We start from the raw sequence: 72,089 nt of genomic DNA on the forward strand, positions 1-72,089 counted from the left end.
GAAGAAACAACACTGTTACAGCTCTAGATATCCGTTTTGATACTTCTTTTAGATAATTTCATTTCTTGATAAATTAATGAACGCTTCTTTCGACAAACTTCAAAGGAAAGTAACATACTTATTACACTCCTTTCGAATTTTATAAACTAAATAAATTTGTTTTCTTACCTTTGAGCACATATTTCTTCTACTTGTGATATAAAATTTTTAAAGCAGTCATAACATGTAACATGACATAATATTGCAACCTGTGTGTGTTTCTCCCCAACCTTCTGGTTTCGCAGGTAGCAATGCCACTCACTTTATTAGGATTTATTATAGAACAAAGTGGTTTCCCGTTGTCTTTCTCGTTGAATAGTACAGTAGACTATCACCAAATAATTTCTTTATCACGTGACACTTTTCAGTAAATCAATTTAGATCAATAAAAGAAATAATAGATGATAAGATGGATGGCAATGAAATCCTTGCACATTGCTTTACGAGCATAGCTACCGAGAAGGAAGCAACTAAAAGACATCAGTAGATTAGCGATCAGATTATTCATACGCGATAAGAAATATCAGTACAGAAAGAGGAGTCATTTCACGACTTTTAACTTAAAAGCTCCATAAAATGTAGTGCCACATCTTAATAGCAATTTTCACAAGAGCTTAGTATCTGCTTATTTTCAACATGTTGACGAACGGAAGTTAAATCAATGGATTATTCTTAAATTCTTTATCAAAGTTAATGGAAGGAATGAAAGGTGGAAAATGTTTCGTCTAATCTACGAAACACCAGGGAAGGGGAGAGGAGGGTAATTAAGATGTTCAGCCAACTGTTTTTTAACATAATCTACTAACGTCAGAAATGTTATATTTTTTTCCAATTTCTTTTTCTTTATCACATTACTAAGAAGAATGTGTGTGTGTGTGTGTGTGTGTGTGTGTGTGTGTGTGTGTGTGTGTGTGTGTGTGTGTGTGTGTGTGTGTGTGTGTGTGTGTGTGTGTGTGTGTGTGTGTGTGTGTGTGTGTGTGTGTATAAGGACTTTTTAAAATATTTAAAAAATGTCACTGGTACTGAACTGAAATTTTAAGCAAGAAATTTCAAATTGATATAAATTCATGAAATTTATACTGAATACGTTTAACGTTTATTTCCTTTTCTATTAAAATAAATGTTAGATAAAACTATACGATGCTACCTGCTTTCCTCAGCGAAGATGCAACAAAACTACGTCACCGATAGAAGACGCACTGAGGCATCACCTAAATGGACGGTAGTTCTCGGCCTAACTATCAAAAAACTAATTTATAATTTCAAAAATTATTTTTATTTTTCGACATAATCTCCCTTAAGACTAATACATTTATTCCAGCGCCATTATCTCGTCCCTGTAGTGGTTCTCAGTAAGATCTGCAAAATACCCACTACAGCTGCAGTCACCTCTTGATTCGAAGTAAAACGATAACCAGCGGGGAAGATTTTTAGTTTTGGGAAGAGATAGAAGTCAGAGGGAACCAAATCTGGGGAGTAGGGTGGATGTTCCAACAATTCATAGTGCAGATCCTTAATTTTCCCATTGCCAAAACCTCTTTGTGGGCAGGTGCATTGTCCTGATGAAAGATGATTTTTTTCTTCTGCAAATTTAAGCCGGGTATTTTCTCATAATTTTTTTTGTCTAGTCTGGTTTAAAAATGAATACTATTCCCTGGTTATTGTTTTACCCTTTTCAAGATAATTAATAAACAAAATGCGTTTAGCATCCCAAATCACCAACGCCATGACCTTTCCTGCTGATGGAACCTACTTTGTCTTCTTTGCGCTGAACAACCGGCTTCTGTCCACTGTTTTGACAGCTGTTTGGATTCTGGTGTGTAATGGTGAATCCAAGTCTCATCCATAGTAATAAATCGACGCAAAAAATCAGTTTTATTCTTGTTAAAACGCTCCAAGCACTGTTCAGAGATTTTCATGCGAGTGTGTTTTTGATCTGCTGTGAGCAAGCGCGGCACCCATCTTGCGCAAAGCTTTTCATTTGCAATTCTTCATGCAAAATATATCTTACACGTTCTTTGAAATGTCTATAATCTCAGCATCACGCACTTTGACTCGCCGTCATCCAATATCATATCGTGCACTTGATCAATGATTTTTGGTGTTGTTACACTTTTTGGACGTCCTTTACGTGGATCATCTTCAAGGCTGGTAAGGCCACGTTTAAACTCGGCAGCCCATTTCTTAATTGTCGAAAACGAAGGAGAAGAGTACCCATAAACTTTTATGGGCTTCAAATGAATTTCTTTAGGCGTTAAACCTTCTTCTACAAAGAATTTTATAACCGTACGATACTCAATTTTATCCATTTCAAGGGATACAGACAACACTTTTGCTCCAGGCAGCTGTATGAAACAAATTGCTTGATAGAATGACTTTCACTTTCACATGGATGCTTATGACAGATGTACTAACATAGAAAAAAACAATCTTCCCGATAGTGTTGCTATGTATGGTCGAGGCCGAGAACCTTTCAGACTACCACCGTGTGTGAGTGTGTGTGTTTATATATATATATAAAATATGACTGGGAAAGGAGTCCTAGGTTCGATTCCCGTCGGTGACGTGAGGAACTGAAGGATCTTCCTCAGTCATAGCTAAGTTAGCCGGTCTTGGGCGTGGACAGTAGGGTTTTTTTACCCAGTTTATCCTGGGATTTTTCATCCCGCAAAGCAGGCAAACCGGCCTTGAGAACTCAACACTACGGACATAGGATACACCGGGGCATAAGGCTGACCACCTTATCCTGTGAACGGTTTGAAGTCCGATGATTAATAAACTCTCGACAAGGTAAAATAGGGTAAAAAGAAGATGTGATGAGATATATATTAATTGAAGTTGCTTCTGGTTATTTTATTTCAGATACGTTGTCTTAGTAAAGTTTCTTGAAGTGAATTTGTAATATTATTTTTATTGTGTTCTTGCGGTATATTTAGTTTCGTGTGTGTGTTTTTTGAGTTGACTTCTAGACGTGGGGGGGTGCATTTTTTGAGGAAACGATGAGATTGTATTTTAAGATAGCGTGCAGGCTGGCTTATGTGTTTTAGAGGGGACAACAGGGTGGGCCTTTCTGTTTTAAGATGTTGAAGGTGGGTGTACATTAATGTATAGCTCTGAATCTCGAAGGTGCATCTGACCTTCGAGATTCTGGATAACTGTGCCTTTGATACGAGTAGTTTTTTTCTTTGTCTGTTTGTTTATTTCTTTGTTCGTTTCATTGGCTTTAAACGGTCTAGCTCTCTGAGGATCGCCAGGCCTCGAAGGTCAGCTTTTTAGTCTTCCGCGTGGAGGCACGTCGGTCGTCGGAAAGACGTCACTGCCAGTTACGGCACCAACACACGACACACTGGATCGACTGGTTTTGCTTCATGAAGGGGGCTATTAAGCAGGTTAGCGTGGTATACTTTTACCAACGTTACTTTCAATTTAAATTAACTTCACGTGTCAGTAATCTTCAATTAAAATTACCATCCGCACACCCCTTGCACCAAATGTTCTACCTCGTAAAATATGCAATTATCAAAGTGCTGTACGATGCTGCCATCTTGCGAAAATATGGAGAAACATATACAGGAAGAACACAATGGACCGTTCCTAGCCTTTGCTCTAAAATAAATAAAAATAAAATAAAATAAAAAATTCAGCTAACATCTTTATTCACACACTTATATGGGAGTAGGCGAGGCCGTTTTAGTCCTCTCTATCATTTGGAGACTAAGGGGATAGCAAATAAATAAAATAATTTATTACAAAGAAGATAAAAAACATATTGCAAAAATTGCGTTCCTTCATGCAGTTCGTAATCATTTGCAAGAAATTCCATGGTGCTATTTTATTTAATTTTTAATTAATTTATTTTAGTATATTTTCAGTAATCGTTATTTTTAGTTTGAGGATGTTATAATATTTTATAAGTATTTATTTAGATACATTGAAGTTTATAAACATACTGTCTCACTGAAGTGTTATAATATCATCGCGTAAACGTGGATTTCGATTAACGCGAATTGGCCAGAAACACATCCATGTACTGTAATGGGAAATACAAGACCAAATAACTAATTCTTCTACCATCACGAATGTCACTCATTTGTCAGGAAAGAAGAATTGAGGAATACTACATAGACATTGCCAAAATTATACCAACTAAAAATATCGCTGACGCCTCTCACACAGCAAGAGTATAGATGGCGCTTTCGAATATGTGAATCTGAACTTGAGCTCCTGTTTAATATTTTTTAAGAGTGGTTTCACTCAGTCATTAACAGCAAATAAAAGTACAGATGATCACCACAGAAATCGGAAGCTGTACTTCCAAAAATCCAAAATAAATTATTTTCAATTTTTCTGTTGGCCGTAAGCAAGCTCATGCGAACGCAACGTATCACGCAAAGCCCACCAGCGGTGTCTCATCGCTTTGAGTATCCCTACTGCAGACAGACAGTCGCCCACTAATAAAAAAATAAAAAATAAAATAAAATAAAAATAATAATAAATAAATCATCACATGAAGTGCCGTAGTTGCAAACTCCAAATGAAGGAAACAAACAAACGAAAGAAAGTTTTAAGTGTAATTTCTCTTGCTAGTGGGTGCATGCTAGATTGGTGCGCGCAAACTTGCCTTTGACCTCAACCAACCATTTCTCTGTCTCTAGTGCCTCACCTCCGTTCAACAATTTCTAAACCTCGTCAAGCGGAAGAAGAATATCGAATATCACCTTATCACTCTTGAGATTTACTCTAAAGTAAGTAAAACAATAGAAAACTTAAAGTGATTCAAGACCAGCGTCTAGACGATGACGTAAATGCCGATGAAAACACCAACATGCTCTTTAACCTTATCATGACAGCAGTGCACGGTTCAATACAAGCAGAAAACAAAATAGAACAAAGGTAACGCTGTTATAATCAACTTCCTGAAAATAAACGAGACGCTGATGACGACATTAAAGCAGATCGCCGAATCATGAAATTTTAACATCCAAAAAATTGACAGGTACCACCGCTTCGGATGCACACCTTCAACGATGGTTACGAATATCGTCACCATCGTTGAAAATCGACGTTTATGAACTTGTTGCAGCACATGAACGCCCACAGTGTTCTCATTAACTTGTGTTACATGTTAAAAAACAGAAATATGTAATTAAATTTAATTTAACAACTTATATTTAAATCAATCAAGTATTTTATATTGTTCTCCCAATAGTAAAATGATTTAACAAATATAGTAATTCAATAAATATAACTATTCCTTGAAAAAATGCAGAATTTATTTTTATTTAAGTTCTATCTGAAAGCGTGCAGTCCGTGACGCTACCACTCATCATATATTGGCCCTCGTATAGAATGAAGATGGCTACGCCCGATCTGGATTGTGAATATGAAAACAACACACTATATACTATTAAGCTACTAAATACTGTGCTGGGGAAATAAATTATAATAAAATTGAATTGAATATTGCTCGGACAAAATTTATTGTAAAATCGTCATTCGGGTATATCATCCAGGTTGAGATTTGGAAAGGGCATATCTCAGATCTCTATCAAACGTAGATGAAATCATTTAAACGAATTTTATATTTATTTCTCTTTGCGAATTCATCTCTTTATATTTTACGCATCTATCAACATTGAACAATATTCGATATAAAATTTTAAAACTTAAAGAAGCCAAAATTCTTGTTGGCATACCCTGATCATTCAAACATTCAAATAGACATAAACAAGCATAGCGATGAGGATAAATGACACTATTTATGAGACCACGTGACAAAACCTAATGCTAAGGCAAGTAAGAGGTGCTTAAAATTATTCTAAAATACATTTTATTAAGAGCGATATTGTTGCCTTTTATCAAAAGTGCTGCGTCGTAATTTCCTTGGAATTTATTAAGTTAATAAAACCATAATTTAAATGAAAGCAGACAGGCGCAATTAAAAATAAAAAAGAGTCTTTAAGGCGTCCGAATCAGACAACTCGTTCAGCAAGAAGATTTAAGTTTATGACGGAAAGGTAATTACACACACACACACACACACACAATGAATGGTATAAGACGCACACGCACACTTGCGAACATACACTTGTCAAGTAGAGTGTGCACACATATGTTTATATTCTGTCAAAAATACGAATGTAAACAGGCGTGACTGATTAAAAAAAAAGGCAATGAAATGTTTTTGAAAATAACAGCAACACATGTGTTGTGGATGCGCGAGTAGGGCGTTCACCAGCTGTGAGAATATAAGACGCAGCCACAATGCTTGTGACATTGAGATTTCGAGAATCTTGAAGAAGAATTCGATTCAAGAAGACTAATGACTTGCTTAGGTAAGTTCAAAAATTATTTACTAATTTTATATGATTAAAGATTAATTTATAAATTAGCATTCTGTACTTGGACAAGAATTGAAAAAAAAAAAAAATGAAGCTCAGTACATTTGAAATGTGACATTCAACGTAACGTATTTGTGTGTAACAACAGAAGGAAAAAACAATTTTAAACCTCCAGACGAATATTCAAATAATTTTGCTTTTCAAATATTCATCAAAAATTTTTTTATATTTTTTATTTGTTTTTATTATATTTTAATTTAATAGAATAATTGAGAAGTCTTTAATAATTCAAAAAATATAAGAAATAATTAAGACATTACTGTTAATGCGGTACATGAATTAAATATTTCGGCAGTATTTACCCATTTCACTGCCATTCCTACACATATCTCGCTGCCGTAGATGATTAAATGCTGCACTCGTACTATTTAAAATGAAACTCAACTTAAGCTTCGATGGATAATTAGAATGAATAAATACATCTTTTAAAACAGTTCTTACTCTAGTATGTATATAAGTAAGATTAGGTATATATCTCCATATAAATATGTAAATATTTGTGCTAGCATTTGAAATATTTGCGATGTCACTTATTCGTTTATTTCAAAGAGATGAAATCGTGGTTTTACATATTAATTAAGATTCTCACATATTAATTACACTCCACTGTGATTATGCATATCTATCCTTAATCAATAAATCTTATTAAAAATGTCAGCAAAGACGCGAATACTGAAATTTATCATTTCAAAGACCAGAAGAATTAGAAAATCATTCTACGGATAACTGTGAATAATTCGTTTTCCGAAACAGTAAAATGATTTTTCTTAGTAATTTATGTTCATGTGCTTTGCTTTTCATGCTTTATATTAAAGCACTCCCTAAGGACTATCGCGATCTTGCAGGTTCATTCTTCATCATGGTTAAACATTTCGCTAGCTCACAGTTCTGCTTCTGCGTGTGATCGTGGTGAACCAAGTGCTTAGTCAAGTCCACGATTCCAAGGAATGAAAGGCTGAGAAAAGATCAGAATATTGTTATCCTGAGGATCGTGTTAAAATGGAATGGATGAGATCGCTACAGGATCGTAAAGGATGCTTTACAGGCAAGCCAGAATTTCTTTTTTTATAAAAGATTATTGAACGTTATGAAAAGCGTAAACGTACATTTGTATTATAAATTATTGGTTTTCTCGTCGTGTTACAGAAAGTGTTACGACTACAAATATGAACGAAGTAAATGGACCCTGCTAAGTGAAGTGTCTCACATTATTTCAGATCTAACGCCATCTTAAAAATAATAATTTCAAGTGTTCTACATTGGAGGGAGTACAAGAAATTGGATTTTACTCTGAATCATTAGAAATTTTCTCAACACAAAAATATTAATCGTGATTCAAAAAATGGCTAATGGGATTCCTGCTTGTGGCTTTTTAGAAATCTTGGTACATTCTAGTTTAATGAACTCTGGGATTTCAAAATCCAGACTGACAAAAGCTTGGAATGCAATACACCCGATATCACAGTGGTTGAAAAAAGTGAAAACAAGGGTGTTACGTTTATCAAAATATCAGTACCAGGAGATAGTTGGATTGACAACAAAGAAAATGAAAAAATTACAAAATATCGCGATTTGCAAATCGAAGTTGAACGAATCTGGTAAAAAGAAAAAGAAAGTTGTTCCCATAATAAAAGATGCTTTAGGCGCCATCCCTAAAACATTGAAAAAACATCTCGAAGCACTCGAGTTAGATGGATTAAAAATTGGGCAGCTGCAAAAGGCCGCTTTGTTCGGCACAGCTTTCATTTTCAGAAAGTATTTCCACAACTCATAGGCCCTTGGGTAGGGCCCGAATTAGCCTTTTCTTAAGACTAAGGAAGCAAATCAAGCTTTGATGAATATTATATATATATAATTATATATATAACAATTATATATATAATATATATATAATTGATCGATTAAAGAAAAAATATCAATTAAGGTATCAATGATCGATTAAAGTATAAATATGTACTAAATACGTAAGAGATTATACTAACGAATGTCGCCATTGAGCTTGAGTGAGAAATACAAGTTGTGTAATTTACCTGTGTTGAAAAGGTATGAAGACAAAAAAATAAACATTTTAAAGTTTAATACATTATTGGGATTATTATTTTGATTCCAAATGATAGTCGGGGTGCACCAATGCATTTTATTAGGAGACCTACGTGTACAAGTCTCCGTACAGATCGTGCTGATTATGTTCTCTGTAATACTGTGGAATATTGCACATTATTATATATCAAGTCTTTGATAATTTCCAAGTACTATATGCAACATAATAATAGCATATGTTCTATAGTAATCAACATTACCTTTTGGTAAAACAATTTTCGTAACTGAAGCGTACTTGGGTTGGGTATAATGAGTTATATTATTTAGTAAATCCCCAACATTTCGTTTAATTTAAATGTCATTTTTTGTGTTCGTCCCTAAAAAGGTTTTATAATCTTTGGAAGATTTCAGTAGCGTGGATGAAATAAGGATTAGATTATTCTGAAATCTAGTTCTGAAGTCCAACTTTTTGGGATCTTTAGAACTTCAATCAGGAAGGTGTGGTCTCACGCAAAGACACGAAACCACCTAAATATATTTACAAATATCCTTGTCTCGGTCGGATTCGAATCGACATCCTGTTGATTGGAGAGCGGAGACGTTATCTATCGATTCTAAGAAGACATTGCGCAAATCCCGAAAATAAGTGATGTTGTTTACGGATTTGTCTCCTTGGTAAATTCAAAGCCACTCTATCCGAATCATGCGCAGAGCCCGTCCTAAGCTTACCTTCGTCCAGCGGGAACAAGGTCACCAACTGAGAAAAAAAAAAAAAAACGCCAAAAAAAATGCAGTATATATATATATATATACTGCTTGGAAAGAAGCTAACGGACACAGGCAAGGTGCATCATGCCATGTTACGAATCACGTGTTTCCAGTCGGTATATCGGAGAAGGGAACTGATGGAGTTTGAAAGAGGCGTTGCGAATAGGATGCCATGTTACAGGACAGTCTGGTCGGGAAATTGTTGACAAATTGGGCAATCCAAGGTCAACAATCAGTGATCCCATACTGAGATAGAAGCGCAGGGACTGAACTGCCAGTGCTATCCGAAGTGGACGACCTATCACAATCACCAAACGTGACCGTAGGGTGCTACGAAGGATAATATATAAAAACCGCAATTCGTCGGCCAACACGTTGAATGCGGAGTTCCAGGCATCGACTGGAACAAGAATCTGCAAATAAATAAATAAATAAAATAAAATAAATAAATAAATAAATCAGAACCGAGGCTTAAAACATGGGTTTCCATGGTAATGTGCAAGTGCCACTGTGGATAGTCTTAACACCCAAAATGAAAGGAAAAATCCCGTGTCCATCTTCATAAACCTTCCTGTACCCCGCCGAGTTTCGCGATAAGCAAATTCCATGCATTTTCATACTTTCATACCTTTTCATACTTTCATATTCCACTATTATCTATCTTGCAGCATGGAAATTAGCCCACCTACAACCTATTCCTAAGGTGGAACAAATTTTTACCATCAAACTATTTTTACCCGATGAAGGGGATTCAGATAACCTCATCAGTTTCAATGCTAGCAAAACAAAGTTCTGCCTTATCTCCTACAAAAAAAGAACCGTTTTCGTGCAGTCCTACTCTGGATAACATCCAAGTCTCCTCTATACAAGATGAGATCTCGCTTCTTGGGATTACTCTGTCATCAAACTTCTCTTGCCATAAGCCCATTATAACTATTACTTCTTCGGCATCCAAAAAATAATATTTCTCTTTCGCTTAAGGTATTACTTTACGTCGAAACAGCGATTAACCCTGGAACAATTAACATCGGGAACAGTGCCCTTAACAACTCCCTAAAGATACCGGATCCAATACAGAAGAGAGCAATTAGGTTGATTAATGATCAATCTCTTAACAATTCACTCCACCCACTCTCACACATCCACTCAGTTTCTACTGTTTGCATTTTCTATACATTCTAATTACAGGCAATGTTCATCTGAATTGGCATCAATAATTACTCTACTCTATTCTCTGTTAAATCCATTGAATCACTTGCAGCAACTAATCCACAGCACGTCAAACTAAATGTGAACATGTTCCTTCTCACCCATCCACAGTATCGAGTATGGGATATCATAAAAATTGCGGAGCATTTTGGCCAGACCTCGTAGAATACAGTCATGAAAAAAAAAGAGGGGAGGGGAAGAAGAAACTGGCATTTGCCCAATTCACCTATTAAGCTGAGGAAACTGAATAATAATAGCATCAAATGTACTGAATTAAATCGATGTAAATTTCTCATTCGTTTAAAGAGGACCTTTTAAGAAGAGGAAACCCAGTTAAAGGAAAATGACTCAGAGTCAGCACATAAAGTCAGAATCTTCTGACATCAAAGTCATTAGTAGACAAGTGCTCATGTACAAATAACGATGCATAAAATAATTTGCCACCGATTATTAATATTTTAATATCGTCCTGGATAGGATTATATATACATTATAAATTCGTAAGTTCATGAAGACATTATTTCTTAAGGTATATTGCATTAAGAAGCTAGAAACGGATGGCTATATCAATTCAAGATAAAGGAAAAATCATTAGCCTAAACCAGAAAATCTCTATCAGTTTCTGGCATGAATATAAAATAACCGCTAGACTCGAGAATACACATTCACTAACGAAACAGATGCAGCTCAGGAAACGAATCCACGAAACATACACCCCCCCCGCAACCTACCCCCAACACACACCAAAAATAAAACAAAATAAAGGGCAACTACAGGGTGTTCGGGATAAATTTGACAGTTTCGTAAGGAAAAAGAAAATCTTCTTTGTATCTATTAAATTTAATGAATTGACAAAAAAAATTACAGGCAGAGTTAATTACAATACTATCAACAAGATTTACTCAAAATAACCACCATTAGCATCGACCACAGCTTCAATTCTGCTTCGGAACCTCGAACAAGCTGATGCTACAGTCTCCCTGGGAAGGGCCGCAAAAACTGTTTTAATTTTATCCATTAACTGGGCTTTTGTATTACTGGAAGGGCGATTGGTGTCTTTTTCAACTGCGCCCCATACAAAATAATCCATGGGGTTAAGGTCTGGGGAGTTTGGAGGCCAAACATTTGGACTGGTGAAGTCGTAGAAATTTTCAGACAACCATTTTTGACTTTTCCCAGAGGTGTGGCAAGGGGCCGAATCCTGCTGCCATACATACGGCCTACCATTGGCTACCCTTGTTATCCAGGGCTTGACTACAGTTAGCAACTCCACGAACAAAGCCCGAATTCCAATGCCAGGGTTCTTCAACACCTGTTCCTGCAGATTTGCGAGGAATTCTGCTGTACGAACGCAATCAGATCGTCTGCTAGGGATCTTTCTTCTTGCTACATCCTCGTAGTCACCATTGCAAGTCTCTAGTTCATGCCTGATTGTTTTTACTGTATTCAGGGAGCATTGGGCAGCAGTCGTAATATCCTTATTTGGATGGCAGGCACGAATCATCATGATACAAGTTATTCTCTTCCATGATTCAGGTGGGTTCCAGCTATCCATCCTTTCTGACATCTTGTATATGAATGAAGAAGGGTCCAAACTTTTAAATGAAGAGAAGTGTGTGTTAATACATGTAACTTACGGAAAAATATAATTAATTATAAATATGTCAAATTTATCCCGAACACCCTGTATGTCTTAAAAAGACTACCCAATGAAACTCTAAATGAGTTATCTGCTTCCTCATTTCCAATGCGAAAGTAGAAAACTAACACTGCACAAACGCAGCAAAAAAAAAAACCTGACCGAGTCTCGGCTCAGCAAAGACAAATTCCTTGAATTTGGATGCAGGTACTCATGCCTCCACCAAAGAGGGGAAATACAAAAACACCAAACAAGATAGAAGATGATAGTAATTTCCCCACCCAGAGATCTTATCTGCCAAACAGCTACATCTCTCATTCAGAAAGTACGTATATTTCATTATACTGATATCGCTGAAATAGACTAAAAAGACCCTCGAATTTACAACTACTTACACACGAAGTTAAAGTGCATCAAATAGGGGGGGATATATCAGAAGTCAGAAATTTAAATGAGTCCACAACTAATCAGTGGGTTGGAAAATCAATGCCAGGACCAATGATGGAGTAAACTAATTTAAGTTTCCGCTAGCTTTCTAGAAATCATAATGACACATTGCATTTAACTCTGAATGCAACAGTATGTCCATTTGTCCTGTTTAATAAGCTAGCTCTTGATGAGATTCGATGGTATTACGTGACTAATCCCACAAGATATTCCACATCTACTAATTAGATGTGGATGTATCAATAATGGGATTCTAATCTAATTTTGACACAGCTACACAGCTATAGCTTTGTCAAAATTTTACATTCCCGTAAAAGAAACTCACGGCTGCTGTATCATCATGCGATAATTAATTAATTATAATATCACATCTGAAATTATCAGTATATATAAAACATTATGCAGTGCCATAGGAATCTGCCATGTGGTCATAAGGAATATCCATACAACAATTCATCTTGTGTGGTTCAGATCAACCTGCAAAAAATACAACTTTGTAGGAACTGCCCAACAGCACATGCAGAGTTCTACAAAAGGTCTGAAATTATTAAGAGTTCGGAATATTTGTATTGCTCGAGGTTATTTCCAATCCACTCGGACCACTTCTTCATATTTTGGAAGCATACCTAGCTACTAGTCTTCTGTTACCTTCACGACCTCCACATGACTAATCCCCAAGACGGGCAACCAAACCAACTTCAAAACCGATCTCTTAAGAATTGATTTCTCTAATCAACAATGATCTGCTAAAATGTGGGTCTTAACATTTTTAGTGATCGGCACCCTCTTTGAATCTAAAAAGAAGTTCTCGCACCCCCTTCTAAAATGTGTTTCTATTTCTGTATTTAGGAAATTACATCTATTGCAAGATAATTTATTTATTGAAAAATAAACACATATATTTATATATACATACAAAACAATATCTCAATTTTTAATGGCTATTTTGTTGTTGTTTAGTCATAATAATACATTTGAAGCGAGGCTCCTTTTTTGAAAGAGCCACGCATAAGTCATCACTTGCATTTAAGCGATTTCTGGCTTTTGTTTTTATGTGCAAAAGTGATGAAAATCCCATTTCACACAGGTAGGTGGTGGCAAATGGTAAACGTGTCTGAAATGCTGCTTTTGACAGCTACGGATAATGTTCTAACTGTGTACACCAGAATTGTTCTAAGTCCAGTTTTTCAAATTCTATTTGAATACGTGCAGTGGCTCGTATTTCAATAAGATTGTCTTTTATTAAATAGCTGTCGTCCATCGAATCTGGGTCAAAATTTAGAAACTTCTCTCGCACCCCTGGAAATGCTTTCTCGCACCCCCAGGGGTGCACACACACACCAGGTTAAGAACCACTGTGCTAAATAATTGCAAACTGATTAAACCAGTTATGCTTGATGTCATCAACCCATCAGACTTGTTTTGTGCCAGAAGTTTCAGAAACTACGCCTCTTACCGTTAACAGATGACAGTATTATCAGCCTTGATAGCGCTGTCATTTCCGTTACTCAAGGCCTTTACAAGAGCTATAGCGTTTATAGCCTTTCAAGGTTCTTTCTTGATTTGGGAAAGAATGTTTATCCATTCCTACTGTTTCCTAACCAGATTTTACTCACGACGTTATAAAGGCGTTATGATTATATAACTGAATACAGGACGGGTACTACAGGTCGTTCTCAAACTGGCCTGAACAGAGATGACATAATCCACCTATACCATTGGTGTAGCTGAAGCTTTTGCTGCCCCTCTCAATACACACCAGAAATACTACAAAAATCAAAACGACGTATAGGGAAATAAATTAATACACTGTGTTTATTTGTGAAGTAAAACTTTAATTTAACATTCTCAAATGTTATTTTTCTTGCTTTTCTGTTAGCAAAATCGTCGATGACATTGGCGAAGTCTATTTCATGGTAATGTAGGTAATTCTCAATCAATTTTATTTAGAAAAACTCCTCTCACAACTAGTAACACTTACAGCAATTGTGAGGAACATTCGCAATAGTATTACAATATTTGGAAATGAGTTCTCGAGAGTGTATTTTAGAATTAACTGCAAAAGTTCAAAAAGGTTCAAAGTGCAGCCTGGGGTGGACCACCCCCTCCGCCTAGCTACCCCTCTGACCTATACACTTTACATTATCGAGACTACTGTCCCCACCCCGTCTACATTATTTTAGAGGGATAAATCAAGATGTCCTCTTTCTGAAAAACCGTATACACTTGACACAGAGACTTTAAAAATTTATAATGACCCTCCAGACAGTATCAAGAATCAGACTCATATATAGACTCTTTGCCATTCACTGTATGCATATATAACTATTTTTATTCACTGTGAGTACGAAATGAAATGTTATCTACAGAGATAGAACCGCGAAAAAAATGATGAATGGGACAGACAAGGAGGAAACCAGAACGTTACTGCCATCTAATGCAATTGAAAAAGCAGTACATTACATATCTACTTTAACAAACCCGGAACATATTGAAATGCATAGCATCTTCAAAAAGAACTCGGTAGGGTTCGGATATGAGGAACTATAATCACTCGAGAGAAATGTAAGAATCGTCACCTGGATTACTGCTATTGTACGATGTCTGATAAAAATATCCTGAACGAAAAACTTAAACACGTTAGTTTGTGTTATTTGTTTCAAAGCACAAACCTACTGACTACATGCAGCAAGTCGATTGTTCTTCCATTATTAAGTACATCTCTCTCTTCTGGCCAGTTTGGGAACAACCTGCAGCAGCCTTCCTGTATTCAGTTATATAATCATAATGCATTCGCATTTTTCTTCAGGGTACTTTTGAGTCTATGAACGAGACAGATAACACAGTGAGTAAAATTTGGAAAGGAACAATGAGAATGGTTAAGCATTCTTGGACAGACACCAGATCGCGTGGCATTCTGTAGAAAAAAAAGCAAGTGCAAAAATATTACGGGTTCACGTCGATTCAAAGTTGTTTTTTTCTCACATCTTGCTAAATTTTCAAGTTGTCCGCATATGTTAGAATTCGATGTGCACACGCTGCTATGTTAAAACATCTCAACCACGATGCTCTTTGGTCTGAAAGACCTGGATTCGAATACCGTTCAGGAGGAGAAACCTTTATCAGGGCTTTTCGGAAGGTGACTTAGCCGCTCTCAGGCGGCCTTGACAGGGCTATTTCCTCTCAGAAACTCGGATTTTTTACACACATGTGGGCGCGCAATTTACAGACATAATGCACTGGCTATAAGGTCTATGAATTATGTTGCTTTGATAGTAAATCCAAAACAAACAAAACTACGACATGGCGATACGTTCTCTAATCTCAATAGTTTTGGTAAGGATTAATGCAACAATAGTGAATTATAGATAATAAGCGGACACCGATGCATAAATTAGTATAACTTTCACTGTACATCCTAAAATTTCGGGCTCAGTTGAAGAGTGACGCTATAATGACTCACGAGATTATAGGTCTTCCTGATAGCCTGCATGTAATGCTTACGTATCATGTGCAGGTATCCAAGTAAAGCACCTAGTGAATATAATCACGCAGTTATATAAGACAAATGAGCTGAAGTATGAATGGTAGCGATTGACTTATGTAAGTTATGATGTAAATGATAAATATTAGTAAAACTACTATTATTTTACAAGTGATACGCAGTACCTATATTAAGTGAAACGAATCTATTTGTTGCATTTTTTTTTGTTTTGTTTTGAAGACTAAATCAGTATTTTTTTGCTCATATCTTTCAGGCCTTCATATCGTCTCGTTACGATATGAAGGCCTATCTATCTCTTCTATGGTCTATCTCTTCTAAAGAGATTATCTCTTCTAATGATGAGATAACAAGCGGTAGCTTGTGACTGACTCAGAAAGATAAATGATTAATGAAATGCAGTGGGAAACATGCTCATTGTGTACTAACTGAATTAAATGTCGCGTTAAATAGATTTTATAGCCAATTTTTAATTAATTTTTCCGCTTATAGTAAGGATTAGCAAATATAAAACCTATATAATCCGGAAATGTTCGTGGTGAGTTAAGTTTTCTATTTCAGTAGTGGCTAAGAGTATCACAAGACTAAGCGTTGCGTCATCTATGCAAAATTTGCTGATAGCATTCGTGAACTTCGGTGGAAAAGATATGCAATCCCACTAAAGAAGTTTACTGAATTTCATCACAACAGCAGCAATTCATATAAAATATTAACGAGTGCTCAACAGGCCTCACTGACAGTGAGCAATTCCTGGTGATTTCAGATTAAGTTTGTGTGTTCCGGAGAATTTGGATAAGGGTAAATATTATATAATATAGGTGATAGCTTTTACCCAATTAACTATAATTATACTGCAAAATATGCTTGTAGATTAAATGAAATTTATTATAAGTTAATTAGTTGTCTTAATAAACAGAAAGAAAAAAATCATTCGTTACGGAGAATATTCATCATCACTATCACGCTGTTCAAGGGTTTAGGCCTGGAATGGCCTGTTCCAGTCTTAGAAGTCATCGTTGAATCACTTTAGAGGACGTCCTAGTTTTCTTTTTCCAAATAGTTTGTAATTTAATACTTGTTTTTGGTAATCTTTCTGTTTTTCATTCTTTCAACGCGTTCCATCAATACAGGAACCCCCGAAAGGGGGGGGGGGGGCATGTAACCTTTACAGAGAGAGCGCCCTAGATGGTGGATAGGGGAGCCCACCAGATATATGGTGGTGTGGTCCGAATATATTGAATGACTCGTGTACCAACAGGGCCATAAGGGGGCAATCATCTTGATTGTAAGTGAAGTGGCACTCCCATCGTCCCCTAGCTGGATCTATCTTCTTCTTCTTCCTCTGATTTAAGGAACATCCACTAACTTTAATCTTTCCTATAAGGCCTTATCAGCAAACCCTTCTTATTTTATGACCCTTATGCTATTAGAGTACTGGAGCGCTATAGAGTCTTTCCATTTCTGGCCTATATCTATGTTCCCTCTAAATACTCTTTCCTCTTCAATATATCCTATTTTTCCTACGGGTATAAATTTGGAAGCAGGCAGGTTCAGAAGCCTTAAGATAGCAGCCCTACCACTGGACTATCCATCCAGGCTATTAACCTGACAGGAAGAACATTAATTTACTTCTAAGTCAATAGAGAAAGGTAATTCGATTTGAACGGAGAATATTATTACAATATGACCTAGTCGATACACTTATTATAACAACGTGCATATTTAAACTGATCCCTAAATTTCAATGAAAAACAAAGTATTAAAAACCTCAAATATCAGTGTATAGTAAGAATTACATTTATTTAAAGTATATATATATATATATATATATATATATATGATCAATTTACTTTAAAGTATGCCTGTGAAGCCCTGAGGAAATGGCGTTGTTTGATTCACGGTGTTGGATCCTCCTTCAAAGAAAGACCGTCATAGGTTCGATTTTGTATGCCGATTTTCTAGATCTTTCTTCAGCTGATTCTATAGTTAGCTCCCTTCAGAGTCCTTTGATTAAATATTTATAGTGGGGTGAGTGCACAGTTATTGGGTGCGAAGGCATTATCGCATATCTTTTACGGAGATTGGAGAGGAACTCTCCCACAATCTCTCTCTCTCTCTCCCCCAGAAATTTGTTTTTTTTTTTAATTCCTCAAAATAGGTAAAGCGGAGAAGAAAATCACCCATTTAAGAGATACACTACGCTCAGCATTTGTAGCCTCGACCGTATTTCTAATTAGCTATTTCAAAACCCATTCCAGAATCTGATTTTCACTAGGAATACGTTTATATTCATAGAACTTCCCCCCCCCCTCTCTAGGATCCCAAATGACGGATCTAAATAACATTGTTTTATTGCTACATATCACAATAAATAAACTACCTGTAGTGCATAAGCCAATAATTATGACTATCTGAGATAATCATGAAAATCTTCATTGGTGTTTCTGTATCGTGATGTGATTCGTTATCAGAGTAACTGACTCGAAGGCAGTTTTTGGCTTAAGTACTGAAGGCTAGAGGTTTCAGTCATCGCGAGAAAATGATAAAAAAGAAGAAAAATACTATTTGAAAAGCATCTCCTGACAGTTACTTTTGACTAAAGCACTTTTTTAAGTATGTTTTAAATTATATATATTTTTATGAATAATAAAATAAATGAAAAATAATGTCGCACTTTATTTCTATAAATCAAAAAATTCTTTAAAAAATACATGCGTAGTAGTTTAGCTCACTCAGAGTCCTTTGCTTAAACACTTATAGTGTGAGGGAAGGGGGAAGGCGTACAGTTCTTGAGTGTGAAGATATTTATCAGCTAATTCCCGATATGACTGACTCAGGGAACTACGATTGCTGTACACCGTTTATTTATTATTATTTTCAATGCATATTTTAACAGTTTCGAATTTGCCTTATTTTACCATGAATAAAAAAGTTTCATTTAAAATAAACTGAGATGACCAGACAAAGTATAGTATAGATCCAAATGACCAAATTTCATTCAATTCTGTTTAGTAGTTTGAGTCATTACATGCATATAAACAAAGCGAATGTATCAGGTTCCTATACATTTTTCGAAATCGCTAAAAACAAATGTGCTTTTTTTGTTGGAAAATTATCTTATACCTAAATATTACATATAAACGGATATACAGGGCTTTGAAAATACGCTGCTCATCCGTGAAGAGTGACAATTTTTAGTTGACGAGTAAAAAAATAAGAGGATTTCAGTTTAATCATCAGCTTTATTTACGTGATGTCGATTCAGTCATATGAACAGGACCAGTTATAAGAAATCACTAGTCCTGTTGATCCGGCAATATTTCGGAGCCAGTCAGAATTCAGAAGCGCACTAATGCTGTTATATGTAGAGACCTAAGGGACGTTTTTTTTAATTGAGAGTTTTTATAATACCGAATGTTTTCGATGTTTGCTTATGGCACAGAGAAGTAATTGTTGATTTTTTTCATAAAAGTGATTCAAGGCTTAATATAAGTGTTAGAAACGAAACCGTAAAGAAAAGTATAATAATAATAATAATAATAATAATAATAATAATAATAATAATAATAATAATAATAATAATAATAATAATAATAATAAATGACCTAGTATCACTTATAAAATGGAAGTTTTTTTTGTTCACAGACTGATAAACACACTAATATATAAGCAGTTGTTAACATTCCTTAATCCTGGAAGTTAATCTGGGATATATCAGGCGACCGATTCGGTTAGAGTACATCCAGGCTAGTGACAAATGAGATTTACTTTAATGGTGAGCCAGCACAAAATTTTTAAAGTCCTGCGGAAATAGCAGGGAAAATAGATAATTTCAACCTTTGGCGATTATGGTCGCCATGATAATGCTATTTAATAAGTTTCACTCTTTTTCATTTATGGCATTTACTTTTCAGATGGCTCACTGTCCTACCACTCAAGTCCACTGTCATCATCATCTACCAATAGTGATTCCTTTGACGTCTGTCAACTCTTCATGGGATAATGATTCAGGTTTGCTGAAAAAGAGGTTCCTTAGTAGCTCTTTTTCAAGATACCTGAAAAAGAGGTCACGAAGTAACCTCTTTTTCAGGTATGTTGAAAAAGAGTTACTAAGTAATCCTGAAGTATCTTGTATACATTTCAATAGTTATTTTCTTGCGTCTTCAATTTATGGCGCTAATTTAGATTTGTATATTTTAATGCCAACAGAACATTTTGGCGATCAACCTATTTAGAGGTATAAGAGATTGACAGTTTTTAACGAAATATATTATTGTTATCCAGAAACAATAACAACCCTTATCATACATAAACAAAAAACAAGAGCAATTTATGCACTTTTTAATATAATTTCTCAATAATCGCATTTAGGAAAAATAAATAAAGCTAGACTAGGAATATCGTCTTCCTTAAATAAATGAGTAGCACCGAAATGATGTTATTCCCATGCTCGTTTTAAAACTCATTCTATCTCAAAAGACGAATGGAAAAACATGGAAAACATGGAATGAGTACATTACCGAAAGAACTAGAATAAATGTTTCCTATAACGAAAATTTAGCTATAAATTAGGGGAGTTTTTTCCTCATACGAGTAATCTTTAAAGTATCCTCGGAGGTATAACTAGTACCGCACTAATCATACATTACTCAAAACTGAAGATTAATCCTTAAGTTATTACATCTGTTATTATTCCTTAAATCGGTCCTTCAGTTGTAATAAAGAATGCATATTTTTGATTGCATTCATTATCACAACTCAACTAGAGATGTTTTTGGAATATATACACTCACAATTTAGTTTTGCCATTAAGATGGCCCAACTGAAATCAAAACAGAAACGACTCCATCTTTTTAAAAAAATGTCTTAAATATAATTTAAGAGGGTATTTTTAATTTCATATCGCTGATAAAAAAGTTTTTAGTAAGGTGACATTGAAACAAAAATAATTTTTAAAGTAAACTTGAATATAAATCTAAAAATTGTAGTCGTGCATGTGTTGATGACCATTTACGTGCTACACTAGCAGGTTATTATAACTGTTTCGAATAAGACAGTTTAAAATTAATTAAATTTGAATTTTCGATAATTGACGGTTTATCTTTTCAAGATGGAGACCGTTGATAATTTTTCCGAGGCCTTTCTTCATCGCCTGAAGTTAAATCGAAACGACTGTCTCTTTCTAAGATAATGGAAAGTCTTATTTTAATCACACATCAATAATTTTTAAATAACTAATGAATTATCAATATTGCAATATTTACTCAGTTGTGCCATTGCGATGTTTTATGTATAACATCAGACTGCTCTTACTTGTTCAAACATTGTTCGCGTTACACTTTGCAATTAACTAATTAACTATTGTGCATCATTGATGATGGCCTGTAATATTCTGGCCTAAATATATGGCCTTAAATAAATAACATTATCTCTCATCGCGCAAGTACCTCTTAAACAACGAATAAAAAGACTGAAACATTTGAACCTCATTGAATGAACCTGTATCTAATACTGATTAACAAAGGATGCAATTCCTTTCAAAATAAACAAAATGCACATTATTTTTGTCAGGATGTTATTAGGTACAAGTCATATTTCCACTCTTTTTTTATCGGTTCTCTTGAAAATGTTTATCCAATTTTCCATATTAATAATTAATAAGATTAAAATATTCGAGGAGTCTTGTCAATAAAGGGGCCTCTTGAATGAAGAGGTCCATGCGTCAGTAGCATAGCATTCTCTGTGAGAGCATTTCTTTACAGATGAAATGTGGTTATCAAAGTGATATTATATAAATTGTCTTTCAGGAGAAGTGTATAGTATACTTCAGCTGATTAGGAAAAATAACCCGACCAGAAGAAAAAAAAATTGCGCTTTTGCAGGTAAGACTATTATTAAATGAAAATGATTTTCCTTTAACCAAAAGTAATAATTCATATTGCTTTTAATGTAAAGAAAGGGGGATTTTGTTTCAGTAATTTATGTACAATTTAGAAGATGACACTACAGTTTTGAATTAAGGTGATTCTTATAAGGTGATATTTCTGGATTTTCAAAGGCATTTGACAGAGAGCCACGTAATGAACTGGTCTATTAAGTGACATTAAATGGGTTTGGATAATTGGTTAGTTGACTGGATAGAAAACTGGCTCTCTAACAAATATCAAAAAGGTTATGTATAGAGGAATTCCACAGGATTCTCTCCTGGAGTATTGATGTTTAATCTGTTAATGATATAGCAAGTGGTTTGGAAGCGGATATTTAACTATATGCAGATGATGCAAAGTTGGGCCAATTACGAATGATGTACTGATATTTCAGAGCGATTTTAGTGGACTGTATATGTGAAGATACCAATTATCCATCTGTTCATTGGGCATCATCAGATGCCGTATGGTCACCCAAATGCTCGGTGATGTCCACACCAGTCATCGCCTGGTCGTCCTGCTGTATACTTTTCTTGACGCTTCAACTCTCTGAAGATCAGTCACCATAGGCTCAATATCCATCTATTTCATTGACGGTCTATCCCTTCCTCTTTTCCTAGGAACTTTACCTTCTACTATTATTACTCTTTTGGGAAGTCCTCCTTCCATTATTTTGTGTCCAAAGTTTTTCAAATGTTTTCTGTCAATATCCTTAAGGAGTCTCTTAAAGTTCTACGGATCCTTTCTACACTGATCAGTTTGTTCACCTTTCAGTATATGATATCCTTAATAGCCTTCTATAACACATTTCAAAAGCAGTTATCCTTTTCCTGTTAGACTTCTTTAGGTTCCAAGTCTAACATACATAAGTCACTTTTGGAAAAAACAGCTGAATCCAAAATCCTTTGTTCCTGTGGAGACAGTCCATGCTTCCATTTAAACAACCTCTGACTGTTGTTTTAGCCATTCCTGAACTTCTTCTGAACAGCAATTCTTGAGATTAATAATGGATCACAGATATTCGAACTTTCTGACTTCAGCAATTCTTTCTCCATTAAGGTACACTTGTTTCTCAGTACCTTCCTTGTCCGTATTTCCTAACCATAATCTTTGCCTTGCTAGGATTGAGCTGAAGTCCTCTGTTCTTACTGAACAGAGGACTTCAAAATTCTTCCTTGTCATTAAAAAAGGAGTACTGTATCATCAGCGTACCTCAGATTACTGCACTGTCTATCCTAATTCCTGCCTTAAGCTCATCAAATGCTACACGCGCGATGTCGTCAGCATAGATACTAAACAGGTGAGGAAAAAGCTGATTGGATAGGAAACTGGCTCGCTAATAAATATCAAAAGTTTATGTATAGAGGAACTATGTCGTTCAAGAAGATAGTTACCAGTGGAATTCCTAAGGTTCTCACCGAGGACTGTTGCGTTTAATCTGCTTGTTAATGATGTAGTACATAGTTTGCAAACGGATATTCAAATGAATGCAGATGATGCAAAGTTGGGGCATCCTTACCTAACTTCCTTTCCAACCTGAAGCCAATCATTTAGCCGAACACTTGTTCTTACGATGGCTTCTTGCTCACTGTATAAGTTAGCAATCAACCTGATAGTGTGTTGAGGAAAACTTTTCATTATTCCCAACACTTTCACCTGCGAACACAGTCAAAAGCTTTAGAACAGTCTATGACCCACATTACCATAGGGAGCCTAAATTCTTTATACTTTTCAATGATCTAAGTCCAAGGATCTGATCTCCGATACCTTCTTATTTCCTAAAACTTGCTTGATCTTCAACTTTACTTTGGTCTCCTCAATCCTAGTTGGAATGATCTTCAATAAAATATTTCTTGCATGAGAGATTAAACTAATAGTTCTAAAGTTCTTGCAATCTTGCATATCGCTAGTCTTATGTAGTGGTACGAAAACCGACTTCTTCCAGTTTCTAGGCCATGATCCTGTTTCCCCATATCTTAATCAATTTATGACACACTCTTATCCATCCATCCCCTATGGCCATAATTACAGATTACAGCAGTACATAAATAGTCCAAGATACATTAATAAATAATGTGTATGCAAAAATTAAGCTAAGCAATGCAGTATCTACATATAGATAAAATTACAGTCAAATGTGTTTGTATAAATTAATTCTTTGTAGAAGGTTAAAAGCATCATGCAATTTGTCTGATAGCATCTGCCTGGGTGTATATGCCTTGGCCAGATAGGTAAAAATTTCATTCCTCTCTCGTGTGAAGAATCTTTCTTATAGTCTCCACCATAATATGACAAATAGCAAAACGAGACGTGTGTTGCATTTTTCGCACTCAGGTGAGTCATTAGCCTTCAGTAAATAAGAATGTGTAAAATGACCGTGACCTATTCGGAGCCTAGCAAGAACAACTTCCTCTCTTCTCTTTCTACGTTGACTAGAATGCTAATGCTTAATTTCAGGCTTATTGTCATGTATTTTGTTCAATGTTTCCTTCCAATGATGACTGCTATTGGGATTAGCTTTGATCTTATGAAGTGTCTGTAAGCTGTATACAGTACTGTTAACAGTACGTCGAAAGAGTATGACTTGATCTAGCAGCCGCAGATGCAGTCTCATTTTCCTTAATTCGAATGTGGCTGGGAATACAGTACAACCAGTGGTGAGCTAAAAGGGGCTCGCGGGGACTCGCGCGAGCCCTTTGTTAAATTTTTCTCAAATTTGGAACCCCTTTGTTCTTCTTGTTTACTTTTTTATTTTTTCAAAAAAAATTTTTTTTAAAAATATATTAAGCGACAAACTCACTCATACCGTAACCTAACAAAAATTAGTCTATTCGGCAGTGTATAGATTATTTGGAATTATTGTTTCAACTCCTCTATAACGAATGCGCCCAAGTTTGAAAATAAAATAAGCGCATGTGCTATCTTTACCCTTCTCCCTTCTGATAGCCAATCGTAAAACCAGTAGCCAATCAAATGTTTTATAAAAGATTATAAAAGATTTCATTCTTATTATAATTTGATAGTTAAAAAATGTTTTTCTTATGTAAGATAAATTAACACGGATGATTGTCTGCAAATATTTCATGTTTAGAACATGAACGATTTGTTTAAAAATGATAGCCCTTAGTGGTTGATTGTCCTCTCATACCTTTTGATTGGAATTTCTACACAAGCTGTATTAATAAACGTTTTTGTGTGAAATACAGCTTTCTTTTTTTTTTTCCCTCGACGATGCAAGTCCTTTGTTAAAATGTCCATAGCTCACCACTGAGTACAACCGAACAACAAAATTAAGAGTTTTCATTTCGTACAACGTGTGTAAGACATCACATTATACATAGGAGAGGAAATTGCCTGAGCTCAATGAATCTCTATAAATTACACCCTTTTCGTAGCGGTTTTCTTTTATATGCACAAGTGAAAGCTGAATAGCATGCAACTCTGTTGTATAATTACTGCAATCAGGCGGGATCTGGTTGGATATAGTAATGTATGTATAGTATGTGGTAGAAAACTGATACCTTTGTTGGTGTGCTGCTGTGTTTTCTGACACAGCAGCACACCAACAAAGGTATCAGTTTTCTACCACAGAAGAAGGCGCCTCTGAATACCTGATAATAATAGGTGCCATAAATATAAATATTATGAACATAAATAACAACAAAGCACAATACCTAGACCTCTTATCAGCGTATAACATAGCCCCATCCATACAGTCGCATACACGAGAAGAGATGGTTGAAAATACAGTCACCTCATCATGTATTGACTACATAAATATGCAAGCCTCTGCAAACAGCTATATAGCAGTCATCATAACGTGCAAACTGGCAGACCATTATGTCAGTGCACTACAGCTGCGTACTGAACCCCTTAAACTGACCGAGACTACAAAACTGTATAATAGCATCATAAATGAAACTATAGCAAACGGCAAAATCAGAAAATAGACTGTATGCAGATGTAGCATCTTAAGATTTTATCTATGCTATCTGCTAACCTTAAGCTTACATTTAATAAATATATATCTAAGCAATAACAAAAATAAAAATACGCTGACAAACTAGACGTAATCCATGGATAACAGAAAACATTAATAGATATAGAAAGAAAAAATGTCCTATGGAAACAACTTAAGAGGTAGTCTAACAATATAGTTTTACAAGATGAATACAAAAGAAGACGGAATTACTTAACAACATAGATTGGAACCGTAAAAAGAAACTATTATAGAAATAAAGGATGATGATAATTTATCTGAGAATAAGCTGACATTAGAAATATTTCGATTTGAAGAAATTATTAGAAAAAATCGACCAGAGAATTGGAAAAAGTGGAAAAACGTTTGACTAAACTTAGATAGAATAAGAAAAAAAGATCAGAACAAGAATAGGCAGGAAAGTACTGAACTTGATTGATGAATTTGAAATTGATTGCTACCCATATATGACAGTACTGAATTAAGAAGGACGATGATAGCAAATGATTTCACCCGCAGGCTGTGTTGAAGAAATGGATGCGAGTTTTTAGGTGTGGAGTGAGTTTGATGGCAGAAAAGACTTGCACAAGAGGGATGGCCGGCACTTGAATTCATTTAGCATCAGGAGCCTGGAAAAATTACTTCTTGGTAGAGAGTCATGGAAACTAGATCATCAAGGGAGGAATGGGAAAAATGTGTGTGAAAGTTCGGTTAGGGTATGCACACATAATAAAGACATGAATGTCTTTGAACCTGGTTATGTATGTGCTGAAGGGGCGGATTCAGACGTTTTGAGTATGTCTGGAGAGGAAAAAGAGAAAATTCTAGAACAAGACAAAATAGATTGCATATCTAAATATATGAATAGGCTAGGTGGTAAATTATTATGTCTATACACAAATGCCAGGAGCATCAGAAACAAAGGGTTTGAGTTCGTTGATTTATTGAATATAATGTGGCCTAACATTGTTGGCATTAGTGAAACCTGGTTATCAGAATCAGATATGGTGATTGGGATCGAGTGTAATGGGTATACTATTTTTAAGAATGACAGAAAAGATAGGAGAGGAGGAAGTATCAGATAACGTAAGCCCAGTTAGGGTAGAAACGCAAGAAAACAATGATGGTAATAATGTCCAAATTAGCGGTGATTGAGTCTATCTGATGTGAAGTGGAGGCTAACAGAATGAAATATATGGTGGGTGTTGCTACAGACGGGGCGGCTAAGTTGCAGTGGATGAAGAAGAAATGCATCGCCAATTGAGCCTTACGGGTAACTTTAATTTTCCAAACATTGATTTAATAGAAGAGAAGCTCATGATAAGAAAGAAGAGGAATTTATTGAATAGCGGCGAGATTCTCAAGAAGCATGCGAAAGAAGAAACTCGAGGTCAAAAAGTGTTGGTGTTGCTCATAGCGTTAGAGGGGAGGGGTGTCTCTGTTAAGAATATGACTATTTTACCACCAGTTGGTGACTGTGATCATCCTGCGCTTTCTTGGGAAGTATCTAATTGTATTGATGCTCTGATTAAAACAGGCTACATGCTGAGCTACAAAGCTGGAAATTATGATCAACTTAGGAGAATGTTATCTTTGGTCCCATGGTATCCGTTACTGAATGGGAAAAATGTTAGCAATGCATGGGAATCTTTGAAACAGTGCTTAAATGAGACGGTATCTGAATGTATCCCTAGTGATCGAAGAATAAATAGGTTGGGAGTGAAATGGATGTGCAACCTTATTAGCAAAGAGATCCACAAGAGGAAGACGATGATGTGGAAAGAATATAGTGAGAATAAGACTGAGATGAGTTATGAAATAAATAAAGCTCAGACTAGAAAAGTAACGAGTATTTTGCGGAAAGCTAAATCGTAATATGAAAAGAAATTATGCCGCAAGCAAAAGAAAGAATGAATATGAAAGAATAACTTTATTGAATGCAAATGGGTGCTAACTTTTGCTAAGATATATCAATCAGGTATATGTTACATGTTGCATAGTGCTACAGTTACATTGGATGAAGAGTTGTATATGTATGAAAATGAGGTGGAAGAACTGTGGCATAACCTGGATAAGAATTTGTCTATAGGAACAGATCGAATATCAGCCGTTTGCTAAAGGAATATTCAGCGGATTGACTAGGCCTTTCACATATTTGTACACTTGAGTCTCAGCTCAGGAATGATACTCCAGGAATGACAGGCATGTATGATAGTTCCACTGTACAAGGGCGGTGCAAAAACTGACGTGTCTAACTACCGACCTCTAAGTATCTCTAGTGTGGTAGTGAAGATTTTAGAGAAGTTGGTAAGAACTAGCACAGAAGTGGATAGAACAACAAGCTATACTCCGTAAGGAGCAGCATGAGTTTACTAAAGGAAGGTAATTTTTAGAAATTTGCTCATATTTTATATCAATGTTACGGCCGAGTTGAATAAAAGGAATTGATACACTATAATAATGTTGGATTTTTCTAGGGCATTTGATAGGATACCACACGGAAGACTGTTGCATAAACTGGAGAATATGGGATCGGAATATAATATAATTTCATGACTTGTATCAGGGGAGGGTTGACAGATCGATATCAAAAGGTGGTATACAGTGAGTGTTAATCTGTCAGATTTAAAGTGACCAGTGGAGTACCTCAGGGTTCAGTCCTTGAGTCATTATTGTTCATTCTATACATTCATGACATCAGGCATGGTTTAAGATCAGATGTGCAATTGTTTGTCGATGATGCGGAGATAGGCAGAGCAATGATTCTACTGATATTCAGCACTTACAAAATGATTTGAATATTTTAGGTTGTTCAAAAGGATTAAAGCTTTTTTATCTTTCCAACCAAACAGCACGCCGTTTCACCCAACTGCGTAATCTATTCGTTAGACAGCAGTTCACGTTAAAAACGAAAACGAGAAAAATTCGAGTTTTATTGAAAAAGTGATCAAATTGACTATGAGTTCGAAGACGGGAATACGATTTTGTGAAGGTTTGCAGGCAATGTTTCCTCTGATTGCAGGCTCATTTCATACACTGTTTGCATATGAAAAACATTTTGCGCGTAGCCACAGACTCAGTGTGTACTAATGTAATATTTCTCATATTAATATTGGCATTTTTTCGTTAAACTCTAACCTGTAATATTTAAAAACTAAATTAATTATCTTAAATCCGCGCAGTTACCAAACTCCAACTGTTTGCATGAGTTCAAGTAACTACTGTCGAGACTGCAGACCGTAAACAAATATGGCTCTGAAACTTGTTGACGTCTTATAATTCGTTGTTCAAAGATTATTGATTGTAAATGAGAAATTCTCAAATCTGTGCGCGCAGTTACTAGGCGTGTGCGCTACCCCTTTTTGACTTGTGCGCGCATGTAGGAGCGCACAGCTCAGAGCGAACATCGCTTTTAGGTTATACAATAATGATCAAAATAATTTGCCACATCTACGATAGTTGTCTATGCGATCCACATTCACACGATCATACTGAAAACTAGACTGCAAGAAGAAGAACAACAGAAAAATCTCATCCACCGGTCTGAGTGAATTTCTATTAAGAAACATAGGTGTCATCTTCGAGCATGAAAGAATACCGCAATCAAAATAATGGAATATTAAATGGGATTAAATCTACATATACTCAGAGCTGCAGTGGAGGATGCTATATGAACATTTGAAAACACGTTACGTATGAGTGTGTGTTATCTGTGTACACTGTATGCTGTCTGAACACAGGGCCATATGCACACACACACACTAGATTAGTGTGTGCTTATACCCTTCACTACAGTTTTGTATTCTGCATTTGGTAACAGCCAAATATTTAGCTGCATATTGTATATACATTACATTATCGATTCCTCAAATGTTTGTATATATTTTTTAACCTAGGAAAGAAGTAGGCATTCATATATCGGAATTTGATTGGAATTCATATATCGGCCTACTACGTAAAACTAATAGGATTTTTTACTTATAAAAAGTCGGTGTATGTTGAAGTGTATGTTTGAAATCTTGGGTGCATTATCTGAAGAAAGTTAAAGTCGGAAGCAATTTCAAAAAGTATTGTTTTATCCCCTTGACTACCGAATACCCATATTATCTAAAGATAAGCATAACTGAAGAAATTTAGGTTGGAAGAAGTTTTACTGGTTGCTTTATCTCCTTGGATATTTAACACTAATTTGTTTTCTCTTCCAGTTTGCGGTGTATTAATTGCAATCTTCCTTATTATGATCATTTCAGGTGAGTTATCTCTCTGACTTTCTTATGAAGGTAGTTTGTATATGTGATATGAAAAACAATTAATTAAATAAAATGTACTTATAAAAATTTCTTTGCTGTGAAATTAGCACTCTTGTATATGAAAAAAAAAAAGACAGTTTAATCATACAAATGAAATGCAAGGATATTCTGGAAACATATAACCATCACCGCAATAAATACTGCTAACTCACAAAACTATTAAGTTTTCTTTTTCATTTTCTTTCTTCAGCTTTTAATTCTTCAATTTTAGGAATGTCTACTGCATAGTCAATTTATAATTCTAGTTCATAATTTCCCGTGAAAAACAAACAAACAAATAAATTAACATGCGGGGCCTCAACTTAAACATTAATTATGTACATCATTTTCGTACATCAAATTTTAACTTATTATTCCTTACTGAATCTCAACTGGCATTGGCTACAACTACAGTTACCTTAACTATCCTAATTACATTATGCATGATTCATTCCATAAGAAAGTTGCATTATGTGCCTTTGTTAGATCTGTCATTCAATGTCAGATATTACTAACTCTTGAATATCATTTATATGATCAGCTTTTGCTTAAGATTTCCTTAATTCACTCTATTACTTTTATCTGCTCCTATTACTCTCTTCGAATTGCAATGACCGCAATGATTTTTAATTATTTATCCTCTGCACTCTGCCAACAGCATAATAATATAATGATCTTCGGGTTGGTAGCCGAACAATTTGCGTTGTTCGCGTACCAGCACGATATAACTGGATAATCCTCATCATTCTCCCAACATTCCCCCCTCCAAATAAACTGCAAATGTTAACTTCCCTTTTGATGACTCCGACCATATCTTTATCCGTGTTCCTGTTCTACAGAATGCTACAGATCGGCCTCTGCCAGCCAATCTCAGCCGCTTGTGCTATGACACTACAACGGCAAACTTGGATAACTTCCGAGATTTCCATGCCTTCTTTTCTATAATATACCTGTTGTTTCTATTTTCTTGTAATGCCTGCACTAACCAAATATCAGAAATAATCCTTGATGGGATGAGAGCCTTCATTACTCAATCCAAGCAAAATTCTCAACTACTATCGAATCCTTGGCACATGTTAGAGAATCAACATGTGCCAAACCAATCCAAGATAAAAATTCAGCATACATTAAATGGCACAATTGAAATGTTACAATTTCTTATTTTGTTTGAGCTGGCGTCCTACATCTATAAAAATATCATCAACAAACTTTGTAAGTACCAAATTCAACAAACTTACTTCCTGCTCAAATGGCAGTTGAGCCTTCTAATTACTAGTTGTTATTGGATATATCTTTGGTCATTACATGACGATATCCTGGCAACATTACCTAAAGATAAAGACAATCTCTTGGTATCAGTCTTCTTATTCTCTGAATCTTGTACTGATGATCAAGGAAAAATTACCTCACACCTTACCACGAACAACCCACTGAATTTCTTTTCTGAACTTTCATCAGAAAGAGAAATATTCTTAATAACGTAGATACTAATAAGATCCCTGGTACAGACTTGGGCTCCAGAATTAACGCCCGTCTTTTATTACTTATAAGCTGCCATATTATCTGGCATAGTAGCATTTATCCATCTTGTTCTTAAAAAGGAAGGTAAAAGTCAGCCCATTTAACTTCGTCGCATTACCATCACATCAACACTCTCAAAAATAATGAATGCTATTAGCAGTCAACTTCTTCGCTTCTTGAAGATCCACCAATTAATTACTGATCGCAATCTGCAGCTCTCACGCTACCGCAGATCGCCTATTGAACCTCATTCGGAGGAAAATCGGGGAAAAGTTTGGAGAAACTTACGTTTTTACACTTGATATTTCCAAGGCATTTAAGCGTAATAGAGAGTAATAGAGAGGGCTTCTTATCCACTGTAGCAGAGAAGACTTCTTATCGAGTTACCATCTTATAGTTTGTTTGTCTCGTGTCCTATAGCAATGGGTTGCAAGTTTCTTCGTTGTCGTTCATTGCGTATGACTGTGGATCTTTTCATCTCATCAGATCACTATGCTAATGATGTGGTTTTCTGGGGCTGTGTTTTCACCTGCGCCTACCTCTTATATATCAACGACCTTCCATTAAGCTCGTGTATTATCAATAGTTTTGATGATGCCAATATATTCCATTCCTATATCATTACAATAGTGCTCAAATGATTTAAGTTCATAGATCTTTCATCGCATTTATCTAAAACATTGACCTCCTTACGCTTCTCAAGTGTTCTGAAGATAACCTAGTGATCATCAATGTTACCAAATAGAGTCCTGCCTTATTTCTCAGAAAAAAAGATCTTACTTCACTTCCACTTACTTTTAGTAATATTCCGATCTCAAGTCAAGACCTTCTTTTCTTAGATTTTGCACAAACAAGTCACATTCGGTCTCATCAGCTTCGAAACCAATGTCCTCTGTCATTCAAAACATTATTTTTCAACTACGTAACTCCAACATTTCATTAAATCTCAAGACTGTATAATATTAAAAATATTGTTACGACATTTGGAGTTGTGCATCCAACACCCCCCTAATAAGCTCCATGCTATCAAGAAGAGGGCAATCCATTTAATAGATGACCTCTATTTCACACATTTCTTCCAACTGCTTTCTGTGAGAAAGCGATTGAAGGAATTTTCTGAGAACTACTTTCACGGGCATTTTATACATACTTTCACGGCCACTGTTCCACTGATCTAGTGACCGCATTCCTTTCTTGTCTTTAATCATATAATAAAAAGAGCAGCTGTTCATCAAAATCCAGATACGATTTATCTTTCAAACTTATTACACCACCTTGTCATCCAATTCTTTCATTCCATCATCACTGTTCCAAATAAATAAAAAACAGTAGATAGATAGAATGTTTATCCTGGTTTTTAAGAGGAAGAAGACGAGAAAAATGGTTGCGATGTTCCGCTGTTCCGATCTTGTTTAGAGATTCGTACATTATCAAAAGTGAAAGAAAAGAAAATGCAATCTTTCTTTCTTTAAAATAAAAAAGGCCGCTGATGTGGGAGTACTGAAGTTCCTATCTATAATTATGCATATGACACTATATTCCTATTTTTTTTCCATTTGATAAATGCACTATAAGGTTCATCAAATGAAACAGAAAGTACTGTCATCAGAAAAATATGGTTAATGCACGTGTGTGTGTGTGTGTGTGTGTGTGTGTGTGTGTGTGTGTGTGTGTGTGTGTGTGTGTGTGTGTGTGTGTGTGTGTGTGTGTGTGTGTGTGTGTGTGCGTGCGTGCGTGCGTGCGTGCGTGCGTGCGTGTATGTGTGTGTGTGTGTGTGTGTTAAGTTAACAAACGTTTAACTTAAGAAAATTAAGCTAAAAGAAATAAATAAATAAAAACAGGACTGGCCTCACAGATGAATACCAGATGAATATGACGGCACGCCATACCAGATCAGCATTAATGTTAATGTAATACGATAAACAAACCCGAAAATAATTAAAACAACATCCAAAAAATACCAACTTTACTTAACGTTCAGCATACAAAGAGACTTTGTAACAATTATATGGGATAACATACAGCAAAATCGCACATATTTAGCAAAATATTGATTTCACTTATTGCTTATAGATTTTCAAACTTTCGTGCATTGGTTTGCTAAAATAAGATGACAATAACAATAATCACAAAACCTAGCTCTGTCAATTTTGATATGCTTGAATAAATAAGTGATTATAAGCACTTTAATTTATCATTTTCCTGTTTAAATGTTTCAGGGTCTTCGACTTTAAACAAGTGTCCTGGAAACTCAACTGTTCCTCTCTTACTTTTAATCGAAGGTTGCTGTGGTTTAACTTCCATTCTGCTACTAATTTTTGCATGCAAGAGCTTTATGGTAAAAATTGGAATCTTCATTACAGCTCTTCTGCTAATGGAGTCATTCATAGGTAAGAATACAGTAAGCGAAATGAAGGGAAAAAATGCCTCCAAAAATAAGTAAATAACAAAGGGCAGTTGAACCAGTAAAAAAAGTTGATCAGTAACTTGCAGAATTTTAATTACATGCATGCAACGAAGTGTAAATTCTAATCTTCTAGAAACAAAATATGATGGTAAGAACTAAAGCATTGTATTTCCCAGCATAGAATAACAACGAAAAACAAAACAAAACAAAACAAGGTTGTTACGCGGGTGTGCTGAAAAGCTGTGAAGAAATGTGAAGGAATTGAGGCAGAACCATGTAACTTACTTATTATCCTACATATTCCCTACGAAGTGTTATACACTTGTTACACCATTTGCAATCCTCTGAGAAAAACGTCTTTCCCTTGTTGCCCAAACCAGTTCTCAGTTGCAGATATGGCTTCATTATCTATAGTATATTTTGCTCTTTTCAAGCGTTTCTTTAAATTTGGGTAAAGGAAATAGTTAAATGGGCCAGGTCTCGCGAATAGGATGGGTAACAACAGACGCTGAAATCCCAAGTTGTGTTTTGTCTGTTGGTGTCATGAACAGTGTGAATAGGTGTGTTGTCCTGCAAACGCAACACGCCTCTGCTGTTTCCCACTGCGCTTTTTCTTCAGTACCTCCTTCAATTGCCAGCAAAGGTTGGTCGATTGGTAGAGTCTCTGCTACTAATGGCTCACGCAAAAAGTTAAGCAAGTCTGAGCGAGGTTAGTAGTTAGAAGGGAAAAATTGTTCGATGCTGCTGGCACTCTGCTGAGGACTGGCCATTCTTACAGAGTTAACTTCGGCCTGTAAACTGACGTATGTCAGACCTCTGTGCCCTCGGGACATGTGAGGATATGACACATATATGACACCTCTTTCAATTCCTTTAGAGTTCTTGAATAAACTGCTACTGCAACAGTTTCATCTTTTTTTGAGGTACTTGGTAAGGATTACATGATGCATATCCCAAAAGACAATGGCAAGAACCTCCCTTGCTGACTTTTGAGATCGGAACTTCTTTGGCCTTGGAGAAACTTTGTATCTCCAATCCAATGACTGGTGTTTGTGTTTGGGTCATAATGATGAAGCCATGTTTCATCGACATTCACAATACGTGCCAAAAATTTGGACCTTATTCCTCCAAATGACCCCAAATCCCTTGAGATGACAGCACACGTTCTCTCTCTCTCTCTCTTGGTCGGTATTCAAACATTTGGACCCACTTCGCTGAGAGCTTCTGCATGTCCAGAAGTTGGTGGATAATGACTCCAACTCGTTCACTGAATATACCCAGAGTCTTTGCAATGTTTTTGGCTGGTATTCTGGTATATCATCAAGGATCATGGCATGCACTGTATCAATAATTTTAGGTGTGATCATTGTGGAAGGTCTTTCTGACCTGGGGACATCTGTTGTCTCAGTATGCCCACTTTTAAACTTAGCCACCCATCTGACAACTGTATGAGATTTGTATATCAAATTTCATACATAGGTATGAGATTTGATACATTCAGTAAAAAGCTGTTTGCATTCCTTGAAATGGACAGGGGATTATCTATCTCTGTTACAGAAGAGGATTTCTTTATGAAGCACAAGTAAAATAGGAATGTAAGGTTCAGAAAACACTAAAGAAAAGATTTGCATTAATTAAGTATGGAGCAATAAGGCAATGAATGAAATCTTTAAAAAATTCTTTAAATGACTAGAATTAACTAAAATTTCTGTTAATTCTTCAACACCATTATTGATACATTATTAGTGCTAGTCTCAAAAGAGAATACTATAATACCACAAACATTGCTAGCCTTTCGGGCAACTCGATCAAAATTTAATTCAGTGCCTTTGCTGTTATTGTAAATTAGAGCGCCTTTTAAATGTGACACTTGAGGTAAATTCTCAAACTGCACACTTCTTTTCCTGAGTCTGACCACAGATATTTCTAATATTATTTATACCTATATAATGTACATAGTTGGGTAGCGAAGAATTTTCTTGTGGTTTAGAGGGACCATTAAAAAAGAACTTTCATGTATCACAGTAGATACATGAAAGTTCAACATATACTATCACTTTGATCCACACTGTTCTGTTTCATTTCTTGTACTTCCTTCTGCAAGTACAAACTTACTTCCTGCTCTTTTCTTATCATTTTAATGGTGTTTAACTACTGTGTCGTGTGATGTCGCACAGAACATCAACAGAAATTGTAAATGCCAATCTGCAAAGACAAGTACTGCTAATAAATTCGAATGTGACATAACATGATTGCCAGTCCTATTCAAGTGTCGGTGTTTAATCACGTTTCTTTTCTGTCTATATTATTTAAACATAAATTTGCTTTAATTATATTCGTCGTTAGCGCTTTGCAATTGGGACACATTTCAGAGACTGTAATAATTCTCTTAAATTCTACATATATTAATTAAACGAAGGTTCAGCCAATCGGCTGAATCTTCGTTTAGCAAACGGCCTGTTATTCTATCTGTCCTTATAGAGAAATTCTTATCCAGATGCAACAGCTCTTCAACCCCATTTTCATGCACATCTAACTCTTCGTCCAATGTAACAGTAGCACTATGCGCCAACATGTTACATAACCTTGTTGATATATCTTAGCAAAGTGAGCACTCATTAACTGAACAATCTACAATCTCATTAGCTTCCAACACTCGAGTACCATCGGCTTTCAATAAAATTATTCTTTCACATTCATTCTTTCTTTTGCTTGTGGAATATGGATAAAATTCTTTTGGACTGCATTCAGCTTGCATACCCAATTTCCTTTCATACTCCGATTTAATTTTCCGCACAATATTAGTTACTTTCTGGACTGAGCTTTATCTATTTCATAACACTTCTCATTCTTATTTTCACGATATTCTTTCCACGTTATCTTCTTCTTGTGGATCTCTTGCTTAATAAGATTACACATCCATTTCATTCTCAACCTATTTATTCTATGAACACTAGGAATACATTACGATATTCCTCATATAAGCACTTTTTTAAAGATTCCGATGCATTGCCGACATTTTCCCCATTCAATAACTGATACCATGGGACCAAAGATAGTATTCCACTAAGTTGATCATAATTTCCAGCTTTGTAGGTCAGCAAGCAACCCGTTTTAAGTGGAGGATCAATACAATTAGATACTTTAAAAGAAAGCACAGCATGATCACTCTCAGCAATTGGTGGTAAAATAGCCATATTCTTAATAGAGACCATTCTGATGCTATGAGCAAATCCAACATTCTTTGACCTCGAGTTCCTTCTTTCATATGGTGCTTGAGAAAGTTGTCTCGCAACAATTGAATAAATTCCTCTTCTTTCTTATCATGACATTTCTCTTCCACTCAATCAATTTTTGGAAAATTAAAGTCACCCATAATCAGTGTTTAAATTCAGCCAGGCCTCTCTGGAGCCTGGCCCCCTGGAACTTTTCTATGCACTGTACCCGACACATTTTTCTGTTTTGTGACTTTTCTCCTTTTACGGTAATTAAGCCTAACGCGAAACAGACAGCAATGGCAGGTTATTAAGACGTGGATATGATTGGTGCGGTTTTAACAAAAGATTGCGCAACTGAAAGATAAAAGCATAGCCCACAATTGAGTTGAAATGCTAATTCTCTTCACCAAATTCCATATGTCAAACTGCAATAACAACATTCACTATATATATTTTTATATTTCTTAGTTTTAACACGTTTACAAATTTTAACACGCTCGGTTGAATTTTATTGCTGCTTTGCGGCAGGCGAACTCACACACATCTAATTAAACAATTAGTGTCGTTTTTATCCCAGTTGTCCCTAATTGCACTATTTGTTGAGAAATATATCAATACAGACTGCTCATACCTTATTCGCTGACATAATAAAAGTAGTTTTTTCTTGCCTCTGCAATATAGTGGCTGTTGGAGCGGGCGTGTTTTTTACTGCTGCAAGTGAGTTATTATCACCAGACGTGAACGTATTTGAGCTTTTGTTTCATGTGCAAGGTATATGTGAAACGTGTTGTTTTAAGGATACTTGCGACATAAGACTGAATGATATAATCACGTAATCACAAGAAAGATATTTATTTAACCAAGAGATCGCTCCACATATCAAGAAATTGATTATAATCCAACCAACAGACAACTAAAGAAATTAAATTCTCTCCTTGATGAAGTCATCAGTTTGGATAAAGACACAATTGAAAGACTTAAAACTCATTTTGCAAGACCTCCTAGATTTTATGGCCTTCCAAAAATCCATAAGATTGACTATCCTCTTCGTCCAATAGTAGATTGCATTGATTCTCCTACTTACCGTATAGCCAAATATCTAGCTAAATTACTGAAATCTTACATTGGCAACTCGAGTTCTTTTTTAAAAAACTCCTCAGATTTCTTAGAAAAATTAAAAGATGTCTCCTTACAACCTACAGATCTTATGGTTAGTTTTGATATAGAATCTTTATACACCAATGTACCTCTTAAGGAAACTTTAAAACTACTTGCTGACATCTTTCCTCAAGATATTATAAAACTATTCGATTTCGTTATACATTCTGGTTATTTCATATGTCAAAACAAATTTTATAGCCAAGTAGAAGGAACAGCCATGGGAAGTCCTCTTTCTCCAGCTTTAGCCAACTTTTATTTAGAACATTTAGAAAAAGTCCTCTTCACATCTAGTTTCCCTCTACCATCTTTTTGGGTAAGATATATAGATGACATATTTGCTATTTGGCCTCACAGTAAAAACACTTTATCTTCCTTTTTAAACAGTATTAATTCCTTACATCATCGCATAAAGTTTACTATGGAATTAGAAGAAAACAACCAGTTATCTTTTTTAGACGTTCTCCTCATCCGATCACCTTCAAATATTCTTACAACTACAGTATACAGGAAACCAACATTCACAGGTCGTTATATTCTGAAAGAATCAGCCCATCATCCATGTCAAAAAACAGGAATTATAAAATGTCTCATCAAAAGAGCCAAAACTAATTGTTCTACTTTTGATTATCTACAGAAAGAACTTTCTACTATCCAGCAACACATGAAACTCAATGGCTTTTCTGAAAAAAGTATTCAACGTCTTCTTACATCTTATAATCCTCCACAAAACAACAAAGATTCAATACGTCGAGTACCTATTCCTTATATCTCCGGTATTTCAGAACCTATCGCAAGAATTTTGAAGAAATATGATTTAACAGCTACGTATTCTCCTATTAACAAATTGTCTTCTCATTTTCCTTCTCCTAAAGACAAACGCTCAACTTTATCTCTTCCTGGAGTTTATCAAATTCCTTGCAACTGTGATCTCTCTTACTTTGGACAGACTGGACGTTCTCTTGAAAAAAGAATCCAAGAACATCAATCATCCATTCTTCACAATAAACCTGAAAAGTCTGGTTTGGCTCAACACGGGATTGAAACTGACCACAGCATCCTTTGGTCCAAAACTCGCCTCTTACATAGATCCCGTTATAGGTTCGAACGTTTGTTCAAGGAAAGCGTGGAGGCCTTGCTCCATCATCCCAACCTGAATCGTAATGACTGCATATCTATATCAAAAATCTGGGAAAGCCTAATCAAGATTACTCATTAATTTTTTTTTTTTTTTTTTTTTTTTTTTTTTTTTTTTTTATAGCAAATTCAATCATGTTTCTACTTCAAAATATTTCGTTTCATACTTAGTGATATAACATCACGCGGCATGTTCTAATTTCAACGATCTATTGTTAGTATTCTAGCTTGTATATATATTTTTTTTTTTTAAACTGTTCTTGTAATACCACCGACGATGGTCTGCTATTTCCAGACCGAAATATTTGGTTAAATAAATATCTTTCTTGTGATTACATGATTATATCATTCATATGTGAAACGTTTTTACTTTGCACATGAAATAAGGAATGTGAAATGTAAAATTAAAAAAAATGTAAAATGTAAAATAAGGAATGTAAAATAAGGGGTGTGAGTTATATGCGAGGGAGAGTTATATTCCAGTAAGTATGGTATTTCAACTATGGATAAGTACATTGGTACCTTCTTTAAACGGAAAAATAGCTCGGATGAAAGTGATAATACAAAACGAGTTTGTAATGATCAGTGGCACACTCGGGATTTAATCTTGGAGGGGGGGAACGAGTTGAGTAGACGATTTGAGAATACACACTACGCATTGCATACGAGCTATGACCGAGAATCTGCAGTGATCGTCAATACATGATACCCACGATCTCCCCACGCCTGGCTCGGGCAAATGAAGTAGTGTACGAGCATCACTTCGTTCGCCTTGAGTTCACAGCGGCCAGGATTCCCGAGAGCTATAGGGTATTCCCACCTTATGTGACAGCTAATTCATAAGTAGCATAGAAATAGAAGACACTACACAACATAAATTTTTAAAAAAGAATAATAATTTTAATTAGGAAAAGATTTTTGGAAATTTTTCTAGGATTTGTTTCCTTTATCTTTTGTGAGGGGAAGGCCACTTGGCCCCCCCCTCTCTGGGTGAGATTACGGTAATGACAGTTTGTGTGGAGTTTCTGAAGAGAAAGATGTCTGTAACGAATCCACAGTAACACAGAATTCCCATCAGTTGCAATGCGATAATATTAATAAGCTGAACAAAAGGAAAGATTTGCTGACTTGCTGGACACTCGACCAGTGGATTGCATTCAAAGGTAAATACATTTGCTTATTTTGTAGGAACATTTTTCTGTTTTGTGACTTTTCTTTCTTTATGGTAATTATACCTACATTATTGCGTTGTTATTCAACAACTGTTTACAGTTTTTAATTTGTATATAAAGTCAATATCAACAGTCGCCTGATTACGAATGCATGATAAAAGGGACGGGGAGGTTTTGAACTTACCCAGATAGAATTCAAAGGTAAATATAATAGTTCACGGACAATTCATCGCGGGAAAAATTCATCGAGAGGAAAATTTATCGCAGGGAAAATTCATCGTTATATTCCTGCGCACTTAGACACCCATCCAGATGTGATATATATATATATATATACGAGGGTGATCTGAAAAGTTCTCGGCCAAACAACGAAAAAATGAATTTATAATTTCAAAATTATTTTTCATTTTCAACATAATCTCCCTTAAAACTAATACATTTATTTAAGCGATGCTCCAGCGCCATTATCCCGTCACTATAGTGGTTCTCAGTAATAGAACCACTATATTTTGCTGAAAATGAATTTTCAGCAAAAAAATTGCTGAAAGCATTATTAGCTATAAAATTGAAATGAAATTATATTAATACTGATATATGAAAAGTAAATGCAGTGCAAGATAAATTTCACAAAATATAGTTTTTTATGTATTTATGTATTATTCGTTTAGATCTTAATTAGCTTTTCATAATATTTTTATTCTTTTACAATTAAGGTAATATATATTATTGATTGGTGAGTTTCATAATTTCTGTTTCGTCTTAAAAAGTTGTAAATATTTTTCATTACTTAAATACTGCAGGTTTTGCTGATGGAATATTGATATTTACAAACCTGCAATAGGTATAGGAAGAAAGGGCATCATATTTAAAAATATTTATTCTGCGAACCGTTCGTTATATTCCTGCGCACTCAGACACCCATCCAGATGTGATATATATATATATATATATGAGGGTGATCTGAAAAGTTCTCGGCCTAACAACGAAAAAATCAATTTATAATTTCAAAATTATTTTTCATTTTCAACATAATCTCTCTTAAAACTAATACATTTATTCACGCGATGCTCCAGCGCCATTATCCCATCCCTATAGTGGTTCTCAGTAAGATCTGCAAAATCCCCCCCCCCTCTCTACAGCCACAATCACCTCTTGATTCGAAGAAAAACGCTGACCAGCGAGGAAGAGTTTTAGCTTTGGGAAGAGATAGAAGTCAGAGGGCTCGAAATCTGAGGAATAGGGTGGATGTTCCAACAATTCATAGTGCAGATCCCTTAATTTTCCCATTTCCAAAATCCCTTTGTGGGCAGGTGCAATGTCCTATTGAAAGATGATTTTTTTCTTCTGCAAACCGAGTCGTTTCTCATGAAGTTTTTCGTCTAGCCTGGTTAAAAGATTGAAACAACATTCCTTGGTTAGCGTTTTACTCTTTTCAAGATAATTAATAAATAAATGCCATTGGCATCCCAAAACACCGATGCCATGACCTTTCTTGCTGATGGAACCGACTTTGTCTTCTTTGGCGCTGAACAACTGGCTTCTGTCCAGTGTTTTGACTGCTGTTTGGATTCTGGTGTGTAGTGGATTCTGATGTGAATCCAAGTCTCATCCATAGTAATAAATCGACGCACAAAACCAGTTTTATTCTTGTTAAAACGTTCCAAGCACTGTTCAGAGATTTTCATGCGAGTGCGTTTTTGATCTGCTGTGAGCAAGCGCAGCACTCATGTTGCGCAGAGTTTTTTTATTTGCAATTCTTCATGCAAAATATATCATACACGTACTATGACTCGCCGGACATCCAATACCATATCGTGCATTTGATCAATGATTGTTACACTTTTTAGACGTCCTTTACGTGGATCATCTTCAAGGCTGGTACGGCCACGTTTAAACTAGGCAGCCCATTTCTTAATTTTCGAAAACGAAGGAGAAGAGTGCCGTAAACTTTTATGAACTTCGAATGAATTTCGTTTGGCGTTAAACCTTCTTTTACAAAGAATTTTATAACCGCACGATACTGAATTTTATCCATTTCAAGGGATACAGACAACACTTTTACGTCAGAGGTGTATAAGATAAACTACTTGATAGAATGATTTGCGATTTCACATGGATGCTTATAACAGATGTTCCAACTAAGGGAAAAACTCTTGCCAAAAAATAGTGTTTCCATCTATGGCCAATAAGGTTTCAGAAAACCACCATATAATCGAAATAATAATAATAATAATAATAATAATAATAATAATATTATTATTATTATTGGGCGCTGTGTAGGCATACGAACGGTTGCATGGTTGTATCGCTGGTCCAGTTTTTTTATACTTTAATGTGGTTCAAACTCCTGTTGTTAATTTTAAGAGTGTCACAAAGTAACTCTACGTGTCACGCTGAAGACAGTGATATATAATTCATTGAAATAGGCCAAGTGACACCCAAATTTTGAGTGTGCTGAGAGTTGAGCAGAGTTCACCGTGGTCACTAACGAGCATAGAACAAAGGACGTCGCCATCTTTACAGTTGTCCAAGTGAAGAAAGGTGAGTCATGAAGTGCAACAAGTGCCTGAAGGAATTATCATCCGACGGAAGTCATATAACCTGCAGGAAATGCCTTAGGAATCTTCACTTTACATGATCCGGAACCTCAGAAACAACATGAAAACGAAAATCCAATGCCAAACGAGAGGAATGGAAATGCCTATATTGCAGAGAGAACAAAGAAACGCCGCTAACCACGACGCAACTGATTATCCTGTAGGCAGAATCGGACGATGAACTAAACAGACAAAAAAATACCGGTGAGTCTTATAATTTGAGTGCCATAAATTTATTACTAGAAAAAGGTTTAGAAAATATAAAAGCCAACTTAGCAGATCTTGTCCAAGAACTACTTGATAAACAGAATAAACAAATAACAAAAAATAGCGAATATGAAGAGTTTCTTAAATTTAATAATTCAAAAGTCCAAGAAGTTTTACAAATGGTAAAATACATTAAAACCAGCATTAACGCACTAACAAACAACCAACACAAATTGATAAAAAAAACGCTTCGGAACTCCGTCAAGAATTTAATTCCCTGAAACCACAATATGAAGTTTTAAACCAACAACAAAATAAAGAAGACTTTGTCATAAACGGTCTTCCAGAAACTGAATCCACAGAAAATCTCAGCGACGTAGTTTTAAAGTTAGGCCATGCAATTGGCATCCCCCGACAGCATAATGATATTCAGACCATAAATCGGATACCCAGGAAGAAAATAAACAAGACTTGCCACGACCCACACCAGTCATAATCCGTCTGACAAGCAAGGCTATAAAAGACAATCTCATAAAAGTCAGCAGACTGAAAAAACGAGTTGTCAAGAATTTAAATGCACCGCAAGACAATACGCCAATCTTTCTATCTGAGTATTTAACATCTTTCAATCAGAATCTTTTTGAACCAAGCAAGAAAAGAAAAAAACAGAAAAAAAGCACCAATTTTTTTGAATCAAAGACGGTAAAATATTCTTGAGAAAGTCACAGACTTCAAAGTCTATAAAAATAAAAAGCTCAGAAGATATACAGGGTGTCTCGAAATTCACGCAAGATTTAAATTTAGCGCCATTTGTGCGGTGAAGTGTTGCCAATGAAAATAAAAGACAGCGTGACAGCTGACAGTTCAGGGTTATTAAAAATGACCACACACAGCGAAGAGAGTTCGTTGAATGGATTATGGAACAACAACAAGTGAATGCTTATTTTTCGAACAAAATCATCTTCAGCGATGAGGCTCATTTTCATCTTGATGGCTTCGTTAATCGGCAAAATTGTCGCATTTTGGATTCAGAAGATCCACGAGTGATTGTTGAGAAAGAAATGCATCCACAACGTGTTACTGTTTCGTGCAGATTTTGGACTGGAGGCATCATCGGTCCATTCTTCTTCGAAAATGCGGCTGGTAAGGCAATAACAGTTAATGGTGCTCGTTATCACGACATAATAATCCAGTTTTTTGTGCCTAAATTGCAAGATATGGATGTGGACGACATGTGGTTTCAACAAGACGGTGCCACATGCCATACAGCCCGAGAAACAATTCAAATACTGCATGAGTCATTTCCTAGTCGTGTAATTTCCCGTTTTGGTGATCAGAATTGGCCGCCCAGATCATGTGACTTAACGCAGTTGGACTTTTTTCTTTGGTTTTTTTTAAAGTCTAAGGTTTATGCCAACAAGACCACGACCACCCACGCCTTGAAGGAGGAAATTGAGCGCTGTATCAACGAAATTCAGCCACATTTATGCAAAACGGTCATGGAAAATTTCGACAAAAGAGTGCGTATGTGCCAGCAAAGCCGTGGAGGCCATTTACCCGATATGCTATTCCATGCATAACCCTATTCTGTATACTTTATGAATCAATAAGAAATTACAATTTTTAATTAAAAACCTGTGTTTTTTATCAAAATTACTTCTTGCGTGAATTTTAGGACACCCTGTAGATAGGTTGCCAGAGTGAAACAAAAGACTCCAACTTAGTTCAAAACGATCTCAACACAACAAAAATGAATGCGAACCATCATATAGATGTAATTACACCACAACACATCAGCAATTGTACTTTCGAATCGCTTGATTATTCATGGAAACAACACACTGTACAAGCGAGAGGTCTCTCAATCTTGCATATTAACATCAGAAGCATCCGAAAACATTGGTTATTGTTACAGGCTTATCTGAGGAATTACACTGATGTTATTGATATATTGATTCTAACAGAAGTATCCATAACTAATGGCGAAGCGATTGCTTTCCAAATTCCAGGCTTCCAACAACATAGATCATGCTGCCAAACAAAAAAGAGGGGGTGGAATGTTAATATTTATCAAACATAAATTAGTAGCAAAAGAAACGGCCTATCAGTTTGAGCATGCTGAAACCCTTTGCCTCGAAATCACTAATACCACCAATAGACAGCATCACATAATACTAAATGCTATTTACAGGCCACCAAAACCTAAACATGATAAAATTCTTACACGAACTCAATTGCTGGCTTTCACGCCAAAAATATGCTCAACCGAATATCTAATGATAATTGGCGACATAAGCATAAATATTGCAAACGAAAACCAGAACAACACTGTACAATACCTAGACACGTTATCCATGTATAATCTATTACCAACATTAACATCATGTACTAGAAAAGAAATATTCGGAAATACTATCACTGCCTCCTGTCTAGATCATATAAACGTCCGAGCACCACTAAACAGTTACACTGCATCAGTTATAAAGTGCAAAGTAGCAGACCATTACTTCACCGCTCTAAACCTGCACACCAAGACAATATCCATACAACGTCCCACAGAAGAAAAGCGACAGAAAACAATAATAGACGAAGAAATAGTCAACCACAAAATAAGAAAAGCAGACTGGGAACACCTGCAATCAGACTCAGCAGATATCTTAATCAACGACATTAAACTCACACTGGAGGAAATATATAAGAAAGCTACAAAGAAAGCTAGAATTCGTTCAAAAAGAACACAAAATCCTTGGATAACACAAAACTTTATCTTAGAAATATACAGAAAGGACGCTTTATGGAAAGAATTTAAGCGTTATCCAAATAACACCGCTTTAAAAATTGAATATAAGATAACAAGGAACCGCCTTACAACACAAATCAGAAATGCAAAAAGAGGTTCTACAGAGACAAACTAACATCTGCACAAAACAACATGAAACAAACCTGGCATCTGATCAATGAGATGTTAGATTGTGTTCCCAACACCACCGCCTCCGAAACCATAAAACACAGCTTCATGGAAGACGCAAAACCTATTCAACAACTAGCAAATGACTTTAACCAATACTTTGCAGACTCCATCCAACAACTGCACAGAAATATTCCCCCAATCACAAAACGCGACCCTCCACTTGGACCACAATCAAAACAGTCATTATGGTTCCCAACAATAAAAGAAGCAGAACTTCTCTCTGCAATAAATCAAATCAAACCAAACAAAGGCCCAGGAATTGATGGTATCAGACCTAAAGATATAAAACAACATGCAACTAGCTTAAGTCCAATCCTACTAAAATTAATAAATAAAGTATTTAAAACAGGACAGATACCAAGTATGCTGAATACCGCCATAATCACACCTATATACAAACATGGAAAAAGAAATTTAATCAGCAATTACAGACCCATAGCAACATTTCCAATTATCAATCAAATTATGGAGCGGATCATACTGAAGAAACTCACAGCACACACAGAGACCTTTCATATTATCCCCAATACACAATACAGTTTTTCGAAAAATAAGGGAATAATATGTCTCTTGGAAGACTTGACGGACATAATTAATACCGCCTTAGACAAAAACAAAATTGCCATGGTAGTCTCTATTGATCTAACTAAAGCATTCGATACACTCACACCTCAAACCTTGTTAGAAAAGCTGAGGCATGTTGGAATAGACGGGCTTCTGCACAGGTGGTTTACAAACTACCTTCAAAATAGAAATCATATCAAACATATCGGGTCAAACCGAAGCAGAGAGCTACCAGTAACCTGTGAGTACCACAGGGAGCTGTACTCTCCCCAACTCTATTCAACATCTACATGCACGATGTTAATCAACTACCACTCAAAGGTAAGATATTACAATACGCAGACGACACAGCAATAATATCCATCCATAATAATGCAAGCATAGCCCAAACAAATATGCAACATGACATAAATCTGATCATAGACTGGCTCACGAAAAACTCCATACATCTAAACTCAGAAAAGACAAAATTAACGATATTCAGAAATCCACTGACTCGACCAGTTGATAACAAATATATAACGGTTGGAGTATGGTTAGATGATAATAAAGGAGTGAATGTGTGTAGAAAATGTAAGGAAAATGAGGAATTAAAGTGTATTTCAGGTCGTGAGTGTGATATTTTTGTCCACTTCAGAATGAAGAAAATAGTGATATGACAAGAAATGGCGAGGTTGTACCAGAGAACTGTGAGGGCGTGAATGTAGAAAGTGTGAATGATGGTATGCATACAGAGCAAATTAATGGTTTACCAGAAAATAAAAGAGATGAGATAGATGCAATGAGTGAGATCGCGTTGTTGAGCAGAGCGATACAACGAGCAAAACGGCAGCTAGAGCGTATGAACAAAAGTCTACTGAGTGTACCAGCGAATAATAAAAAGTATGATAGGAAAAATAAGAGTATGAGTGTGAACATAAACAAAATGAAGGAGATAGTGCCGTATGGAGATTCGTTAGAACGGGGTGTGTTAGTAGAGGATTTGACAATATCGTACCAACCTGGTGCGACCATCAAGGACGTAACTGAGTCGATTAGAGAGCAAAAAGAAAGGGTGAAAGAAATGATTGTTGTGGCAGGTACGAATGATTTGAAAGGAGATAAAATGGAAATGACAGAGGACCTGAATGAACTGTTTGAGATAGCAAAAGAAAAGAGTGAGCGAGTTAAGATGATTAGTCTTTTAACCGCGGTATGACAGTGAAGTGGTTAAAAGGAGGGCCATAATTGCAAATGACTTTATGCGTGGGTTATGCATGAGGAGTGGTGTGGAATTTGTGGACATATGGAGTGTGTTCGATGGGCGAAAGGGTCTATATGAGATGGATGGCTTGCATTTGAATGGATTCGGTGTAAGGAGACTTGAAAAAATGTTGTTGAATGAAGTGGATGTGCAGAATCAGGGAAACTAGATTTATTAGGGGGGGTGGAGTAGATAGGCAGACCGTAGGGAGGCAGCTGAGTGTATGAATCAGAATAATATGCCCGAGCGAATGAGGACAACAAATCGGAATGGGATAGTTAGTATAAGGCATCAAGGTAGGGATGGGGCTAATGGGGGTCTGAAATTCATATACACTAATGCTAGGAGTATTAGGAACAAGAAGAATTTTTGGCCATAATTGGCACTTCCAGACCATGGGTTATTGGCTTTAGTGAAACATGGCTGACTGTAGATGATATAGTTAGTGGGATTGAATGTGATGGGTATAGTGTGTTCAGGAATGACAGGGAAAATAAAATGGGGGAGGGTATTGTTGATGATAGCTGATGAGCTGCAGCCAAGGAGAATAGAAGTTGAATTGCAGGATAGAGAAAAGAGCACATTTGAGGCCATTTGGTGTGAGATTGTGGCTAGCAGAACAAAATATACAATTGGGTGCTGCTATAGACCAGGTGATGGAAAATATGGTGGAGATAGTATGCACAGGCAAATAGAAGAAATGAGTGGAAGGAGGGTAATTATTATGGGAGAATTCAACTATGGTCGCATTGATTGAAGTGAGGAGAGGACACATGGGAGGAAGGAATTAGATTTTATGCGGTTATTAAGGGATAACTATCTGGGACAGCATGTAATGGAAAATACTAGGGGTCAGAGAGTGCTTGACCTGGTATTGCATCTGAGGATTTGGCTGTAACAAATATGACCACATTGCCACCAATTGGTGAGAGTGATCATAGGGTCTTGACTTGGGAGGGGGCTAAAGGTGTGGAATTTACAACTAAGACAGGGTGCATGTGGAATTATCGGGCTGGTAAGTATGACAAGCTTAGGAGTTTGATTGGTTCAGTGCCATGGCATGTACAACTGCAAGGGCTAGAAGTTGATAGTGCATGGGAGGTAGTTAAGAAGTCTTTCCATGAAGCAACGGCTGACTGTATACTTAGGGTCCGAATAATAAATCAAGTAGGGGTTAAATGGATGAATAACACCATTAAGCTTGAACAGCAAAAAAAAGAAACAACTATGGAGAGAATTTAAGGAGAAAGGTAACCGGCAGGCACATGAACGGTATAAAGCGCAGGCCAGAAGGGTAACGAGTGTGGTAAGAAAAGCAAAAATGGATTACGAAAGAACATTGGCCATGCAGGCTAAAGAGAATCCTAAACAGTTTTTTCGATATGTTGCAAGTAAAAGAAAAAATGTATATGGCAGGATGATTTTAAAGAATGCCGATGGTAGGGAGGTAACTGAATCAGTTGATATAGTTAAGTTACTGAGTGAGCACTTTGCAAGAATATATCATCCAGGTGGTGACATTGCAGAAATGAATGAACCAATAGATTATACGAGAATTGTGGTGAATGAAGTGGAGGTGAGTAGTCTATTGCATAACCTCAATGTTAATACATCTGTAGGATTGGATGGTATACCAGCTCGTGTCGTACGTGAAGCGGCTAAAGAATTGTCAGTAACCTTGACCATTTTGTTTAATTTGAGTCTCGGGTCTGGGTTAGTCCCGAGGGAGTGGAAAGAGAGGAAAATAGTTCCACTGCATAAAGGAGGTTCCAAGACTGCTGTTGCAAATTACCGACCGATTAGCATATCAGGAATCGTTGTCAAGGTCTTGGACAAATTATTCAGAAAAGAATAATACAGGATTGGATAGATGAAAATGGGATATTGTATGGGGGACAACATGGTTTTGTGAAGGGTAGATCATGCCTCAGTAACTTGCTCACGTTTTATAACACAGTGACAGCTGAACTGGATAAGGGTAATGGGTTTACAATGATTCTACTGGACCTTGTCAAGGCCTTTGACAGGATACCACATGGAACTCTAATCAGTAAACTGGAGCAGATGGGGATGGATATAGGGTTGGTGAGATGGATAGGAGGGTGGTTGATGGAGATATACCAGTGAGTGGTTTATTCAGGAGTTGAGTCCAAAAGATGGCTTGTGACTAGTGGTGTGCCACAGGGCTCTGTTCTTGGACCACTACTTTTCAATTTGTTCATCAATGATATAGGAAAGGATCTGAGAGGAAGTGTTCACTTGTTTTCTGCTGATGCAAAGTTGGGTAGAGCAATTGTAAGTAAACAGGATGTCAAAATTTTACAGGATGATTTGGATAGTTTGGAGGACTGGGCTAAGGAAAATGGATGTCAATTTAATGTGGCAAAGTGTAAGGTTATGCATTTTGGGGTGAAAACAATAGCAGCAGTATATCACATTGGTGGAACCGTACTCCAGGAGATTGATGAGGCAAGGGATTTTGGAGTGTTCGGATAGGGAATTGAAGTTTAGGGGGAACATTGCAAAAGTGGCTAAATCAGCTCATCAAATCATTTGGCTTCTGAAAATACTTTAACAAGCAGAGACAAACAAGTTATTGTTCCTCTGTATCGAGCCTTGATAAGACCCCATCTAGACTACTGTGCCCAGATATGGGTGCCAGGGTTTCTTCTTAATGAGGAGGAGGTGGAGAGGATCCAGAGACGAGTGACCAAGATGATAGCAGGTCTGTGAAATGAACCTTACGAGAACAGGCTGAAGATTTGTGGGCTGCAAAAATTTGTCGATAGGCAGAAAAGGTGTAATATGATTGAGGCATTCAAATTACTGAAGGGTTTCTATAAGATTAATCCAGAAGATATTTTTGAGAATATGACTGGTGGTGGGAGGACTAGGGGCCATACATGGAAGCTGGGTAAGAACGTAGTTAGCACGGGTGTTAGAGCTAGATTTTTTTACTTGGAGAGTGGTGAATGAGTGGAATAAGCTGCCAGAGTTGTGAGTGCTACGACCGTGAATGAGTTCAAGACGAGATATGATAGATACTGTATGAATGTCGAATAGTTGTTCTTGACATGATATTAGGGCCTCCGTCGATGAGTCTGTCGACTCCTTGGAGTTTCCCGGAATAATAATAATAATAATAATAATAATAATAATAATAATAATAATAATAATAATAATAACCATCCAACATCCACTTTCCAACATAAAAACACACAGAACAGCAAAACCACTACAATCACTCAGGTTGAAACAATACGATACCTTGGAATTTACTTCGATGCAGATATGAACTGGAATATCCACATAAACCATCTACAGAACAAACTCCGAACAATAACTGGCAAACTCTACAGGTTAAAAGTCATAGTTCCCACACGCCTAAAAACACTGATATACAAAGCACTATGCCAAAATATACTAAGATACGCTATAACAACGTATGCTTTCTGTGCACCCTACAAACAAAATAGATTAATGTCGTTACAGTACAAAATGATAAATCTGATATTTTGGGAATAAAGAGACAATAACGACTTTATATACACTGCAATGTCAGAACACAAAATACTGACAGCAAAACATTTATGTCACTATGCAGCTTTGCTAAAACATTATTTCGATGCCAACTACAGGACAGTCAGAAATACATACCGTATAACAAGACCTCAGACAATTAATTATATCACATATAAATACAATAATTAGTACGGAAAGGCCACGCGAAACTTCTACATACCAGACATAATAAACAAATTACCTGTTGATACAGAAATCGTACAAACTACAATAGCCTGAAAAGAGCTCTAAGGACATACTATGAACAAGAAAGACGCACCCAAATTACCATACAAACTTAATGAAACACAATATATTCTTTCAGGCTTCCAGTTCAGTGATGCATGAAGACATTCCAAGTTGTTGCACGCGTGTGCATGTGTGTGTGTGTGTGTGTGTGTGTGTGTGTGTGTGTGCGAATTTCTCAATCAATGGCTGCAGTGGAAATCAAGCTAATTAAACATAGATTTGATTTCATAGCTTCCCAGCACAGCAAATAAACCAATAAATAATAACTGGTGTCATCCTCAGATAAGCTCACATATAAGCTTCGAGGATGAAAGCTGAGAAAATACATCTCATCTCATCCAAGATAAAAAACTAAAAATAAAATAAAAAAATAAAAAAATAAATGTATCATATGTAATCAAATGTATGTAATGTTGTATCATATGTAATGATAAGTATGTATCATATGTTATAAATTATTATAATTATTATTGCGAAAAAAAATTATTATTATTATTATTATCAGAATACATGAATGTATCAAATGTAAAGAAATGTATGTAATGTTGTATGATACGTAAACAAATGTAAGTAATGTTGTTTGATACGTAATCAAAACTATGTAATGTATGTATCATATGTAATAAATTATTATTCTTTTTAAAAAAATGACAATATATCATTTACGCATATTGTAAAGAAACGTTTGAATTACATTGTTAATTTTGTTTATATATTTTTGTATAGATGTGATTTATATGAACGATAATAAATATTTATAAAAAATATTTTAAAAAAATTATTATTTGACACCTCCAGGGAGTCCAAGTACTCATCGAGGGAAGGCACCCTGCTTTACAACTCTGTCTTCAACATTCATCACCAACTGATTGCAACTACACCATCCCCATCTACCGCCAATCACCACTATTATTTCCAATGACAATCAGAAGTATCCATGTCCAAAGCAGGATTCAAACCCGCAGCATTTTGGCTGGAAAGCAGATACACTATCCACTCGAGCAACTAGGCCGGCTATTTCTTAATTTTTTTAAAATTATGTCAAATTTTTTAAAAAATATTTCTTAAATTAAAAAAAATTTCTTAGATTTTTAAATTTTTTAAAAAATATTTCTTATATGGTAAATATTTCTGTTTTTGTTCACAATTTATCCGCGATGAATAACTTTACACCGAATATAAATTTTCGAAAAGCTAAATATAATCGAAATATTAAATGATATATAAAATATTTCTTAACTTTTTTAAAAAATATTTCTGAATTCTTTAAAATATTTTTTAAAAGAAATACATTTTTAAAAAAAATATTTCTGAATTCTTTAAAATATTTTTTAAAAGAAATACATTTTTTAAAAAAATATTTCTGAATTCTTTAAAATATTTTTTAAAAGAAATACATTTTTTTTAAAAATATTTCTTATATGGCAATTTTTTTTTCATATATATCCGCGATGAATTTTCGTGGGATTAATTTTCCTCCATTTCCCGCGATGAATAGTCTCCACGATGAATTGTCCCGCGATGAACTGTCCGGACACGAAATACAATTGGTTATTTTGAATGGGGCCACGGAACCTTATTCGTTTAGAATTTAACCACTGCCCAAAATGACACTCATTTGGTACCGCATAATGCTAAATTGGTGATGTATTTCTTCGTCCCCTGCAACTGAACCGCCAAGTCTGTAGCAACACCCCCACCATAGATTTCATTCTGTTAACCTCCACTTCACACCAGAGAGACTTAAACTCATGGAACATTGTTACCATTATTGTTTTCTTGTGTTTCTATCCCAACTGGACTTTACAACATATCATTAGTAGTACTAACATCATAAGTAGTACTCCACCTACTCCTCCTCTTCCTGTCCTACCTCTTCTGTCATTCCTAAAAATAGTATACTCATTACCCGATCCTACTTACGATATCTGATTGTGATAGCCAGGTTTCACTAATGCCACCAGTTTTATATATTTATATAATATTTATATCTGTAGAGAAGGATGTAATAAACCCAGGATAAGGTTTGTGTATTTGGTAATGGCAATATTTTTTTACAAATTTTCCATAATGAACTTGTGACAATGTTTGCTTACAATTCTGATTTCATGAGATCTTTCTTTGTCAGTGACAAATCCAAGTGATCAGTAATAAAATTACCAGTTATTTCAGCGTGGTAACCGTGATATTTATTTACTTCAACTTTAGTATCATTCAAGATCACGATTTTATTTATTTTGTCTAGAGTTATATTTAATCTATCGTTTACTGTGATTGTAATTATTTCTAAATGTTGACTTTTTCAAACTTTCCAAGAATTAATTATTTTTGCTTACGAAGACAACGTCATTAGCGTAAAATAATTTGATAACATACAAACTTCTATGACGTTTCCCTAATTCCATTTCTCCAATGCCTGATTTATTTCATACTCTCAATATACATATTAAAAGCGTGGACTAATTATACGCGTCCTTGTCGAAGACAGTTTCGATCAGCAGCATTAGATAGTGTAATAATCTTTTAGTGATAGAGTGATAAGTTTCTGATAAATATCGTTAAATGTTCTTGAATTCCCATTTCTTTATGATTACTGAGAATACCTATGCACTGTCCTTGAAAATTTTCTCCCTTAACATCAAATATTGTTAATAAATACTAGTTTAATTTACAATCGAAACGATAACAGAAATTGCTGTTAGCGATTTCTGTTATCGTTTCGTTATCGATAGATGTTTAATAAAAATGACAGGATAATAACAAAAAAAGGATAAAGCTAATTAATAAATAAAAAAGTTGTAAAATGTTTAAACCTCTTTGTGACTTATGGGTCACTCTGTATATTATATTCATACTATACGTGTGCAATAATGAATCCAATTGTCTTAAATCTAAACAGCAAGTCCTATTAAGCTGCTTCTGTAAACACTGTGGTTGACTATTTCGCTGAAATAGTTGAGTAATTCGGTTCTATTTCTCAGTAAATATTTCGCTTCGAGATTACACTTGAAATTTAGGTTTTGGACTGGAGAGTATGCTGGGAGTCAACTCTCTTCAATAGGTCAGGAAGATGTTTGCTTTCCTTAGTTTTAGATTACTTATATTGGAAAGACGACATTCTCCTTTACATCAGGATATAGGGTTGTAATAAATTATAATATTTACTTACTATAAACAGAATTTTATTCTATGTAAGAAAAAAATGTTATACAATGAACAAATATCGCATCCCTTGAAATTATAAAAACTAAAGTCAAAATTGAGCATGTTTTATTAAACATTCTGGCAGCAGCACTTATTATTAATGATTTCCTTAAAGATTTTTATACAGTTTAGTGAAATCAAGAGAGAGAGAGAGAGAATGTAATCAAATCTAACATAAATTCGTTGCATTTAGAAATGATATAGTTCAACGAACAATATATTTTAGTTTATTGTTCAAAATTTCTTGTTGTTAATGTATGTAACTTCACTGTTATTATGAAACCTGATTTCAGTTTCAATATTTTTTTCTAGCAACCCTTGTGGTTTTCACTGATCAAATGCCTCAGTTTCAAAATCCAAGTGCCTCTAACTACTGTGAACCATTTGTGTTTATTTTTGACGTCATAACATCCATCTTATTCACGTGTATCCTAGCATTAATCATTCTCCTCGGCTGCATTGAGAAATGTAGAAAAAGCTAGTGGTCACAACAACTACAGTTTCTAGCTAAATATATCTCTTTCCTCAAAGGAAAAAAAAAAAAAAGAAAAAAAACTTAGGTGAAAGGCGGTCAGCAGCTGATAGTCTTTGAATGTAATATTTTAAGTTTACACATCAGTAGTCTCTAAATTAAGGAACGGATTCATAATCATTTGTAGATGTTTTGAATATTACGATGAACGGCGTTGTCATTCAATTTTGTTCTGTAAGTAAATCGATTAAAAGTGAGAGCGTCATTTACTGTTTAGACTGCTAATTCTCTTTTTTTTTTTTTTGCTATGTTTAAAGGATTCTAAAGTGGTATGCACACGTAGCCAACTGAAATGTACTGCCAGATATATCTAAACATTCCTATACTTGCCTGACAACTATATCATTCGCTACAGAAGAATGCATTTCCCTATAGTTTCAGGAAATGGCTGCAGCAATGAATTACACTGGTCATATATCTACGCCCACAACTAGAACTAACTACGACATAAACACTGGACTACAGCAGTTCAGGGGAATACTATAATGATTTTAAAAAGTTCTATAAAAAAATGGCCGAAACACTTTGTAATAGTCCATCTTTCCTTTCGGATGAAGCTGAGAAATGACAGGATAAACGTTCCTGTTAAACTACGCATATAGCGGAGGTTATTTAACAGCCGACTAGATATATAGCTGAACTTGATTCGTATTCTCTTTCTTGATCTTGATAACATTGCTATAATACACTTGTGTTCCATTCTGTTAATAGATGAAGTACAGTTTACACTGTACAAGCAAATGAATAAGCAAAACTATGACAAGGACTTTATAGGATTGATGCAGGGGCACTGTTTCAGAACGTGGATAAAGGGGAAGAACAAGAGGTCATACCTGGAAGTTGGGTAAGTGTCGTGAACAAGAGCGTGAGGACTAGATTTTTTTCGTTTGGAAGAGTGGTGAATGAATCGAATGAATTGCCTACGTCAGATGCGAGTGCTTTTTGTGTTAATGGTTTCAAGGAGAGATATGAGAGGTATTTTGTACATAGTTTGATTCTCCAAGGATAAGTCAGGGCTCGATTGAGGTTCCTGTGCATTATTGCATACTACTACTACTAATAATAATAATAAGTATCGTCCTTCTGCTACTACTACTGCTTACCTAGAGCTTTTCTAAGCGTTTGGAATTTATACTATTATTTGTTTGTGTTTCTTTACATACACACACACACACGCGCACGCACGCACGCACGCACGCACACACACACATACACACACAGTGTTTCTATGATATAAGATGTCACGATGGAAATAAGTTATCGTGAAGCCAAACCTGTAAGTGGGGGGGGGGACTACTCTATATAGACCTATATCCACTGAAATCCTAAGTGCTGTCACAGAGAATACAAACTGTGAAATGAACTATTGCAATTTTTTCAGTTAAATCATATCTTAATACAGGGTTTCTCAAACTGTGTTCCGCGGAAGGTGAATAGGCGTTCCGCGGAAATTTGTCATTTTAGTTTTCTACGCATTTTTCATGAATAAATATTTTATAGTAAAAATATTCTGAGGAGAATAATATTAGTGAATATGTCGAAAAGCTCAGACCCAGATCTGTGTATCGTTAATTTTCACACATCGAAACCTTTCCACATTTGGGAGAGGGAATGCTGCTGCTTATGACGGGTAATAAAAATTGCCTGCAAGTCCATTACAACAATTGGTGTCATATCTTTTGTTCTCAAAACTGAAGGAAATGACATCTGTGTAGCAAATGTCAGTGACCAAGCAGCATATTTTTAAATATGGAAGTATTCATGAATTATCCTTAATTTTCACACATCGAAATCTTTCGACAATCAGGAAAGAGAATACCGCCGTTTATGACCAATCATAAAAATTGCCTGCAAGCCGATTACAACAATGGGCGGCGTGTTCTCAAAACTGAATGAAATAACATCTGCGTTGCAAATATCAGTGCCCAATCAGCAAGGAAGTATAAAGAAAATTCTTCCACTGAAATTGAAGAGTAGTCTGTATCCGGTTCTCAAATCTATTACTACTGAATACTTTCTTCGCAAGTTCGTATTGCAGTGTGTAAGTGCTTGTTCTGAAACCGGAGTGCCGTGATTTTTTTAAAAGTAATAGGAATACAGAGTTTAAATTAATATGAATAAGAGACAAGGCACTTTGTTTAATTTTGGTATTAAGAAATCTCTTATTGAAGGTGTTTGTGATGGAAACAGATATTGAGTTATTCACCTCAAGCCTACAAAGATCTCCAGGATGTACAAAAGGAGGGGAATACTACCAGTACACAGGAGAAACAATCTGCATTTACTCGTAAGTACTTATAATAATATTATAAATATATTTGGTGATCAGAATGGGATATGTCAATGAAAATCAGCACAAATTAATTTAATGATGTTTGCCTAAAGAAACTACAACATGCTACATGATTTCATTAGTCCAGTGATAGATAACGAATTTAAATGTAATTTATATTTGTCAATATGCCACACCGTATACATAAGTGAACTAATACTCTTTATGATTATGCCATAATTAATTATTAATACTTATGTTAATGTATGAACTTTAAAAAATTTGGAAAGGTATTTACGAGTAAATTTGTTGGGACTAACGTCTTTTTATTCCCGTCTACAGGGAGTAGGCAAGGCGACTTTTAAAAAAAAGAATTCTTCTTACTCTTTTAACTAATTTTATAATTAATATCTGATTTATTTCGAACTGTTTAATTTTTGTTACTGAACATTTTATCAAATCATTCTTATTACAATTGCTTTTACATTATTTGATACGGTTTAGTACTTTTCTTACAAGTATTTTTACAATTTATATTTACTTTTGTGTGTTGCAGTCTTTTTTTACTATTTTGCATTATGCATTTACTTTTATATTATTCGACATTTCTTATTTATAATCTTATTGTTTTTCATACCAAAGTTACCTTTACAACACAATTCTATTTGTTTTTATTATAGTTCTGACAAATATTGGAATTTGAATATTATTGAAAAAATACCCATGGATTCTTGTTTAAAGACAGGAACTTTAACACAAGGAGGAGCAAGTACTTCTGCTGACACATCTACTCGTATGATTGGAGAAGATATGGAATTGCAAACGGCGGTTTCTTCAAAAGCTAATATTAAAGAACAAGAGTCATCTAAGAACAGACCAAAACGGAAGTACCATGAAAGTTATTTAAATTATGGATTTACGTGTATTGGCAATACACATGCTCCTGATGTTTTATGTAATAAAATACTAGTAAACAGTTCTTTGGCTCCAGCTAAATTTCGTAGGCACTTCGAAACGAAACACACTGATTACAAAGGAAAAGATATACATTTTTTAAAGAGACGACGTGACTCGCTAGAAAAATCTAAACTTCAAATGGCTACAATTGCTTCAACTGAAAATGCAACAGAGGCATCTTTTCGCGTGAGTTACCGCATTGCACTTCATGGTGAAGCTCATACAATTGGTGAGACGTTCATTAAGCCTTGTGTGAAAGACATTGTATCATGCATGTTAAACGAGCAAGTTGCTAAAAAAAAATAGATCCAGTACAATTATCAAATGATACTGTTTCACGCCGCATCAAAGATCTTTCTGCTGACATAGAAAAAGAGCTAATTCATCGACTTAGACTGCAGTGAATATTCAATCCAAATGGATGAATCTACAGATGTCGCAGGACGCGCTGTATTACTAGTGTTTGTTCGTTACATACTTGATAAAAGTACTGAAGAAATGTGCGAACATCTACAAGAAAAAACTACCGGAGAAGATATATTCAACTGTATTAATAAATATATTACAAAACAGGAAATCGGTTGGGAGAAGTGTATTATGGTGCTCAAGCAAAGGTAGGAAAGATGAAGGGAGTTGTAACACATATCCTGCAAGTAGCTACAAGAGCCACCAAAAGTCACTGTGTTTTGCATAGACAAGCACCAGTAACAAAAGGAATTCCTACATATTTAAAAACTATTTTGGATGAAGCCGTAAAAATGATCAACCATGTAAAATCTCGACCACTTCAATCCAGATTATTTAAAATTTTGTGCGTAGAAATGGGGAGTGCACATAACGCACTTTTATTACATATTGAAGTGAAATGGCTATCCAGAGGAACAGCTTCGTAGTGAGTTAATGTTCTTCTTGATGTCACATAATTTAGGACAAAATTTTATTGAATTGTTAAGAAATTCTTCATGATTGATGAGTCTTGCATATCTGGCAGATATTTTTACAAAGTGTAATGAAATTAACTTATCATTACAAGGAAAGAATATTACAATTTTTAATACAAGAGATAAAATTGCATCTTTTGATGGGAAGTTGCAATTCTGGATTTCTACAGTTGAACAGAATACTTTTGATTGTTTTCCCGCCTTGCATGAATTTTTGACTGAAATAAATTCTAAAGTAAATGAAGAAGTATCTAACGTAATTTTAGAACACTTGCATGACTTGCAATATTTTCCAAAATGCAGTGAGGACAATTCCTGGGTTCTGAATCCATTTATGATGACAGCTAAGCCAGCAAGTGACTAGGAAAATCTAATTGACTTAATTAGTGACTCTGATTTAAAACAAAATTACAAGGAACTGCCAATAAATGATTTCTGGACAAGCGTGTCAAAACTAGCTATTCTTGTTTTATTTCCTTTTACAATGAGATATTTATGCGAGGCAGGATTTTCATATTATGCTGCAACGAAATCAAAGTCCAGGAACAGATTCGACGCTACCCCAAATATGAGAATTCAACTTTCTAATATTGTGCCTGATAGCAAAAGATTTTGTAATTCAAAGACCCAAAAACATTGGAGTCATTAAGAACTTAATTTGCAATAAACGTTTTACTATTTTTATGTGTTCTGTTTTTACTAATTAACATTTGACAATAAATGATTTTTTTTTCTTAACGCTTAGATTTACTCATTTATTTTATTTATATTTACCTAACCTACAAAACCAGCACACAGGAGAAAAAGTCTGCATTCACTCATAAGTACTTATAATATTATAAATTTTTGGTGATCAGAATGGGATATATCAATGAAAATCAGCACAAATTAATTTAATGGTGGTTTAATTGATGTTTAATTAATCATTAATTAATAATTAATTATCAATTATTAATAATTAATTACCAATTTTTAATTAAACAATGAAATAAGCTAAATTACCAATTAATTATTAATTAATACATTACAAAATAACCAAGGTGTTCCGTGAACATTTCAGGATTTGTGAAGTGTTCCGTCGTAGAAAACGTTTGAGAAACCCTGTCTTAACACAAAGATTATACACAAGCGCCTCATAGCGGTAAGGAAGTACTTCATTCATGTCGCAATATGCATTATTTGCGTGGAAAAGATCAAGGCTAAATTCTCATCAGAAGGAAAAAAAACATTTCTTTCGAGATAAAAAGGTCTCATTTTTATTCTAATGCTCAAGGTTTCTCTTCAACAACAAGGCCGTTTCCTGGCAACACGGAATTGAGAGTTCAAAGTTGCAATTCTCTATTTTGCATGAGAACATTAATGACCATTTAAGTATAGTTACCTCAAAATAATTATGTTAATGATGGCAAGAATGCGCACTGAATCACAGTTTCACATTTTAAAACACAGGAGAAAATTATTATTTAAAAGTTTTATTTCATAATGCAAACTAGTGACTTTTGGTCAACGAAAGTTTCACCTACCCTGAAGGTTGTTTTATTTTCCATTAAGAATTCTCGGTATAAAAGCACTTTTGGCAGTCACATGGAACTTGGTATACACCTGGAAGAGACATAGGAGAGCGTTTATCTTTAGAAGAGGGGGAAATATGTTGAGAGTTTATTAATAGGAATGAAAGTCGCTGCTAAATCATATTTCTTCAGAATTCTTGAAATCGGTTCTGAAATGCAGAAGATGTACGGGATTGGAACTCGACGTATTGATTCCTTGTTGTTTGGGTTAGGTTTGTAGGAGTCAAACAAGTGTTGTGTAGGTCCTTTCTGAAAAGCCATTTAATTTCATATATATTGTTTGGTATTTGAGAGTTGCGGTGTGAGGCCACACAGCAAAACTATATCGTCTATAGATCGAACTCAAAATGAAGGTTGAGGGGGTGTAGAGATGAAAAAAAGATGTCATCTAGATGCTCTAAAAAAAGTTGATTAAAGCAAGGGAGAGTGGCCATGGCAGTTCATTTTACTTGGTTGCAGAATTTGTTTTGACAAACGAAGTATCCAGAATGCATCACGAATTCGAACAGTTATTCCCCCAAAAGATATAGCAAAATTGTTCGAATTAGTGACGCATTCTGGATACTTCGTTTGTCAAAACAAATTGTTCAACTCGCCATCATTTACAGGACTCTCAAATATCAAACGATGTATGAAATCTTCTCAGAAAAGATTACACAACATTTGTTTAACTACTACGTACCTAACCCAAACAACAAGGAATCAATACGTCGAGTTCCAATCCCACACATCTCCTGCATTTCAGAACAGATCTCAAGAATTCTGAGGAAATATGATTTAGTAACGACTTTTATTCCTATTAATAAACTTTCAAAATATTTCCCCTCTTCTAAAGATAAACGCTCTCCTATGTCTCTTCCAGGCGTATATGAAGTTCAATGTGACTGCCATCTTTCCTACTTCGGACAAACTGGACGCTGAATAGAAAAAGTAATCCAAGAATATCAATCATACATTTTATACAAAAAATCCTCTAAATCTGTATTAGACCAACAAGGAATACAGACAGACCACAACATTCATTGGTCTGAAACACACCTTCTAAATAGATGTCAGTACAAATCTGAACGCTTATTTAAGGAGAGTGATGAAGCCATGATTCACGGCCATAACTTCAATCAGAATGACTGCCTAAAGTAAAAATACAAATATACAAATAATAAATATAAGAACGGTATAAAATATTCTGGAGCTATTGCAGAAACTTAAAATGTAAGAAACAGCACTGTAAAAGTAATCAAATAATACCGCAACATGAAAAGTTGAGATAGATATTTTAGATGTCTGCAACAATTAGCTTTGAAAGATTGCTAAATGAAGCAAGCAGTGCCTGCACGGTAGTAGTAGTAGTAAACTCAAGAGCAGAGCAAGTAGAAGTACATATCAGTACCTCAAGTAGAAAAAGGCAGCTGGAGTGGATAGCACAGTTACTTCATATTAAAATATGGAGGTATAAACGATTTACTAGCTGCACTACATAATACAGAAGGCCTTGTCAAACGATCAAATTCCGATGGTTGAAATACAGCTGTCATAGCGTGCACTTATAAAAAGGAAAAAATTAAAAAAAATAAGGAATATGAGAATTACAGAGGAATTATCCTACTAATGTTACTGAGAAGATTAACAGGAATACTTCATTCAGGAGATGTCTAAGAAAAAGTGAGGAAAGCTTGGAGAAGAGCAAGCCTGATTCAGGCCAAACAGAAGTTATCAGGAACAAAATTTCAATTTAAGACAAACAGTTGAGAGATCAGTTGGGAATAAAACAAGGATCTGTATTTAAGTTTTGTGGATCTGTAAAGGTACAATGAGGCACCAAGAGTACAGCTGTTCAAAATGCTAAAATTATATGATGTGAGGAATGCATTATATTGAACAATACATAGTTTATATTTGCGTTTTAATTCAGCATCTTAAAACGTGCAGGAAGATACACATACCGACCACTGAATTAGAAACTTTTATTTAATACCATGCTGGACCTTTAGCCCGAATTATAGTATATGCATCTACGACTATAACATACCAAGTGTTCAGCAGACAGTCCTTTAACTGGTTCAGATTTGACGGAAGAGAACTTTGCTTTTGGATCTGTTTTTCTAACATGTTCCGTACATTCTCGATGGTGTTCAGATTTGGCTTTGTGGTAGAGAGCGAAGACGGTGAAAGTCACTGTCGTGCTCGGTGAACTACTGCTCAACAATTCTTGCGCGATGGACAGTAGCATTGTCGTCCATGAAACAATCGTTACCTACTGGATAAAAACTCAACATTGCAGGATGGTCGGCAACAATGTTCAGATATTCCTTGGCGGACACCCAACCTTCCAGCAATATCAGGAGACCCGTTCTTTACCAACAGAACGTCCCACACACCATGACATCACCTCCAGAACCTTGAGTTGTGTTTACAAGGCAAGCTAGGTTCATTGCTTCATGGGACTCACGTCAAACTCTCTGCCTACCGTCAGTGCAAAGTGTACCATGACAAGTCGGACCACATGACATTTTTTCCAGTCTTTCAGTGTCCAGTCACAGCGTTGAGACACCACTATAGACGTTTCATGTTCTTCGCAGAAATCAGTGGTTTCCGTATAGGCATGCAACTTCCAATACCGATCCTCTTCAATTTCCTGCTCATAGTTCCGTGAAAAATGGGTCGGGAACAGCCTTCACTAAACGCTTCGGTGAATTGCTGCACAAAGAAAGTTCTGTTTGTCCCTACAAGCCTTCTCAGAACGGCGATTTCGTTCCAGACAGACTGTCTTAAGGACACAGTTACGCCATTTAGACAAGCAAGTGGAGTATTTTTCCACAAACACACGAGTATCTACCTTTTCAGAAACCAGTCAGCTCTGCTGTTTTCAAAATCGTGGCTCCAGTCAGACGGGAAGCCACAATAAGTCCATTATCGAACTCCGAAAGAAGCTTTTGTTTTTCCCATAGTAATCAACACTATTGGCGATTACTGATCAGCAGTATTCATTCTTAAACAGTTGCCTAGAACACGTGGTGACGAAGGCATTTTGCATATACGCTGCCTAACTGACGGTTACGTATATATCTGCATAAAGGTTTCTAATTCAATGGCCTGTATGTGTATTTGGGTTAAATTCTAGTAGGAGACAAGGATGGATATTTTCTCTACTGCTGTTTGTCATCAATACGAATTACATTATCAAGGAATGTGGCAGAATTAGATCTGTATCAAAATTAGAAATATAAACTCAGCTCTTTACTTTATGTAGATGATGTTATATCCTTAAACAAATCCAGTTCATGTCTACAGGATTCCATTTGGTAAACTGAATAATTGGTGTAACAAATCAGCAATAAAAACTGATAATAAAAATAAGCAGGAAGATTGAATTGAAGAATCTTTAGAGTAAGTAACATTTCGGCTATTTACATACCATTTTTAGTGAGGATAACAAATAAATTTGGAAATAGATAACAGAATTAGCAAAGCTGGTATGGTAGGAAGTAAACTAGAATTAATATGAAATAATAGAAATTTAGTTGAAGCACTAAAGTAGCTGTATACATGACAGACTTCGAACCAATTTTAACTTATGGATCTGAGAATGTTGTACAGATGGCAATAATTGCAGAATTATCTTACAATTGAAGCCTATTAACTTGACATCGCCAGCATTATGTGAGTAAAACTAAGTGCAGATGGTATTTGTCATTTAAACAGAATGGAAGAAAAGTTAGCAAAATAGGTTTGGATATTAGAATAAAGACCAAAAAGAAGAGCAAATCCAGACAAATTGATGCAGTTAGAAGTGCCTTAAGTAATTGAAATATAAGATCTGTTAATACTGTTCACTGTTATTCATCAGCTATATCGATCAAATTATGAAAGGGAAATAGCATTAGGCTTGATATCAAAATCAGAGATATATAAACTCATTTCTTTACTTTATACAGTAGTGCTTAGAATACCAAAATATAAGATCTGACAATATTGGACTCCTAAGCGATAAACTAATTTGGAGGAATGTCGTCGATATTAAGTTAGTAATACTTTAAACTATGATTCTAATTTCTAGAATCTAGAATTCTAGAATATGATTTAGTAAAGTAAAGATTGGGTGATAATCTCTTTTTTATGAAAATTTATCTTCTTCTACTAATAAAATCAGTGGCACGAGGGAAAAAAAAACAAGATGTACAGGGTGATCAGAATTAAGGTATCCCTGTCTAAGGCCTTGTGATCCAAATACTGAGAAACTTTGCAGGAATACATTGTACATCATGCGGAAGCGATATCTCAGAAAAAAAAAGTAGATCCAAAATTCATTACTAGGGGCGCTGTATGATGGACCGGATGCAGATGTAGTAATTTTTCTGTGTGTGTAATAAGGAGAATAGCGACACAAGTCGTGTGCAGTATGCCACAAACTGCATCCTTGGCACAGTGTGTTCAACGGAAGAACGCAGCGGTCTGGACTGATATTGCGCACATGCTGCGTTATGCTCGCTTTCAGCGCTGGCAAGTTATCAGGATAATCTCGATAAACCCTGTCTTTGAAAAATATTCATACCAGATCAGGTGGTAAACGAGGCTGTCATGCAGTGGGAAACTCAGCAGATCACTCTAGCTTCTGTGAAATGTTCTCCCTCAACCTCCTGTACGGATCGACCGATGTGTAGAGGGGGTTGGGACCTGCATGAAAATGACTGAATCCCCCCCCCAACCTGCATGAAAATGACTGAATCCATGTATAGGCACTGTTATAACTGTGGCGCAACAAATTTTTTATCATATCTCGATACTTCTCGGCAGTAACTGCGCAGGTCATAGGACCCCACTGGCGAGTGTCCTCAAAGAATGGTTCAATGATAAACGAAGCTGTAAACCTGCACCAGAGAGTAACTTTGGGTGAATGGAAAGGAATTTGTTTTATTGCATGCTGGTTATGTGTAGCCCATACCAGGCAATTGTGGGTATTTAGAGCAGATCCATTCATGTAAACGTGAGCCTCATCTCCCCTACAAAATCATCCACAGTCATGCAGCGTCCAACTCCACTTGAGCAAGGAATGTTAAAGCGAATGTCAGTCAACTTTCAAAGTCCTGCGAGCGCAACTCCTGTGTCAGGGTTATCTTGAATGGGTAGAAATGCAGAATCTTCCATAGGATTTTCCAGAAATTCCAATAATCATGGCTTGCTCTAGTAATAATTTGTTGTGAAGTGATTGGTTTGCAACCTCTGCCAGGTCTAACTCCCAACAATACCGTTTCTTCAACTAATCATTCGACTAATCATTCGTCGCAGAGCACATGGAGATTGTGGACCCCCCAACATTTGTTAAGGCGATGCAATTCGTGGAATGGAGCAACAGCATTGCATTTGTTTAGGTAGTATAGCTTCACTAACCTTGCACGTTGGGGCAAGGTGCCATCATTGTGGACAGTATTAACACCCAAAATGAAGGGAAATATTCTGTGTTAATCTTTTTAAACGCTCCTGGCACCTGCCGAGTTGCGTGATATGCAAATTACATGCATTTGGTGTTTACAAAGCCATTATTGGTGAATTTTGAAACTACTTTTTTTTTCTTCTCAGATATCGCTTCCGCATGATGCACAATGTATTCCTGAAATGTTTCGCAGCATTTCAAATACTGGATGGCGCACCACAAGGCTTCTAAGCGGGATGCTTTAATTTTGATCATCCTGTATTACAGCCATGAAGGTAACCAAAGAATGAAAGGAGAAATAAACAGAATTCTTCTCTCCTCTGACAATCAGAGTGGTGGTGAGGGAGGGGGGGGGGGATATTTCACTGAAAAATGATCAAAATAGAAATAAAAACGTACAACCTCCTAAGCCAGAAGCACATGCAGCCAAAGAACGGCAGAACGAAAATAAATTCTTCTACTTAGTGCTTGAGATGAAAATAAAATCCACCAAGTCTCAATTCCTCTCTCACAGTGAGACGGGGAGAGGGGTAACAATTTCCTGAAAGGAAGTATTCGAAATTCTACAAAACTAATGCAGAAAAAATTACCATAACAAAAATATCCTAATCTAATTCCATTGGGAGACAGTAAAATAATTCTGATCTATGAAGGAAAAGCATTTTAAAACTTTTTCACTTCCCTCAAAGAAGTATGGAAACACATACTTCCAAAATAAATAAATAAATAAATAAAATAATAATAAATAAAAATGAAGTGGAAATAATTCCCTGCTGAAATAATTTTTATTAGTGCAAATAGCATACTTAATTTCTTCCCGGGAGAGAATAAATTAAACCTGCCACTAGAGCCTTCATTTAATTTCCAGCTTCTTTCTTTTTTATTCCTTCAATTTATATCGTGGTAAGTCCCTTCGAGTTTATAGATTTTTATATTGTTTATACTGAGTTCATATTTTTTAATTTTTATTCAATTTAAATTGGAATTTTATTCAATTTAAATAACGAATTTAAATCATGTAAAAAATTAAAAAAAAATTAGCTACTACATAGAACTTTCCGTTGACGTATGTTTCTCGCCAACTATTTTATATACACGCGGTATTACAATAGTGTATATAAAATATATTGTGTGTATATATTGTGTATATATTGTGTGTGTGTGTGTGTGTGTGTGTGTGTGTGTGTGTGTGTGTGTGTGTGTGTGTGTGTGTGTGTGTGTGTGTGTGTGTGTGTGTGTGTGTGTGTGTGTGTGTGTGTGTGTGTGTGTGTGTGTTCTAACCTATTAAGATATAAACCTATGATACATTAGTAGTAGCAATATTAGGCAGGGTTTTAGACCTGGGAAATCTACTAAAGAGACCAAATATACATGAATTCATAAACAAAACACCTAAGGCATGTTGGTTGGAGAGTAGATACGCTATTCACTCTACATGTATGGTCGACAAACAAACTATTTTCATACTTAAATATAAGAAATTAATACTCTCAGTATTTTCGCGTATACCTTGAGGTCAAATGCAGTTTTTTCGAAACAATACTACAAAGGGAATAGAACCATATGTATATAATTGTTTGATTGTTTACTATATAAACAATCAAAATATAAGTATCACTTGATTACAACACCACATGCATATATGGCATTTGGTTGGAAAGACTGGGATTCGAATCCTGTCCAGGAAGAGCAAAAAAGCAAGTCTTAGAAATTTCATCCCGGACAAACGGGCCAGAAGAGCACACACAGTTAACAGACATAATACATTGGCCTCATGTCCTAAGCTGCTTCGGCCATAAACTTCGAATATCACTTTACAATATCATCTGTATCAGTTACCTGGATTTCGATGTATTTTCTATATCTTTCTCTTTATAAATTAATTTTACTTATCCTAGTGTGAAGAGGAGGCTGAAAATTGTAACTCTTGGCTTTCAAACATAATCATAAGTTAAGAAGAGAATGAATTAGGCGTAACAGCTATTAACCACACCCAGGTTCAGGGCTGAACAAACACGCTAGCCTACTGTGACGAGTAGATTTTGCCAACTGTCGAGTGCCCGCAGACTCGACAAAGTACGATTTTCTTATTTAATAAAAATCAACTTTTAAATGAAATGTGTTTTAACTTAAAAAAACACAGCTGCAATACTCCTGATCAGTTTATGGAACTCGTGCGTATTGAGGCATCATTAAAAAAATAGGGTTTGGGCGAGTACTTTTTTTTGCGTGAAGAGTATGATTTTGAATATTTTTGTAAAGCCCTGCACATGCTTATCAGCGAATGAAGCAGAGCTCAATGCATGAGCTCGACAGTAGAGTTTCTAGATGGTATAACACTTAGTCCACCCGAGGTATAAATGCATACGAAATTTATAAATCTATTTATTATTTTCCTTATTATAAGGGAGAAATGTCCGTCACAGCAAATACCTTCAGTCACTAGTCCGTGTGTAAGCACATTCTGGAACAAAAAAAAAAAATCTAAATTTCCTATATCTATATCTAAAAATATCTAAATATGTTTGAGTTGGTTGTATATATTTCTCGTTATTGTAGAAGCTTTGGATTTAATCAAAGAGGCTTTTTAATTTGATGTTTGTTTTACTTAATTTTCATTTCTTATGCCATACCATATGAACTGCACTCAATCATATTTCCTTTGCATATAATAAAGTCAAGGAATTTATAAAAATATAGCCTGGAAGATCCAATTGGTGTCTGTTTATATACACAGAAAAAAAAAAAATCACGAGCCTCATGATCGTTTCCAACTACATTTCCTGAGGTGCGCAGGAATAGCACTATGCAATTAAGTTCACATTATTACTAGCTTCCAATTAACAATTTTATTCCAAATTAATGTGCTATTTGTCAGGTCGCCAATATACAGTATGATCGTTTGGTCTTCTAAGACACCCATCTTGTCAGGTATCTTTGTAAATAATAAGATTATCCTGAGTGCCTGAATAAATCATAATACACTTATTAATTAGCATGATCTCACCTCATGGTCTTATTAATCTCAATAACACCAACCACGTCTACTTAGCATTTCTATTATAACTCTATACCATCAAGATGCATACGAATCTATTTCGAAAATAGATTCGTATGCATCTATTTTCGAAATAGAAACATCAAGCCGGCAAAGGTTGGTCGATTGGTAGAGCCTCTGCTACTAATGGCTCAGTTAAGTAAGTTTGAGCGCGGTTAGTAGTTGGAAGGAGGCCAATCGTTCGATGCTGTCGGCACACTCTCCCTCGATGAGTCTTTGGACTCCCTGGAGGTGTCAAAATAATAATAATAATAATAATGCTTCATATCCTTGCTCATTGTTAGATCCTGAATGAAGGAATCTTGCAAAAAATCATTCATTCAGAATCTTGCATACTAAACTTACTAATAAAGAGAAATACCTGCACATCAGCTGAAATTAAAAGTGAAACTTCTTCATATTATGTATAAATTTGCAATTCTTTATCTTATGTTCCATGTACTTTAATCTTTTCATCACTCCTAGAATTAAATTAGAGAATGTCTTGAAGGAAGAAGTTTGTTAATATTAATTTTAAGCCTCACTTAAGCTGTGTAGATTAACATAATTCTTAGAAAGTATACAAGTACACGTGTCCAGCGTAACGCTGGAGGCAGTAGCTTACACGGAACGTACCTTGACGCGTATTCCGTGAATCCAAGAGCATAACAGCTTCGGGAAAGCAAGGGATGAACCCAAGGGGTGAAAAGTATGGGTCGTGTACATAAGGGACTCCGAAAAAGGGGGGCGCTCTAACGAAGAATATAAGGGGGACAAGCGCCGTATATCGCAATCTCTCTTGTCGTACCGTTTTCCTGTTTGGTGGCTCGGAAGGAACGCCTAATCCCCCCCCCCCTTCACCTTCGCGTAAAAGGGGGGGGGATGAGGCGTCTGTGCTAAGATAAGATGTAGGACAGCAGGCTTTCTTAAAAATGGAGAAGGATTCTACGCAGAGCTGAAGGTAAAAATTTCCAGTCCTAGCAGAATCAAGCCGTCGCTGAGAAGTCCCATCGAGTTGTTCCTAAAACGCAAAGATTTAAGACCGTGTTCGGCAGAAATAATGAAAATAGCGTAACCCCTACGTTGGCGTATGGACAGCCAATAGATAAGAAGTAACCAGACGTACACGTGGTGCTGAAAAGACGCAGAAAAAGTTCGGTAAGGTGAAATTACTCTATTTCTGTGTATAAAATTCATTAGAAGAGAGAAGATTGTTTGCTAATGTGAAATTAAGAACAGTATTCTAAAGAACTCTGTGGACAGTCTCTAATTACAAGGGTGAGTAAGAAGAATTGTTTGGAAAAGATCTTTAGTATGTGATAGGATTAACTATAGTAATTGTATGTGATAGGATTAACTATAGTAATTGTATGTGATAGGATTAGCTTAATGAGATCAAAATTGTGTATTTTAGTAACTGAGTAACATTATAATGCTTGTTTATATTATCATATGAATAACATTACAGAAAGGAATTTTAGTTTAACTTCATATCATTCGCTATCTATCCCAATATGCAGTTATTGTGTCTCGCATGCTTTATGACCTTTAATTAATTTAGAATATGTTAACCTCTTAACTCGAGTTTCATTTAGTATTGAGTCATAATTGAGTGTATGAATTTTGTATTCTGTTTAGATATTCCAATAAACATGTCATATTTACCTAAACCTGAGTCATGCCTGATTACAATTCCAAAACTACCACTTATCAAAATAGAACCTATTTTGGCGGGAAGGAATTAAATAGTGTATATAATTATAGATTTAGGTCACGACTGCAATAGTCTGAATCTATACGACAGTGTTAAAGTAAGATATTGTGTAAGAAGGCCTCAGAATCTAGTATTGTCTCCCTGAGTAAGGATCTTTGCTGCTACAGGATACTGGCTGGTGCAGC

At 35.6% G+C, this 72,089-nt stretch overlaps 1 protein-coding gene across 1 annotated transcript; it reads left to right on the forward strand.

Annotated features, from left to right (window-relative positions):
- Positions 1 to 16,664: 16,664 nt before the first annotated feature.
- On the forward strand, positions 16,665 to 56,038 carry LOC150104757 (uncharacterized). Its single transcript, XM_090396159.1, has 6 exons — positions 16,665 to 16,843; positions 19,960 to 20,056; positions 21,853 to 21,927; positions 30,157 to 30,201; positions 33,981 to 34,151; positions 55,762 to 56,038. Exons 2-6 carry the CDS (start codon positions 19,960 to 19,962, stop codon positions 55,929 to 55,931), a joined length of 558 nt encoding a protein of 185 aa, XP_090252285.1. The 5' UTR covers positions 16,665 to 16,843; the 3' UTR covers positions 55,932 to 56,038.
- The last annotated feature ends 16,051 nt before the right edge of the window (positions 56,039 to 72,089 follow it).

The sequence above is a fragment of the Typopeltis vanoorti genome, chromosome 7, assembly GCF_054136105.1.
Source record: "Typopeltis vanoorti isolate ZY-2024b chromosome 7, IOZ_Tvanoo_1.0, whole genome shotgun sequence".
NCBI classification, from domain to species: domain Eukaryota; kingdom Metazoa; phylum Arthropoda; class Arachnida; order Uropygi; family Thelyphonidae; genus Typopeltis; species Typopeltis vanoorti.

Excerpts from the sequence above, each read along its gene's own strand:
- LOC150104757 (XM_090396159.1), top strand. The coding sequence starts at position 19,960 with ATGGCTCACTGTCCTACCACTCAAGTCCACTGTCATCATCATCTACCA. Across the intron at positions 20,057-21,852 it reads TTCATGGGATAATGATTCAG|GAGAAGTGTATAGTATACTT; the intron begins GTTTGCTGAAAA and ends ATTGTCTTTCAG. Across the intron at positions 21,928-30,156 it reads AAAAAATTGCGCTTTTGCAG|TTTGCGGTGTATTAATTGCA; the intron begins GTAAGACTATTA and ends TTTCTCTTCCAG.